Genomic DNA, 72089 nt, shown 5'->3' with positions numbered 1-72089 from the left:
ACTAAGAATCTCAATCAAGAAAAAATAACATATACATAATTAGTTCAGTTCAGTTCAGTTCAGTTCAGTTGCTCAGTCGTGTCCGACTCTTTGCAACCCCGTGAATCGCAGCACGCCAGGCCTCCCTGTCCATCACCAACTCCCGGAGTTCACTCAGACTCAAGTCCATCGAGCCAGTGATGCCATCCAGCCATCTCATCCTCTGTTGTCCCCTTCTCCTCCTGCCCCCAATCCCTCCCAGCATCAGAGTATTTTCCAATGAGTCAACTTTTCGCATGAGGTGGCCAAAGTACTGGAGTTTCAGCTTTAGCATCATTCCTTCCAAAGAAATCCCAGGACTGATTTCCTTCAGAATGGACTGGTTGGATCTCCTTGCAATCCAAGGGACTCTCAAGAGTCTTCTCCAACACCACAGTTCAAAAGCATTAATTCTTCAACACTCAGCCTTCTTCACAGTCCAACTGTCACATCAGTACATGACTACTGGAAAAACCATAGCCTTGACTAGATGGACCTTAGTCGGCAAAGTAATGTCTCTGCTTTTCAATATGCTATCTAGGTTGGTCATAACTTTTCTTCCAAGGAGTAAGTGCCTTTTAATTTCATGGCTGCAATCACCATCTGCAGTGATTTTGGAGCCCCAAAAATAAAGTCTGACACTGTTTCCACTGTTTCCCCATCTATTTCCCATGAAGTGATGGGACCAGATGTCATGATCTTTGTTAACATATACATATTACTATATATAAAATAGATAAACAGCAAGGAACTAGTCTATAGCAAAGGCAACTATATTTAATATCTTGTAATAATTTTTAAAGCAAAAGAATCTGAAAAAGAATATATAAAAATACATATACATAGATATGTGCTTTCCTTGTGGCTCAGCTGGTAAAGAATCCACCTGCAATGCGGGAGATGTGGGTTTTGAGGATCCCCTGGAGAAGGGAAAGGCTACCCACTCCAGTATTCTTGCCTGGAGAATTCCATGGACTATATAGTCCATGGGATCACAAAGAATCAGACACAACTGACCAACTTTCACTTACTTACTTACTATATATAGATATATACAAACATATATGAGTGAATCACTTTGCTGTATACCTAAAACTAACAAAAGAGTGTAAATTAACTATACCTCAATAAAAGAAGAAAATTTGCCTAGTGTATTGCAACTAGATAAGTTAAAACAAACTACAAGGGGCACTCATGATAAAAATTACAGAAAGAAAAATAACATAATTATCAGCAGCAGAGAATATTCATAGTAAATGAATGTGAATTAAATATTCATAGTTCTACCATCTGGAGAAAAGCATTATTACTCATACAGAACAAAGTTCAATCTATGAACATATGGATAACAGACATTTTAATAAATGAGAAATCCACAAGAAGGGTATATAGGAAACCTATTTTCCTACAAAGTCTAGGGAAAAATAGAAAAATGTTTATCTTTAGTTCTTATCAGTAAATTGTTCATCTCCAGGCTTATATGCATATATTCGTTTGAGTCATAAGAAATTGTTCTTTCAGTTAGTTCACATTTGGTCAAATATCAATTTTATAGAATTCAATCTAATATATAAGCTATTTATTCATACATGATCTTCTAAACAACTTTAAACAAACCAAATTAGTGATGCTTGTTCCACATTTGAATTAAATACCAGGAGTCCCCCGCTTGCACTGCTCCCACTAAACTTTCCTCCAGGCCCCACACCACTAACAACCACGCTTTCTCTTGTTACTCCTCTCTTGGCACTCCACACCATGCCTGGGCTCTCCTGTGGGCACAACTCTGCACTGCCTCAGAGAGAAAGCAGCATAAGCCGGCTGAAGCTCCTTGAAACTGTTATAGTCAAGAACAGACATGCAGGCAGCCAGGCCAGTCAGGAAGGACATTGTGAGGGTAATGGATGTGAAGTGGGTCTTGTAGACAAAAGGAAATACTGCAGGGGTGCTGCCAGGAGGCCCCGATACAGGGGCGGGGAATGGAGGATTTTATAGCCAATAACAGAAAAAAATAGAATTGGACTGAGCAAGAGAGAATGAATGGGACAATCATCGGAAGTAACTGCAGTGGGTGTGACATTTCAAAGGAGCAGATATCTATCTGAAGGCTTTGATCATGCAATATGTAGATTTGAAAATATACATTGTCTGGTATACAAAACAATGTATATTCACTTTGTTTCCAAATGTAAAAAATAAATTAAAATGTCTCAAAGACCAAAAGAAAGTTCAGTTTAAAAAAATACTGATAAATTTTGTATTAGTATTAGGAAAACTAGGTGATTATTTTTTTCCTGGTTTTCTTTTTTCTAAACTTTCTAAACATTAAAAATCCACTAATAATACACTCTTCATTTGTTATAGTTCAGTAAGAAAGGCAAAATATTGGCAATGGCAACCCACTCCAGTACTCTTGCCTGGAAAATCCCATGGATGGAGGAGCCTGGTAGGCTTGCAGTCCATATAGTTGCTAAGAGAAACGACTGAGCAACTTCACTTTACTTTTCACTTTCATGCATTGGAGAAGGAAATGGCAACCCACTCCAGCATTCTTGCCTGGAGAATCTCAGGGTAGGGGGAGCCTGGTGGGCTGCCGTCTATGGGGTTGCACAGAGTCGGACACGACTGAAGTGACTTAGGAGCAGCAAGAAAGGCAACATATTGGCATTAATCAAAGAAAGATTATATTTGATGCAAAGGTTAATATAGTAACTCTCAAGGAGATTAAACTTGAAAAAGTGGAGACACGTGCACAGACAATGATGGTCGGAACAATAACAACAACACGTACAAGTGACCAATGAGCATATTGATAGACGCCTAGCCTTATCTGCAGCAGTGATTAGGAGACTCACAGTTTTCTGTTTCACCAACTGACAGGGAAATAAGAAAAAGAGACAGATGAAAATGAAAAAGAATTTCTAATATTATGAAGCTATAAAAATTAAATAAATAGTTCTTTCTATATATATATATACAGATCTGGAAAGATTTTCAATTTAGGGAACATAAGAAAGTACATAGAAATAACACTATTCCTTCCATTTTGGAAAAAGTATTGAGGTTCTTAAAGCATTAAAATTAGAACTATCTTTTCATGTAACAATTTCACTTCTTATATATGCAAAGGAAATGGAATCAGTATCTTGAGAGATATTGACAGTTCTATGTTCATTGCAGCATTACTCACATTAACCAAATTATGAAAACAAACTAAATTTCTGGTGATGAATGACCAGTTAAAGCAAATGTGATACACACAACACAACAAAACACACACATACCAAAATACAATTCATTCTAAAAAAAAAAAAAAGAAAATCCGGCCACTTGCAACAAGGTGATTAAAAGCGGAGAAAAGTGTAATAAGCCAGTCATAGAAAGCAAAACACTGCATCGTATCACATATGAGACATCTAAAAGAGTCAAATTCATGGAAGCAAAGAGTGAAATTATGGTTTTGGGGGTCTGAGGGGAGGGTGCATGGGGAGATGGTCAAAAGAGACAAAATTTCACATATCATGGTGAATAAGTTCTGGAGACCTAATGCACAAGCAAGCTGTGCTTTATACTTGAAATTTGCTGAGAGGTAAATCTGCAGTGTTTTCACACACAGAACAATGGTAATTGTGCCAAGAGGTAGATACATTCATTAGCTTGATTGTGGTAATTATTTGATAATTATTGGTAATTGTTTGTAATATATAATATAGACATATAACAAAAAGTATTTGATATACATAATGTATAATAGACCTATATCAAAGCATCAAATTGTACACCTTAAATATACACAATATTTGTGACAATTATACCACAATTTTTCTGAAAAAATAAAAACTTGTTATAAGCCACTTGCATTAAGGTTTGTTACTGCATAAAAACATTGTAAACTATCCAAAAAAGCCTATATTAATCATCATTTGTTGGGGCTTGTGTAGTCCTAGAAAAAGCTTCCCACCCATAGCAATTCAGGAACTAATCTAATTAAATTTGATGTTACATGAAAATTGAGGCCCTGTTCTTATGAGTAATAATATTATTATCACCTATGAACAAAGTCAAAAGTATTAAATATATCTGTGTATGTATATTCATAGCTGGTATTGATTCCTGCAAAAATTGTTACATGATGACCCGTACTATGTCTTAAATTGATATAATGTTGATGTCAGTTTATTATATTTATTTAAGTACCTGGAAACAACCATCCAAATATTGAATTAAAGCGAGAACCTCTAATGGCAAAAAATTATTTTTATGAAAGTATGTTTGTGCTCAAAAAAGTGTTCTAGGACTGTACATTAAATATTACCAATAGTGAATCCTGAAAAATAGGACTACATATGGCTTTTATTTCCTAAGGCCTATATTTCTGTATTATTTAAATGCTCTAAAACAACCTGATATTGGCTTATGACTTAAAAATAAAATTTATTGATAAAACACAGAATAAAAGGCTCAGATGAACATACAACCCTTCAAATTCAGACTGTAGCGATGGCAGTATCATTTGGTCAAACATTTAAAAATTAGTTTTACAAGTGTGCAAACGACTGCTTACTCATAAAAAAATCACAATAGCTCCTTAACAGAAAATGTTCTCTATAAGAAATTAATGACCAAGTTAAAACCTTCTATTAGTGACAGTCTACTGTTAGTTTCTTTTTTTAAAAAAAACATGTTTCAATGCTATTCTCTCAAATCATCCCACCCTCACCTTTTCCCACAGAGTCCAACAGTCTGTTCTTTACATCTGTGTCTCTTTTGCTGTCTCGCATATAGAGTCATTGTTACCATCTTTCTAAATTTCATATATATGCGTTAATATACTGTATTGGTATTTTTCTTTCTGACTTACTTCACTCTGTATAATAGGCTCCAGTTTCATCCACCTCATTAGAACTGATTCAAACGCATTCTTTTTAATAGCTGAGTAAAGAAACTGCTAGGTTCTTTAAAGCATATCTATTGTTTAGCTGATTGATACTAATAAGGAAGAAGATGAAAGGAAAAGGAAAGGAAAAAGAGGAGACAGAAAAGACAAGGACAACCAGAGGAAAGAAATAGGAGAGAATAGAAGCAAGCAAGAAGGAATATCATGACAGCTGAAAGGGAAGCAGCAGCTGGAACAATGTTCTAGGGAATGGTTCCCGAGTCTTTTTTGCCTGCTCACTGCTTACAGACCCTCGGTAACTGCTGTCTTCACAATGTCTCAGCAAGGCACATAATGGGACTGTCTACAATTCATTTTCCCAGCCCCTTATCTCACCTCTCTGCCTCACAAACCTGAACTACAAGGACACTTGTTCTTTCTTTAATATCAAGGTTACTCCTATTTTTGTTCTGCACTATAGCTTTCCTTTTTCACGTGGTGGATTACTTTTTGTTCTAGAAATTCTGTCAATTGTTACTCAACAATGTCCCCCTCTCTCCTCCAGTCTTCCTGAGATATTCCTCCATTTTGCTATCACATTTTACTAGTGAGAGTCTCATATTCCTTTTCATGATGTTATAATTTACAATTGGCTAGTCGCTCTGTGGGCTTCCTGGGTAGCTCAGCTGGTAAAGAATCTGCCTGCAAGGCAGGAGACCTCTGCTCACTTCCTGGGTCAGGAAGTTCCCCTGGAGAAGGTATAGGCTACCCACTCCAGTGTTCTTGCCTGGAGAATCCCCATGGACAGAGGAGACTGGTGGGCTTCAGTCCATGGGGTCTCAAAAAGACAGTAACAACTGAGTGACTAACAACAGTTGCTCTGTCTTCACTGCTAGGAGTATGAGCTTCTTAAGAGCAGAAACTATGTCTTAAAGAGAAATCCTGACCAGATGAAGTTTTGTGGATTTAGGAGAGAAGACAAGGGTTTGGATGGCTATGGGTGTGTATATACATATGTCTCAAAAATTGACAATAATAGTGTCTCATTAAACACACTGATTTTTTTATATCATTCCAAAGAAAACTAATGCTAGTAGAATTTTTAAAAAAGCAATTGTCATTCTAGAAATTTCCATGAACAACAGGTCAAAGATGATTCACATCAAAATCAATTCCCAAGGTCCTTTCTAGTACTTAGTGAAATACAATCCATGTCCAAAAATTTCCCTGTAAATTAAAATACAATTTAGGTGTATGAAAAGCTGCACAACTTGACAATTTGAATTTATCCTTGGAAAGACTGGCACTTGTGTATTCAACAAGGTTCAACAAATGAATATTGAATTGAAAAACAGAGATAAGAAAGAGCTAGAGGCAAGGTGGTACATGGGGAGAAGTTTTGTAATGTTGTAGTAGAGTTGCTGCATTTTGCCCATATAGGGGAAAGAGCTGGTAATTTTAACAGGTTATTCACTTAAATTATACTCTCTCCACTTACCTGACCTCCCCAAAAAGCAAATCCCAACAAACAATATTTTCACTATAATAGAATCTCTTAAGAACTGTTTCCCTCTTTGATCTCTGTGGTTAGTTCTCTCTACAGTTACTCCAGCTTTAACAACACCTTTGGATGACACTTTGATGACTCAGTGACCTGAATTCCCAGGCTGTTAATTATGAGATCTCTACTGAATTCCCATAGCATTAAGAGAAGAAAAAATATTAGAAGTTTGATTGAAAAAGTAAATGGGAAACAAAGGAAGCTATGATTAATAAATTATGACAACAGTATCTTCAAGGAAACTCAGCATCTCCTAACATTTGAATATCTATTGATAAATTAAATATTACTTAGACCAATACCTGGAGAAGGAAATGGCAACCCACTCCAGTATTCTTGCCTGGAGAATCTCATGGACAGAAGAGCCTGGTGGGCTACAGTCCACAGGGTCACAAAGAGCCAGACACGACTGAGCGACTTCACTTCACTTCTTCACTTCAGACCAATACCAGTGAAAAAGGAATGCCTATTAAGACACTCATTAGTAAAAATTATTTACTATTCTATTGTAAGCATATTCATGGAATATTCCTAGAAACCCTATACCTGCTTTTACCTCATTTATATAATTATCAAACACATTTTAGCCATAATAATATCTAAAAAAATAGAAATTAAATATGTTGGCAGAGGTCAATATGCTAAAGTCAAAACTAATATTCAAATGAAATAATATTCTGAATCAGGAATGTAATCCCTATACTGATGCTGCACTCTTTTTTAGATCAATGCTATAACGTACTAAAAAAAAAGAGCTCTTATGTCTATTAAGCTTTTTGCTTTTCTTAGTATTATACCTATACTATCTCATTTATTATTTCCAACAAAATGGTGAGATGGAAATATAATATTCTTCCCCATCAGATGAAGAAATAAGATTGTGATTTACCAGTTAATAGTAGAAAAGGGACAGAATGTGTGTCTTGGCATTCAGCCCTGCATATTCTTTATTCATGAACTAAATCTAGACATACTGAATATATCTGACTCTATAACGCTGCTCAGAAAAGTAATGTGTACACACAGAAGACCAAATATCACAATTCTTATATCATTTAACATTATTATAAGAGCTCCATTTCACCAGATTGTTTTAAAAAATTGATTTTTGCTAAACTATTATTCTCATTTTACAAAAATTTAGACTAATTTCTACATAACATCTAGCCTAGAGAGAAATAAGCAAAAACTCTGTGTTGGAACAGTAACATTCTCTTTTACATAAGTACACATTAGCCAGGCATGATTTTAAAAAAATGAGCTTAAAAAAAGTGGATAACTAAAATCTTAATTCATAATTAGAAAATAATATTTACTCATTTATCTTTTTAGCATTGCATTTTATATATGGAGAAGAAAATGGCAACCCACTCCAGTATTCTTACCTGGAAAATCCCATGAACAGAGGAGCCTGACAGGCTATAGTTCGTGGGGTCGCAGAGTCGGACACAACTGAACAACTTCACTTCACTTCACTTTTATCTTATCAAGGTAAAATTAACATAAGGTAAAATCGAGCATTTGAAAGCTACAAACCGATAGCATTTAGGCATTCATTATATTGTGGAATCATCACTTCTACCTAGTTCCAAAATGTTTTCATACATAATGAAATGTGTATCCTTACATCAATCCTTTTTGTGGCTGAATATTATTGTTCTGTATGGATTAACACATCCATTCATCAGCAGATTAACATTTAGAGTGTTCTGTAATATTCACGTACAAGATTTTGGTTTTGTACTTGTTTTTAATTCTTTGGGGTTATAGACTAGGAGAAGAATTGAGTTTTATGCGTCCACAGGATTTTCCAGTACTCTTGCCTGGAGAATCCCATGGACGCAGGAGCCTGGTGGGCTGCAGTCCATGCGGTCGCTAAGGGTCGGACACGACTGAAGCAACTTCACTTTCACTTTTCACTTTCGTGCATTGGAGAAGGAAATGGCAACCCACTCCAGTGTTCTTGCCTGGAGAATCCCAGGGACGGAGGAGCCTGGTGGGCTGCCGTCTATGGGGTCGCACAGAGTCGGACACAACTGAAGCGAATTAGCAGCAGCAGCAGCATGGAAATTCAATTTTTTGAGCAACTGCAAATTAGGAAGTGTATCACCCCAGTGAAATGTATTTGACATTTTTCTCATGAGAACACCAGAGTTATGGGCTCAGGGGAAGCACACTACAGGTGATCTGCCATTTTGACACCTCCCATCAAGTGTCTATAACATTACCATGATTTATGTCTGTTGATGTTGACCTTGATCACCTGACTGAAATGTTTCTCAGGTTGCCTCATTGTAGATTTACTCTCCCTACTATCCACACCGTATTTTGAGGAAAGTCACTACACTCAGCCTATACTTAAGGAATGAGTAGCTATGTTCCCCTTGATTAGGGTAGTGTGCTTTAAAATTTATCTCTAATTCTCCTGCATGGGTGATTACTCTTCTACCCCATGTACTAACTTATTCAATCATTTACATCAGTATGAAATCATGGATATTTACAATTTGGATTATAATCTAAAACTGCTATTGGGAGTTTTATTTTCATTAGGCTCTTAAACTTCTTTGATGTATACCTGCATCAAATTTTGTGAGTTTATGTATGTCTGAGCATTCCCTTATTGTCTGGGACGAAAATATTCTCCTGACTTATCTTGTATCTTTATTTCCTATTCTTACAATAGCCATTTCTCAAAAGATCCCTGGTTCCTTTAACTGTGTAACAGTATTAGAAACAAATATGAGCTCACAAGCTCACGAGCTCATGAGTTTGTTGCTAGGCCATCATTCCATTCAGGCACCCACAGAAGACACAGCAAATGTCTTAGAAAATATATTCAAAATTACATTATCATAAAGAATAATTTCATTGTACTAAAATCTTCTGGGTGTAACTTATTCATTCATTCCCCTTAACCCATGAACCCTTGACAACCACCTAACCACCACCTAACCACCTAACACAGTATCCATAGTTTTGCATTTCATACAGGTAGAATCACACAGCACATAGACTTTTCAGATTGGCTTCCTTTGTGTAGCAATGGACACTTAAGGATCCTGTATATCTTTTCATGACATGATAGATTATTTCTTTTTATTACCAAATAATATTCCATTGTACAAGTGTACCACACTTTATTTAACCATTAACAGATTGAAGGACATCTTGGATGGCTCTAGTTTTTGGTAATTATGGATAAAGCTACCACAAATGTTCAAATGCAGGTTTTGTATAAACAGAATTTTTGACTCGGCTTGGTAAATGCCCAGCAGTACTATTACTTTATCATACGGCAATACTATCATTAGTTTTGTAAAGCTCTACCAAACTATCTTCCAAATCTTTGTCCTTATTTAAAGTTGTTTTAATCAGGATAGAGGTTTCTTTAGATTACTCTTTCATTGGTTGTCCTATTTGATTTCTTTAAAAGCCCCATGTCCTAGAAGTCACAGGAGTATAAGAATAACAATATCAACACCTTGATTAATGGAATAGAATGTCCACCTCCTCCAGTTGTTGTGTCTCCTAACATGGTGGAACTGAAACACAAGATTCATTTACTCCCTAAAACACATGAATAGATATACTAGATAGAGAGGAAGTAACCATAAAGTTTAGATAAACCCTGGGAACCTGTCCAGAGTCCCCAATCACTGAGAAATAGTGAAATGTCTGTTTAGCAAAAGCTCTCTAACAATGAGAAGGGAAGAAAATGAACAGAAAGTCATCCTGTAGATGTGCTGCATTTTAGCCACCCATTCTTGATGAGCTGATGTGGAGATGAGATAAAGGTATTTGACTCTGCCCTCTGCCAACTCCATGCTGCTGCTGCTAAGTTGCTTCAGTCGTGTCCGACTCTGTGCGACCCCATAGACAGCAGCCCGCCAGGCTCCCCTGTCCCTGGGATTCTCCAGGCAAGAATACTGGAATGGGTCACCATTTGCTTCTCCTCCCAACCCCATATTCAAGGTTATTTTAATGTAGCTATCATCATTAAATGTTTATATTCCCAGTGTTCGAGATATTCATACAATGGAACCTAAATAAATGGTTTAAAGGGTTATCTCTGGTTTCCATTCCTAAACACAGTCAGCTAAAGTTTAATGTACAGATGTTTCTAAACTGTGTGTGAAGACAGAGGACTCTCCTATGCCTGATCATCAGCAAAATTGACCAGTAGTGGATTGACATCACTGACACTATCTACATAGTTAATGCCAAGTGTAATAAGCCCACTCTTCTGCTTCATTCTTTTCATGTCTGCTTTCCAAACTCTAATCATTCATTCTCAAAGTGTGAAAAGAACACTAAAAATGTGTATAAATTTTCTCTTAATTTCTCTAAAAATATATATACATTGAATGAAATATATTAAGCATATTATTTTAGAGTAACTGGAATTTAAAATATCTTTCAACACTGTATATTTTTCAAAGAAAAAGATTTTTCTATATGTTTAAAAGTGCACATGTTAGTATGTAACTGCATAGAAAACAAACTGAAACCATAACTACCAATATGTGAACAATTTTATTTTTCTGATTAAAAAAAAAAGTAACAGCAATGGGCAGATAGAGACACTATCATATTTCCTTCTCAGACCACCAAAGTGTTGGATTCTTGTCCATAAGATTAAATAATATAATATTGTATAAATGAAAATAAGAGGTAAACTTCCCTTACTATTTTGTTATTTTGAATAATATTGTTAATATTGCCCTTTGGGTATGAGAGTTCTCAGTGGTATCTGACTCTTTGTGACCCCATGGACCATAGCTTGCCAGGTTCCTCTATCCAGAAGATTATGCCTGCAAGAATACTAGAGTTGGTTGTCATTTCTTATACCAGGGAATCTTCTCCAGCCATGGATCATACGTGTACCTCTTGCATCTCCTGCATTGGCAGGAGATTCTTTACTGCTGAGCCACTTGGGAAGCCCCAATATTGCCTGGTATTCATTTTTCAATCATGATCATTGCTCAAGTAATCAAAGAAACTTTTGACACTTTAAAATGTCTCTCTATTCTTCATTAAAACCCCATAAAACAAGCAGTTCAAGACTGACTGCTCTACAATGGGCATACTTGGTGTACAGCACTGAGGGAGCAACTGAGCACACACTGACGAGTCATCTCCCTCTGCTCACCATCCCATGTCCACTCACCCAAGTCATCTGGCCCTAGAGATAACAACTTAGTTCTGGGATAATGTTTTTCTTTTTTAAAAAGTTAATCAAAGAAATGTTTTAAAACTATGCTTAACTCCACCATTAGAACTTTTATTATTGTCCTCACCAGTTCTCACTCTGATCTTGACAAAAGGCACACTTTCCAGATGATATTCTTAATTCAGAGAGACCAGAATGAAGTGGTCTCAAAGGAACATAGCATGAGTAGCTTGAAAAATTTCCTACTCCAGAGGCCTGTCTCCATACTAAATATATGCCTCACACTCCCCCATGAACGCTGGTCACAGCAGGAAGTGGATTCTTTGTTTTGATGCAATATGATTCTATTTCGGAGTCTATTTAGAATATGGACAATGTTTTATTCTCAGGAAGAAATGTGGTCAAATATGGTGTCTCTCTGGTAAGGAGATACACTCTGCACTCTAAATTTCTTAACTTCTCCCTTAGCTCCCTTCTTTATCATATTGAAGACAATGTTTTAATGCCATATTTCCATGAACACTTATTAGAAAGATTTGGAATTGCATAACTTTCAGAAACATCAAGGATTTCTTCTCCAAGGTATTGGTGGACCTTCTGGACTCTCTACATGATCAAAATGAGTACACAGTCTCACAGCTGTGTAGGTGCCCTCTTTGAGGTAATATTCAGGTCCTTCCAGATCCATAGTCATCAGGGTCTGCAGTTTTCTTGACTTAAGGAAACCTGTGTTCTAGGCACAGATATGTAACTGTAATTAACAGAAATTTCCAAATATTGAGAAAAGTGATAATAACTAATTTAACTCAGGAAGGAACTTAATAGAGCTTATGGAGAGAAATCTTTCAAAGCCTACAATAGTCAATAGTTACCCTGAAAATGGAATTATGCTCTTGGAACTGAACAGGAAGCACAGAATGACAGCACAGATGAAGGACTGGCATCAGAGAGTATCAGGATTGCACTCCAGTCATGCTATTTCCCAGCTCTGAGACTCTAACAGGTTACTGCTAAGTCACATCAGTCATGTCCGACTCAGTGTGACCCCCTAGATGGCAGCCCACCAGGCTCCCCCATCCCTGGGATTCTCCAGGCAAGAACACTGGAGTGGGTTGCCATTTCCTTCTCCAATGCATGAAAGTGGAAAGTGAAAGGGAAGTCGCTCAGTCATGTCCAACTCCTAGCGACCCCATGGACTGCACCCTACTAGGCTCCTCCGATCATGGGATTTTCCAGGCAAGAGTACTGGAGTGGGGTGCCATTGCCTTCTCCGCTAACAGGTTACACTGGGAGTCAAATTCAGAATAGTAACAAATATTTCATTTATTTTATTTGGTTATTGTGAAGATTACTTTAGACAATATGGGTGAAATTTTCTAGCATATGGGAGGTATTCAGAAAGAGAGTGACAAAGAAAGAGAAAGGTTTAGTTTTCCCATGACCTGAAATGTAGCAACTCGAAGAAGAAAATAAATTGTCCCATTTATTCTTATTTTTAATTGTCCTAACATTTGATTTTTTGTGTATTAGTTCTGCTCTACTCATTTGATTTTCAACTATGCTCTTAGAATCTTTAGTCTCACTTCTCCTACTTAGGGTAGAGTTGAAAATTACCTACCTATTTCATATAATTAACTTTAACAGAATTATTAATATAGTTTTTATATAATTATCTTAGCAGTAATACTTTGCAATTTAACTAAAATAATATTTACAATGTATTAAGCTACTATTAGGTGAAAAGGCATAAGCTTTTATTCTTTGATAAATCATACACCACCTACAATCTATTTCTTTTTCACTGAGGTGCTCAAAAGTGATCATAGATCATAGTAAGAAAATATTCGATAAATTCCTGTTTACCACACTGGAAAAACTTGAAAGTCCCTCCTACATCTATTACTTTCTAATTTTCTTTTTATTTTCATCCTTGGTACCTGATAAATCAATGGATTTAAACCAAACCAGTATCATCAAAAGCTTCAGTTACAGACAACAGGGAGATATATTCATGTAAAACCTCAGAACCACAGCATTGAATTGATCATAATTCTTGATTCATAGTACATTCACAAGTTTCTCAAAGTCTATTTTGAATTTTTTTGCTTGTTTACAAACAGAACTATAACTATAAAAACATGACTAGTATAAGACCTAAATAGCTCATAATATCATACAGCTGATAATGCGTGCATACTCATCCTGATCCTTATCCCCATGCTGGAGTTACTTACATCATTTTAAATACATAGTTTATACATAGAAGTCCCTACAAAATACATTATTTTCTATGGCTGTTCACGTTATAAAAATTATGATAACCTCTTTTTTCTTCATTATTATGCCTCAAAAAGATACATCTTTGTCATTTTATATAGTTATATTTTATATGTTATATTTCTGAATAATATTCCACTGTCCTGTTTAAATGTATAATTATAAATATTTCCATATATACAGTTGTTAGAATTTATCTCAAGCATGCAAATGAGACTGAAATTGCTGAACCATCAGTACTGAGCTTTACATGAAAAGGACAATTTTTTTCCAAGGTGACTATGTAAGTAAATGCTTCCATCAGCAATAGATAAGAAACCTGCTTGATTCAGAAAATATATTTTTACATCTTTTCTTCAGATTAAATTAGAATAAACTGAACTAAATGGAAGAAGTAACCAGTCATGGGATCTCAAAGAGTTAGACACGACTGAGCGACTAAACTGAACTGAACTGAACTAGTCTGTAGTGTTCAGATTTAATTTTCTTGAGCTGTGTGATTTATGGGAGCTCCAGGCCTTCCTCCTAGTGATATTTTACTCACTTTATTTAATCATCATATTAGGCAACATCTTCATTGTGCTGCTAATTATTGCTGACCTTCATCTCTACTCTCCTATGTACATCATATTAGTCAATCTTTGATTCATTGACTTATGCCTTTCATCAGTAACCACTCCTAAACTGACCTCAGACTTTCTCAAGGCAAACAGGACCATCTCCCTTAGAGCATGCATGTGTCAGATTTTTTTTGGACATTTTTTTGAGGGGATGAAATGGTGTTGCTTGTGTCCATGGCCTATGATCTTTATGTGGCCATCTGCAAGCCACTCCATTACTCTAGCATCCTGAACAGACAAATGTGCATTCAGCTAGTGATGACATTATGGATCACTGGCTTTGTGCACTCAGTAAGCCAACTAACTATAATTATATAATTGCCTTTCTGTGGACCCAGAGAATTGGATAGTAATTTCTGTGATATTCCATGGGTGATCTAGCTAGCTTTCTTGGATACTTATGTTTTAGAAATGTTGATTCATGCTGACAGCGGGGTACTGGCCACCATCTGCTTCATTCTACTGCTGATCTCTTACTTTTATATTCTGCTTACTGTCTGCCATCAATCCTGGGGCAGGGCATCCAAGGCTCTCTCCACTTGTACTGCCCACAGTGGTCATGTTATTCTTTGTCCTTGTATCTTCATCTCTTTTTCCATTCAGCACCACTTGGGTGGGCAAGTTCCTGCTGTAGTTTATGTGATCATCACACCACTACTAAATCCAGCCATTTATACTTTAAGAAACAAAGAGATGGGGAATGCCATTAAGTGGCTATGATGACAGACTGTGGATTTCTGTTGGTATTTCATCATCTCAAATTATCAGAATGTCTTCCGTGAGCACCCTAAATTAGCCACACCTATGGCAACCCACTCCAGTATTCTTGCCTGGAGAATCCCAGGGACAGGGAGCGTGATGGGCTGCTGTCTATGGGGTCGCACAGAGTCGGACATGACTGAAGCAACTTAGCAGCAGCAGCAGCAGCATCCTGTTACTTAAGACTGGGAAGAGTTCCCCAATCAACATATAGAAATCATGTATATCTCTTGAAGAAAGTTTTGCATCAATTCTTTAGTATTCTAGAATTGCAAAAATGATTTCCTGTTTGGAAAATGTGGTCAGTCTTTATAAGTATGATTTTGATTGTTCTCAAGAATAGCTTGAAATTAGTAAGAATTTTGATGTTAATTATTATGATTCTTACTATTACTTCAACACTGACCACCATATCAGGAAATTTTCTATTATTCTATGCATTTCTTAACAGAGCATTTCACATAGGCCTTCTCTAAAGTTTTCTTTAATAAGTTAGTGCATTATATTGTTATATTTATCTTTATAAAATCATAAATTAGTCTATCAATTAGACAACATTCTATTGCCTTCTATAAACATATATATAAAAGTAATCATTAAATATTTATAATCCTATTCATAAAGGAAATTGGATCATAATCCTAATCTGGAGCGTTTTTTTCTCTTAACATCATGTTTTAGTCATTTGTGAAACAGTGTAATATCTTTAAAAGAACTATCTTAAATACAAGTGAAGTGAAGCGAAGTGAAATTGACTTAGTTGTGTTCAACTGTTTGTAACCCAGTGGACTATACAGTCCGTGGAATTCTCCAGGTCAGAATACTGGAGTGGCTTAGACTTTCCCTTCTCCAGGGAATCTTTCCAAACCAGGGATTGATCCCAGGTCTTCCACATTGCAGGCAGATTCTTTACCAGCTGAGCCATCAGGGAAGCGCATTAAATACAAAGATGGCTATATCCACAACCTTTGGAGATTTTGCTTTTTTCCTTCCTAGTCATAAATGCGTTAGGTAGTTCATCATTAGGTAGGCCAAAAAATGTAGCTTTGGAATAAACTATCCACTTAATTCACTGAAGTGTCCAAATAGCCTGTAAGAACTAGATTATGTTCAGAGCTTGTGATTAATTTATTACTACATTAAACAAAACTTTTCTTCAAAATCTTCCTCAAAATATTATACAAGTTTACATACATTTATATGAAATCTATACCTCAGATATGCAGATGATACCACCCTTATGGCAGAAAGTGAAGAGGAACTAAAAAACCTCTTGATGAAAGTGAAAGTGGAGAGTGAAAAAGTTGGCTTAAAGCTCAACATTCAGAAAACAAAGATCATGGCATCCGGTCCCATCACTTCATGGCAAATAGATGGGGAAACAGTGGAAACAGTGTTTATTTTTTGGGGCTCCAAAGTCACTGCAGATGGTGACTGCAGCCATGAAATTAAAAGATGCTTACTTCTTAGAAGAAAAGTTATGACCAACTTAGATAGCATATTCAAAAGCAGAGACATTACTTTGCCAACTAAGGTCCATCTAGTCAAGGCTATGGTTTTTCCTGTGGTCATGTATGGATGTGAGTGTTGGACTGTGAAGAAAGCTGAGCGCTGAATAATTGATGCTTTTAAACTGTGGTGTTGGAGAAGACTCTTGAGAGTCCCTTGGACTGCAAGGAGATCCAGCCAGTCCACTCTGAAGGAGATCAGCCCTGGGATTTCTTTGGAAGGAATGATGCTAAAGCTGAAGCTCCAGTACTTTGACTACCTCATGCAAAGAGTTGAATCATTGGAAACAACTCTGATGCTGGGAGGGATTGGGGGCAGGAGGAGAAGGAGACGACAGAGGATGAGATGGCTGGATGGCATCACTGAGTCAATGGACATGAATCTGAGTGAACTCCGGGAGACGGTGATGGACAGGGAGGCCTGGCATGCTGTGATTCATGGGGTCGCAAAGAGTCGGACACAACTGAGCAACTGAACTGAACTGATGGATCTAGATATACTACCAATTTCATATTCCTTTCAAAAGATGGCATGATCCTTTGTATTTTGTAAATTTCCAATAGAGAATCTCAGGAATAAACCCTTAAGTAAAATAATTGCTATTTTCATATGTGTATGTATATATGCACATGAATTCTATTTTTATTTTTTTATATATTTGTACTTACTTTGGATAATATCTATTAACTTGTCTTGAATCTACTGATTTTTTTCTTCTGCTGTGTCCAATCTGTTTTTGTCTTCTTAAATTCATAATATTGCATATTTCCTTTTCGTTTCTAAAATCGCTTGGTTCTTTCTTAGATATTCTGTTCCTCTGTGTAATTATTTTCAGTTTTTCAAATTCTTAATGTCTTTTAACTATATCAATTATTTTATGCTCTCTTCTGATTTCACAAATTGTGTCTTATGTGGTCTACTTCACTTAACTCATTTGCCACTAATTATCAATCACATATCCCTGCTTCTTGAATATTCCACAATTATGTTTTACTATTTTACACATTGTATATAAAAGATCATGTAGTGCTGATATAATAAATTCCTTCAGAAATGATCTACTCCTTCCTCTCTGAGCCATAAAATGTTAAGGTGTGATCACTTCAATCCAATCAAGTACTACCCTATTTGATTCTGCAGTGTAATTTTTATAATTTTGGTACATTTCAGATTTGCTCCTGTTCCTTGGATATATCCCTTCCACATTTGGATTATGATTCTAATAGATCTTTTCCTCCTCAGTCTGATAGAGTTCAAGTGGTTCAGTACTGCCTTTCAGAACTTCTGAGCTTAGAACTTTAGTCTTCTCCATTCTCCTGCTACTTTCAAAAGTAAGGCAAATTCCTCAATCAGAGTTCTGGCTTTATACTGTACTTTCTAATTTAATGTACCTAAAAAGAATCCACTAAAAATATAAATCAAAACAACAAAATAATTGTGAAGAGGAAAAATATGAAATACAAACTGATTACATAATCCTGAAAGAATTGTGGATCACAAATACTCAGGACATAGGGTCCTTTCATAGCTTCACAATGAACTTGGCTCAGTCTTCTAGTTGTCAAAGCAAGCTATAAATTAAATAGGTTTTGTAATTTACACAGATCATACACACTAACACATATTTAAGACACATGTATTGAGACACAGTAGAGTTATATGAGTTACTAGAGAAAACAGTCAGCAAAAAAATTGGATAGAGTAGTTGTTGGATAATAATAATACCATCCAGGCTATAGTCATATCAACACATTTTGATGTTTTTAATAATACCATCCAGGCTATAGTCATATCAACACATTTTGATGTTTGAGGAATATTCATTGATGGATTAAGTCACAGTTTCAAAAATTGTGAAATACTGACATATACATAAATTTCCCTGTCCTAAGTCAACTGGAGATGATTTGAGTCCATTTGAAATGAAACAAGCAAGGGAAGCATATTTTCAAACTCATAAAACATACTGTCTATGAGGTTCTCCTTCTGTTTTCCTTCCCAGTATCTGTCAGTCTCTATTACAGCATCTGATCCATTTTCTCTCTACTCCACTTCTCACACGCTGTTTTTGTCCCCAGGTCATAAATACTCCCAGACACATATTTTTGTCTTTCAGAAAGAATGATAATTTTAATTATTCATATCCAGCATTTAAATTTTAGTTAGATATTTCATAATTTTCTGAAAATTTGCATATATTAGTTCTCCATTAATTCATTGAATTAATAAAATTCAGTTGATTAATTGAATATAGGCAGTCTGATGCATAAGGCCATACTTTCAGTAGACACTAGTCTCTAAACATTGCTTTTTCAAAACTGTCCAAATACTTACTGGGGCTTTAATTTGGCTGACATATCTTTATCTACAGAGTTAACTTGATAAATTCAATGTAACAACATAACCAATGGTCTAGTCTAAATATTATAAAATGGTAACTGCAGAAAAAAAAGCCCTAAATTTGCATATTTATTTAACCACTTGTATTTCATGAAGTTGTTTGAAATAAACTGTGCTCCCATGAGTTACTTAAGAGATCTTCCAGCTCAAGAACTGACTACACAGTCTCCTCATAGCCATCTTCATGTCTTTGTTCCTCAATGTGTAAATGGCAGGATTCAGGATGGGTGTAACCAAAAAGTCTAAAATGGCAAGAAACTTATCCACTGTCACTAGAGGAAATGGCCACATGTAAACAAAGATGCAGGGTCCAAAGAACAAAACCACCACAGTGATGTGTGCTGACAGAGTAGAGAGGGCCTTGTGCAAACCATCTGAAGAGCGCTTCCATACAGTGACCAGAATGAAAACATAGGAGATGATCAACAAGAAGAAAGTGCCCATGGATATGAACCCACTGTTGGCAGTGACCATGAATTCCATTCTGTAGGAATCTATGCAGGCAAGTTTGATAAACCAAGGAAGGTCACAGTAAAAACTGTCGATTTCATTAGGACCACAGAAAGGCAAATGGATCACAAAAGTTAACTGGACCACTGAGTGAATGAGGCCAATAGCCCAAGCACCACACAGAAGCAAAAGGCACACCCGAGGGCTCATGATGGTCAGGTAGTGCAGGGGCTTACATATGGCCACATAGCGATCAAAGGCCATGGCAGTGAGCAGCACCATCTCAGATCCACCCAGGGTGTGAAGGACAAATATCTGGGTGACACATGCCTGGAAGGATATGGTTTTGTGCCCAGAGTGCAGGTCAGAGATCATCTTAGGCACTGTTAAGGTAGAAAGACACAAATCAATAAATGAGAGGTTGGCTAAAAGGAAGTACATGGGGGAATGTAGATGAGGGTCAAAGGTCACTGCAAACACAACAAGGAGATTCCCTAGAACAATTGTTACATAAAACACTGTAGAGAAGGCAAGGAGGAAATGCTGCACTGGTCTAGAGGTAGAAAGTCCCAGGAAAACAAATTCAGACACCGAAGAGTCATTTCTTTCATACATTGGCTTTTTCTGATGATACCTAAAATCCAGAAACAAAATAACCAAAGAATTTATCAAATGTCAATATTTAAAGAAACAGATTTAAGCTTTTATCAAATTCAGTTTTATGAAGAAAAAAAATCTTCACTAACAGCCATTAATATGTTATGAAAATATCATGAATTAATTTATTTCTTTAAGTAACACAACTAATGAGTATAACTCATATCTTAATGAGTATCTATTATACCTAAGTCCAGTGTCAAGTTCTGAGGTGAAACAGAAATTCTGACTTTTGAAGTTTTAAAGGTTCGATCTGGATGGGTAGATACAGGTAGATCAACATTAAATAACTTTAAATACAGATACATCTCTGACAGGTAATTTGAAGGAAATATCAGAGGGCTATGATAATGTGACATATCACCATCATGATTAGTTAGGCTCTGTAAAATATGAGTTATCACTGAAAGTAAGTAGAGTAGTCCAGACTTTGGAAATGCCATGTGCAAAGGCCCTGAGACACAGGCCAGGGGGACAGGAATATGAATGACTAAAATCAGCCTGGAGAAATAGGTCAAATAGGATGAAATCTTGGATCCATGATAAGAATTTTGCCTTTTACCCTAAGAGCAGTAGGAAATCTTGGGGGATATTCAGCGGATCATATTTCTGTTTTCAGAGAGTTATAAAAATCTCAATGTAAAGAATGGAAGGAGAGGGCCAGAATAAACAAGTAACCTCAAGAGACTATTGAAGAATCCTATAACACCAGTGTGGACAGGGTGAATTATTCAATCAATGGTGTTGGCCCAACAGGTAAATTTGTAAATACATAGATTATTGCCTCTGATGATAAACTCGAGAGTTTCAAAATGATATTTAAACATCAAAAAGGGTAACAAACCAAAAGAAAAAAAATATTATTTTAACAAACATTTAACATCTAAAATTCATTCTAAGAATATCTAGTTAACAAATGAGGGAGGAAAAATAGTTGGCACTATCCATAATATTCAGTTCTTAGTATACTTAGATATAGGTATATGTACAAAGTTTGCATACATAGCTACATAGATATCTTATATAGATATATAAGCACTATAAAATAACAATTAAAAACACACTGAAAAACAAGTTATAATATATCAGACAGATGACTAATATTTCTATGATGAAATCAGTTCCTTCAGATAAATAAAGATAGAAAGCGTGGTATATGAAATTTACAATGAGAAAAACATAAGACAACTGACACAGAAGAAGTCCTAATAGCTGATAGTCATATGAAAAGTAAAACTGTCACTAGTTATTCAAAGAAATGTAAATAAGATTGCATTGGGTGCTATTCTGAATTAACAAATTTCAAAGGTTTAAAAAATTGATGAAATCATGCATGAGACTATGAGGAAAAAGTCACATTCATACACTGATAAAGATTAAAAAATTCAATTTGTTTAGAAGGTACTTTAGAAACAGATACCTAAACTTCAAAATTTTCACTATTTATGACCAAGTAAAAACATATACACAATACTATATAAAAAATAGATAAGCAGCAATAACTATGCCATAGCAAAGACAACTATATTTAATATCTTGCAATAATTTCTAATGGAAAAGAATCTTCCAAAGAATATATATGTGTATATATATATATATATATATATATATGAATGAATCACTTTGCTGTATACCTAAAATATACAAAATGGTTAATCAACTATACTTCAATAAAAAAGAAAAAATTTTTAGTATATTAAAACTAGATAAACTAACAATTAAGCTACAAGAGGCATCAATGATAAAAAAAATATAAAAAGAAAATTTACAAATAACATAAATGTCTGCAATGGAGCATGCTGCTGCTGCTGCTATGTCACTTCAGTTGTGTCCGACTCTCTGCAACCCCATAGACGGCAGCCCACCAGGCTCCCCCATCCCTGGGATTCTCCAGGCAAGAACACTGGTGTGGGTTGCCATTTCCTTCTCCAATGCATGAAAGTGAAAAGTGAAAAATGAAAGTGAAGTTGCTCAGTCGTGTCCGACTCTTAGAGACCCCATGGACTGCAGCCTACTAGGCTCCTCCGTCCATGGGATTTTCCAGGCAATAGTACTGGAGTGGGGTGCCACTGCCTTCTCCGCAATGGAGTATATTTATAGTTAATTGAATATGAATTAAATATTCATAGTTCTTTCATCTTGGGAGAGTATTATTACTCATATATAGGAATAAAATTCATTGCTATGAAATATATGAATAACAGACATTGAAAAACTGAGAAGTTCACAAGAAAGATATACAGGAAACCCATTTTTAAAACTTGCATGTCTAAGAAGAAAATAGAAATGTATATCTTTAATTCTTATCACTAAATTGTTCCTCTCCAGGCTTATATGCATTTATTAGTTTCAGTCATAAGAGACTGTTCTTTCAGTCAGTTCATATTAGATCAAATATCAATTTTATAGAGTTCAACCTAATATACGTGCCATTTTTTTAGACATAATATTAAACTATTGTATCTTGAAACAAACCAAACTACTGATGCTTGTTCCGCATTTGAATTGAATACCAGGAGTCCCCCACTTGCACTGCCACCACTAAGCTTTCCTCCAGGCCCCACACCACTAATACCCATGCTCTCTTGTCACTCCTCTCTTGGCACTCCACACCACCACGCCTGGGCTCTCCATGGACACAACTCTCACTGCCTCAGTGAGAAAGCAGCATAAGCTGGTTGGAGCCCTTTGAAACTGTTATAGCCAAGAAGAGACATGCAGGCAGCCAGGCCAGTGAGGAAAGACATTGTGAGGGTAATGGTTGTGCAGCGGGTCTTGTAGACAAAGGAAACACTGCAGGGGTGCTGCCAGGAAGCCCTGATACGGGGGCAGTGACTGGAGGATTTTGTAGCCAATATCAGAAAAAAAATAGAATTGGACTGAGCAAGAGAGAATGAATGGGATAATCATCAGAGTTAACTGCAGTGGGGGTGACATTTCAAAGGAGCTATAATCAAATCTCTATCTAAAGGCTTTGATCATGCAATATGTAGATTTGAAAATATACATTATCTGGTATACAAAACAATGTATATTCACTTTGTTTCCATATGTAAAAAAAATATTTTAAGCTGTTTCAAAGACCAATAAAAGGTCAGTTTTTTTTAAGTAGTAATTAAAATTTTTTATTGATAGTAAAAAAATTAGGTGATTATTTTTTCCTGTTTTTCTCTTTAATTATCAATGAATGGATAAAGCAAATGTGATACACACACACAACACACAAACACCAACATAATATTTAAATTAAAAAAACAAAAATTTCCTGCCATTTCCAACAAGCACAAGAGCAACTTGTGATTAAACATGGAGAAAGTGAAATAAGCCAGTCGCAGAAAGCAAAACACTGTCATACATGAGACATCATAGCAATTCAGAAATGGAGTTAAATTTAATGGTGCATGAAAATTCAGGTACTGTTCTCATGAGTAATCATAAGGTTATCATCATGTAGTTGCTGCTGCTGCTAAATTGCTTCAGTCGTGTCTGACTCTGTGTGAACGCATAGACGGCAGCCCACCAAGGCTCCCCTGTCCCTGGGATTCTCCAGGCAAGAACACTGGAGTGGGTTGCCATTTCCTTCTCCAGTGCATGAAAGTGAAAAGTGAAAGTGAAGTCGCTCAGTCGTGTCCTACTCTTAGCGATCCCATGGACTGCAGCCCACCAGGCTCCTCTGTCCATGGGATTTTCCAAGCAAGAGTACTGGAGTGGGTTGCCATTGCCTACTCTGATCACCAGCTAGATGTGAAGTCAAAAGTATTAGAGTAAGATATTTGGGTATGTATATTCATAGTCAAGTATTAATTAATTCCTGCAAAAATTGTTTCATGATGATCAGTACTATGTCTTAAATTGGTAAAATGCTGATGGCAGTTTTTCATACATATTTAAATAACTGGAAACAACTAAACAACCATCCAAATACTGGATTAAAACAAGAGCCTCTAATGGCAAAAACAGAATTCTTTTATGAAACTGTTTGTACTTGAAAAATATTCCAAAACTGCACACCAAATATTACCAACAGTGAATCCTCAAAATAGGATACATGTGGCTTTCATCTCCTAAGTCCTACATTTCTGTATTATTCAAATGTTTCAAAACAACCTGGTACTGGCTTTTGATTTAAAAATGAAATTTATTTTGAAAATACAGAATAAGAGTCCCAGATGTATAACCCTTCAAATTCAGATTGTAGTGATGGTAGTACCACTTAATCAAGCATTAAAAACTGAAATAAAGTTTTACAAGTGTGTCAACAACTGTTTACTCATAGAAAATCACAGTAGCTCCCTAACAGAAAGTGTTGTCCATAAGAAATCCATGGCCAAGAAAAAAATCTTCTCTTTGTGGCAGTCTACTGCTAGGGGCTATAAAATATATCTATCATCTAGCTGATTGATACTAGTAAGGAAAGAGACTCTGATGAAAAGAAAAGAAAAGAGAGGAGACAGAAGAGACAGGGACAGTAGCGGAAAGAAAAAGGAGAGAATAGAAGCAGCAAGAAGGAATAGCGTAACAATTAAAAAGGAAGCAGTCAGAACAGCATACCTTAGGAGTGGTTCCTGAGTCTTTTTTGCCTGCTCACCAATTACAAACTCTCAGTAACTTCTCTCTTCACAATGTCTCAGCAGGGCACATAATGCAACAATCTACAATGCATTTTCCCAGCCTCTGATCTCACGACTTCACCTCACTAATCTCTTGAACTACTAGGACAATTGTTCTTTCATTTTATGAGGGTTACTCATACTTTTGTTCTGCCCTATAGTTTTCCCTACATTTTTCCCTTTTCCGATTACATCTTGTTCTAAAATTTCTGTCAGTGATTCAGCAGTGATACCCCCTAGTCTGCATGAGATATTTTTCCACCCTGCTATCACATCTTACTTGTGAGGTTCTCATGATAACTTTTTCATGACAGTATAATTTACAATTGACTAGTTTCTCTGTCTTCTCTGCAAAGGGTATGAGCTTCTTGAGAGCAGGGACTATATCTTAGTCAGAAATTCTGACCATATGAAATCGTGTGAATTTGGGAGAGAAGACAAGGGGTTGGATGGCTGTGGACATGCATGTGCATATACCTTGAAAACTGATAATAGTTTCTTGGTAAACACACTGGTTTTTTATATTATTCTCATTGAAAACTGATACCAGTGAAATTAAAAAGCAATTTTCATTCTAAAAGTTGCCATGAAAAAAATGACAGGTCAAAGATGATTCACATCAAAACCAATTCCCAAGGTCCTTCCTAGATCTAAGTAAAATATAATCCATGTCCAAAAATTTCCCTGGTAATTAAGATACAGTGCAGGCATATGAAGAGCTTCAAGCCTCGAGAAAACTCGGACTTCCCCTTGGAAATGCTGGCACTTGTATAGTTTCAACAAATGCATGCTGAATTGAAAAAAAGAAATAGAGATGAGAAAGAGTGGAAGGCAAGGTGCAGGGGGCAGGGGGTAGAATTTTTGAAATGTTGTAGCAGAGTTGCTATACTTTGCCCATAGAGGGAAAGCAGCTGGTGATTTTAAAAGGCTATTCACTTAAATTATACTGTCCCCACTTACCTGACCTCACTTGCCCCAAAAGGCCCCAGAAAACAATATTTTCACTATAAATGAACCTCTTAAGAAGTGTTTCCCTCTTTGATCTCTGTGGTTAGTACTCCTTACAACTGCTCCAGCTCTAACAACACTTTTGGGTGGTCCTTTGATAATGCAGTGACCTGAGTCCCTAGGCCGTTTATTATGAGATTTCTACCTTGAATTCCCATGCCATTAAGAGAAGAAAAAATATTAGAAGCTTGATTTTAAAAGTAAATGCGAATAAAAGGAAGCTGTGATTAATAAACTGTGACAGCAATATATATTTAAGGAAACTCAGCATCTTCTAAAATTTTAATACCTACTGATCAATATCATTTAGACCAATACTAGTGAAAAAGGAATGCCTATTAACACACTCATTAGAAAAATTATTTCAAATTCTAATGGAAATATATTCATGCAATATTCCTAGAAACCCTATCCATGCTTTTACCTCATTGATAAAATTACCAATCCCATTTTGGCCATGATAATATCTTAAAAAACAGAAATAAATATGTTGGAAAAGGTCAGAATACTAAAGTCAAAACGAATATTCAAGTGAAATAATATTCTTATCTCAAAGTTTATGAATTCATTCCCTAGCTACGCTGCTTCTTTTTTAGATCAATGCCATGATGTATTAAAAAGAAGTTCACAAGTCTATTAAGCTTTTCACTTTTCTGAGTATAATACCTATATGATCTCATTTATTATGTCTAAACAAATAGTGAGATGGAAATCCCATATTCTTCCTCACCTGATGAGAAATAAGACTGTGACTTCTCAGTTAAGGGGAAAAAATTTGTGTACCTTGGCATTCAGCACTGTGATTGTTTTATTCATTAACTAACTCTGGACACACTTAATATCTATAACTCTATAATACTGCTCAGAAAAGCAATGTGTACACACAGAAGATCAAATATCACCATTCTTATAAAATTTAACATTATTATAAGAGCTACATTTCAACATATTGTACTAAAATTCTTTTCGTTAAACTGCTATTATTCTCATTTTACAAAAACTTAGACTAATTTCTACATAACATTCAGCCTAGAAAGAAATGAACAAAAACTTAGTGTTAGAATTGTAGCATTCTTTTTTACATCAAAAATGCACATTATCCAAGTATGTTTTGAAAAAAAAAGCTAAAAAAAGTTGATAACTAAAACCTTAATTCATAGTGGAAAATAATATTTACTAATTTATCTTTTTAGTGTTACATCTTATGTTATCAAGATAAATTAATATAATGTAAAATCAACCGTTTGAGAGCTACAAACCAATGGCATTTAGGCATTCATTATATTGTGGGATCATCACTTCGACCTAGTTCAAAACTATTTTCATCCATATTGAAATATGTATCTGATACACATTTGAGTCTGAATGGTATTCCTTTGTATGGATTACCATATTTGTCAATCCATTCATCAACAGATGAACATTGAGATGAACACCTTTGCCCATTGTGAATAGTTCTAGATATTCATGTACAAGATTTTAATACTTGTTTTTAATTCTTTGGGGTTAAAGACTAGGAGCAGAATTGATGAGTTTTATGATAATTCTGCTTAATTTTGTGAGGAATTGCAAAGTAGGAAGGATATCACCCCACTGAAATGTATTTGGCATTTTCTCATGATTTCACCAAAGTTCTGGGTTCAGGGGACACACACCACAGGTGATCTGCCATTTTTGACACCTGACTTCAGTGTCTGTACCATCACCATGATTTATGTCTGCTGATGTTGACCTTGATCATTTGACTGAAATGGCAAGTTCCCTCACTGTATATTTACTTTCCGTACTATCCACACTGTATTTTGAGAAAAGTCACTATACTCAGCCTACATTTAAGGAATGGGTAGCTATGCTCCCCTTGATTAGGGTAGCGTGCTACACAATTTATCTCTAATTCTCCTGCATGAGTGATTACTTTGCTACCCCATGCACTAATTTATTCAGTCATTTATATTAGTATGAAATCATGGATATTTATTTTATAATCTAGATTATAATCAAATACTGCTATTGGGAGCATTTTCATTTGGCTCTTAAGCCTCTTTGATGTATAGCTGCATCAAATTTTGTGAGTTTATGTATATTTGAGCATTCCCTTATTCTCTGGGACTAAAAGATGCTCCCAGATTATCTTGTATCTTAATTTCCTATTCCAACAATAGCCCTATTTCCAAAGATCCCTGATTCTGCTTATAGATAATGAAATTAGAAATAAACATGTGCTCATTGTTTCTAGAGTGCCATTGTATTTAGGCCCTCACAGAAGACCCAGCAAATGCCTAAGACAATATATTCGAAATTACAGTTATCATAAAGAATTTCATTACACTAAAATCTCCTGTGCTTCACATATTCATTCATTCCCATGAATTCATGATCCTCTGACAAACACCTAACTTTTCACTGTCTCCAGTGTGTCAAGACAGAAGACCCTCTTATGTCTGATCACCAGCCGAGTTGACTAGTGGTGGATTGACATCACTGACACTATCTACATAGTTAATGTCAAGTGTAATAATCCCACTCTTCTGCTTCATTCTTTTCATGCCTGCTTTCCAAACCCTGCCATTCATTCCCAAAGTGTGAAAAGAACACTAAAAATGTGCAGTTGAATAATTGTCTCTAATTTCTCTTTATTTCTCTAAAACAACCATTTACATTGAATGAAATATATTTAAGCATAATATTATTTTAAATTAATTGAATTTAAAATATTCTTCCATACGCCATATCTCAAAGGAAAAACTCCACCATACGTGTGTGTGTGTATATATATATATATATATATGAGTGCACATGTGCACATGTAAGTATGTAACTGCATAGAAAATAAACTGAAACCATAACCACCAATATCTGAATAATTGTATTCTTCTGATGAAAAAAATGTAACAGCCATGGGCAGACAGACACATGTTATCATATTTCCTTCTCAGATCACTAAAGTGTTGGATTCTTGTCCGTAAGACTAAATCATATAATATTGTATACATGCAAATAAAAGGTAAGCTTCCCTTACAATATTCTGAAGAATATTGATAATATTGCCTTTGGGTACGTGTACGCTCAGTTGTGCCCAACTCTTTGTGACCCCATGGTTTCTCTCTGGTAAGAAGATACACTCTACACTACACTTCGTAAACTTCTTAATTTATCCCTTGGTTCTCTTTCTCTGTCATATTTAAGACCATCTTTTAATGCCATAATTCCATGCACATTAATTAGAATGGTTTGGAATTTTTGCATAGCTTTCAGGTACATTTTGAAACTTCGGACTCCCCATAGCATCAAAATGAGTAACTGCTACAGGGTCTTACAGCTACAGAAGTGCCCTCTTTGAGGTAATATTCAGGTAGTCACAGATCCACAATCATCAGGGTCTACAGTTTTCTTTGAGTTAAGGAAAACTGTGTTTTGGACACAGATATGTAACTGTAATTAATAGAAATTTCCAAATATTGGGAAAAGTGACAGTTATTAATTTAGCTCTGATAAGAATATGATAGAGATTATGGAGAGAAATCTCTCAAAGCCTACAATAATTAATAGTTACCCTGGAAATGGAATTATACTCTTGGAACTGAACAGGAGAGAAAGAATGACAACACAGATGAAGGCCTGGCATCAGAAAATATTGGGATTACATTTTAGTCATGCTATTTCTCACTCTGAAACTCCAATGGATTGCACTGACAGCCAGGCTCAGAATAGTAAGAATATTTAACTTATTTTATTTGGTTATTGTGAAGATTATTTTAGACAATTTGGATGAAAATTTCTGTCATATGAGAGGCATTCAGAGACTGACAGGCAGATACAAAGAAACAGGGAGGTTTAGTTTTCCCATGGCCCTAAAATTAGCAGTTCAAAGAATAAAATGAAATTATTTTTTCAATTCTTATTTTTAATTTTCCTAACTTTTGATTATTTTGTGAATTCTGCTCTAACTCATTTGATTTTACAACTATCAGTTCAGTTGAGTCTCTCAGTTGTGTCCAACTCTGTGATCCCATGAATGGCAGCATGCCAGGCCTCCCTGTCCATCATCAACACTGGGGTTCACTCAGATTCATGTCCATCGAGTCAGTTATGCCATCCAGCCATCTCATCCTCTGTCTTCCCCTTTTCCTCCTGCCCCCAATCCCTCCCAGCATCAGGGTCTTTTACAATGAGTCAACTCTTCACATGAGGTGGCCAAAGTATTGGGATTTCAGCCTCAGTCAGCATCAGTCCTTCCAATGAACACCCAGGACTGATCTCCTGTAGGATGGACTGGTTGGATCTCCTTGCAGTCCAAGGGACTCTCAAGAGTCTTCTCCAACACCACAGTTCAAAAGCATCAATTCTTTGGCGCTCAGCCTTCTTCACAGTCCAACTCTCACATCAGTACATGACTACTGGAAAAACCATAGCCTTGACTAGACGGACTTTAGTCGGCAAAGTAATGTCTCTGCTTTTGAATATGCTATCTAGGTTGGTCATAACTTTCCTTCCAAGGAGTAAGCATCTTTTAATTTCATGGCTGCAGTCACCATCTGCAGTGATTTTGGAGCCCAAAATAATAAAGTTTAACACTGTTTCCACTGTTTCCCCACCTATTTCCCATGAAGTGATGGGACCAGATGCCATGATCTTCATTTTCTGAATGTTGAGCTTTAAGCCAACTTTTTCATTCTCCTCTTTTACTTTCATCAACAGGCTTTTTAGTTCCTCCTCACTTTTTGCCATAAGGGTGTTATCATCTGCATATCTAAGGTTATTGATATTTCTCCTGGCAATCTTGATTCCAGCTTGTGTTTCTTCCAGTTTCTCATAATGTACTCTGCATATAAGTTAAATAAGCAGGGTGACAATATACAGCCTTGACCTACCCCTTTTCCTAGTTGGAACCAGTCTGTTGTTTCATGTCCAGTTCTAACTGTTGCTTCATGACCTGCATACAGGTTTCTCCAGAGGCAGGTCAGGTGGTCTGGTATTCCCATCTCTTTCAGAATTTTCAACAGTTTATTGTGATACACACAGTCAAAGGCTTTGGCATAGTCAACAAAGCAGAAATAGATGTTTTTTCTGGAACTCTTTTGCTTTTTCCATGATCCAGCGGATGTTGGCAATTTGACCTCTGGTTCCTCTGCCTTTTCTAAAACCAGATTGAAAATCTGGAAGTTCATGGTTCACGTATTGCTGAAGCCTGGCTTGGAGAATTTTGAGCATTACTTTACTAGCATGTGGGATGAGTGCAATTGTGTGGTAGTCTGAGCATTCTTTGGCATTGCCTTTCTTTGGGATTGGAATGAAAACTGACCTTTTCCAGTCCTGTGGCGACTGCTGAGTTTTCCAAATTTGCTGGCATATTGAGTGCAGCACTTTCAAAGCATCATCTTTCAGGATTTGAAATAGGTCAACTGGAATTCCATCACCCCCACTAGCTTTGTTCATAGTGATGCTTTCTAAGGCCCACTTGACTTCACATTCTGGCTCTAGATGAGTGATCACACCATCGTGATGATCCAGGAAGTGAAGATCTTTTTTGTACAGTTCTTCTATGTATTCTTGCCACCTCTTCTTAAGATCTTCTGCTTCTGTTAGGTCCATACCATTTCTGTCCTTTATTGAGCCCATCTTTGCATGAAATATTCCCTTGGTATCTCTAATTTTCTTGAAGAGATCTCTAGTCTTTCCCATTCTGTTCTTTTCCTCTATTTCTTTGCATTGATCACTGAAGAAGGCTTTCTTATCTCTCCTTGCTATTCTTTGGAACTCTGCATTCAGATGCTTATATCTTTCCTTTTCTCCTTTCGTTTTCACTTCTCTTCTTTTCACAGCTATTCGTAAGGCCTCCCCAGACAGCCATTTTGCTTTTTTGCATTTCTTTTCCATGGAGATGGTCTTGATCCCTGTCTCCTGTACAATGTCACAAACCTCATTCCATAGTTCATCAGGCACTCTATCTATCAGATCTAGGCCCTTAATTCTATTTCTCACTTCCACTGTATAATCATAGGGGATTTGATTTAGGTCATACCTGAATGGTCTAGCGGTTTTCCCTACTTTCTTCAATTTAAATCTGAATTTGTTAATAAGGAATTCATGATCTGAGCCACAGTCAGCTCCTGGTCTTGTTTTTGTTGACTGTATAGAGCTTCTCCATTTTTGTCTGCAAAGAATATAATCAATCTGATTTTGGTGTTGACCATCTGGTGATGTCCATGTGTAGAGTCTTCTTTTGTGTTTTTGGAAGAGGGTGTTTGCTATGACCAGTGTATTTTCCTGGCAAAACTCTGTTAGTCTTTGCCCCTGCTTCATTCTGCATTCCAAGGCCAAATTTGCCTGTTACTCCAGGTGTTTCTTGACTTCCTACTTTTGCATTCCAGTGCCCTATAATGGGTGAATTTAACTCAGATGACCATTATATCTACTACTGCGGGCAGGAATCCCTCAGAAGAAATGGAGTAGCTATCATGGTCAACAAAAGAGTCTGAAATGCAGTACTTGGATGCAATCTCAAAAATGACAATAATCTCTGTTCATCTCCAAGGCAAAACATTCAATATCATGGTAATCCAAGTCTGTAATTATTTTAACAGTAATATTAATATAGTTTTGTATAGCAGCAATATTTTGCCATTTCTAATTTTTCTAAAATAGCATCGACAGACTATTAAGTTAATATTAGGTGAAAAGTCAGGCATACGCTTTTATTCTGTGATATAACATACACCACCTACAATCTATTTCTTTTTCACTGAAGTGCGCAAAAGTGATTATAGTTCTCAGTAAGAAAATATTCAATAAATTTCTGTTTACCATACTGGAAAATTAAAAGCCCCTCCTACATCTATAGCTTTCTAATTCTATTTTTATTTTTATCCTTGGTATCTGATAACTCTGTGGACTTAAACAAAAACAGTATCATCAATAGCTTCAGTTACAGACAACAGGGAGGGTAAACCCAGACTAAACCTCAGGCCCACAGCATTGAATTGATCATAATTCTTGATTCATAGTATATTTAACATCTTTTTCAATGGTCATTTTGAATTTTTATGCTTGTTTATTCAATGATAAAACTGTACCTATAAAAACATGACTAATATATGACCTAAACAGTTAATAATATCATACAGCTAATAATGTGTGCATACACTTCCTGATCCTTAGCCTCCTACAGTTGGAGTTACTTATATCATTTTTAATAGATAGTTATATATAGAAGTTCCTACAGAATACAGCATTTTTATATTGCTGTTTACAAAAATTATGCTAACCTCTTTTTTCTTCATTATGGTGTCTCAAAAAGATATATATCTGTCATTTTATATAGTTGTACTTTATATGCTATGATTCTGAATAATATTCCATTTTCCTGTTTATATGCATAATTATAAATATCTCCATATGTACAGTTGTAAGAATTTATCTCGAGCATACACATAAGACTGAAATTGCTGGACCATAGGATGTGTGAGTATTGAGCTTTATAAGAAAAGCACAATTTTTTTTCCAAAGTGATTATGTAAGGATATGCTTCCATCACCAATAAATAAGAAATTTGCTTGATTCAGAAAAAATATTTTTATGTCTTTTCTTCAGATAAAATTAGAATAAAGTGAATAAATGGAAGAAATAACCAATTTGTGGTGTCTGAATTTATTTTTCCCCAGCTGTGTGACTCATGACAACTCTAGGCCTTCTTCCTAGTGATATTTTCTTCACTTTATTTAATCACCATTTTGGGCAGCATCTTCTTTGTTTTCCTAATTACTGCTGACCTTCATCTCCACTCCTCAATGTACTTCCTGTTAGCCAATCTTTTTTTCATTGATTATGTCTTTCAACAGTAACTACTCCTAAACTGATCTCAAACTTTCTCAGAGCAAACAGGACCGTCTCCTTTAAGGCATGCATGCGTCAGATTGCTTTTGTTCCTCTTTTCTTTTGTGGGAGGGTGAGATGGTGCTGCTTGTGTCCATGGCCTATGACCATTATGCGGCCATCTACAAGCCACTCCATTACTCTAGCATCACGAACACACAAATGTGCATTCAGCTAGTGACGACACCATGGATCATGGGCTTTGGGCATTCAATAAGCCAACTACCTATAATTATACAATTGCCTTTCTGTGGACCCAGAGAATTGGATAGTTTTTCCTGTGATATTTGGTGATCAAGCTAGCTTGCATGGACACTGATATTTTCAAAATGTTGATAAATGGGGGTACTTGGGGGTACCCCAAGTGGGGTACTTGGTCACCATCTGCTTCATTCTTTGCTGATCTTTTACTTTTATATTCTGCTTACTGTCTGCCATCAGTCAATGGACAGGGCATCCAAGGCTCTCTCCACTTGCACTACCCACATCACAGTGGTCATGTTATTCTTTGGGCCTGCATCTTAATCTATCTGTTTCCACTCAGCACCATGTGGGTGGGCAAGTTCCTTGCTATATTTTATGTGATCATCACACCACTACTAAATCCAGTCATTTATACTTTCAGAAATAAAGAGATTGGAAATGCCATTAAGGTGCTCGCTTCGGCAGCACATATACTAAAATTGGAACAATACAGAGAAGATTAGCATGGCCCCTGCACAAGGATGACACACAAATTCGTGAAGCGTTCCATATTTTTACACCATGACCAAGTGGGCTTTATCCCAGGGATGCAAGGATTCTTCAATATCCGCAAATCAATCAATGTAATTCACCACATTAACAAATTGAAAAATAAAAGCCATATGATTATCTCAATAGATGCAGAGAAGGCCTTTGACAAAATTCAACACCCATTTATGATAAAAACTCTCCAGAAAGCAGGAATAGAAGGAACATACCTCAACATAATAAAAGCTATATATGACAAACCCACAGCAAACATTATCCTCAATGGTGAAAAATTGAAAGCATTTCCCCTAAAGTCAGGAACAAGACAAGAGTGCCCACTTTCTCCGCTACTATTCAACATAGTTTTGGAAGTTTTGGCCACAGCAATCAGAGCAGAAAAAGAAATAAAAGGAATCCAAATTGGAAAAGAAGAGGTGAAACTCTCACTGTTTGCAGACGACATGATCCTCTACATAGAAAACCCTAAAGACTCCACCAGAAAATTACTAGAGCTAATCAATGAATATAGTAAAGTTGCAGGATATAAAATCAACACACAGAAATCCCTTGCATTCCTATACACTAATAATGAGAAAGTAGAAAAAGAAATTAAGGAAACAATTCCATTCACCATTGCAATGAAAAGAATAAAATACTTAGGAATATATCTACCTAAAGAAACTAAAGACCTATACATAGAAAACTATAAAACACTGATGAAAGAAATCAAAGAGGACACTAATAGATGGAGAAATATACCATGTTCATGGATCGGAAGAATCAATATAGTGAAAATGAGTATACTACCCAAAGCAATTTACAAATTCAATGCAATCCCTATCAAGCTACCAGCCATATTTTTCACAGAAGTAGAACAAATAATTTCAAGATTTGTATGGAAATACAAAAAACCTCAAATAGCCAAAGCAATCTTGAGAAAGAAGAATGGAACTGGGGGAATCAACTTGCCTGACTTCAGGCTCTACTACAAAGCCACAGTCATCAAGACAGTATGGTACTGGCACAAAGACAGACATATAGATCAATGAAACAAAATAGAAAGCCTAGAGATAAATCCACACACATATGGACACCTTATCTTTGACAAAGGAGGCAAGAATATACAATGGAGTAAAGACAATCTCTTTAACAAGTGGTGCTGGGAAAACTGGTCAACCACTTGTAAAAGAATGAAACTAGATCACTTTCTAACACCGCACACAAAAATACACTCAAAATGGATTAAAGATCTAAATGTAAGACCAGAAAAACTATAAAACTCCTAGAGGAGAATATAGGCAAAACACTCTCTGACATAAATCACAGCAGGATCCTCTATGATCCACCTACCAGAATTCTGGAAATAAAAGCAAAAATAAACAAATGGGATCTAATTAAAATTAAAAGCTTATGCACAAAAAAGGATAATATAAGCAAAGTGAAAAGACAGCCCTCGGAATGGGAGAAAATAATAGCAAATGAAGCAACTGACAAACAACTAATCTCACAAATATACAAGCAACTCCTGCAGCTCAATTCCAGAAAAATAAATGACCCAATCAAAAAATGGGCCAAAGAACTAAATATACATTTCTCCAAAGAAGACATACGGATGGCTAACAAACACATGAAAAGATGCTCAACATCACCCATTATTAGAGAAATGCAAATCAAAACCACAATGAGGTACCACTTCACACCGGTCAGAATGGCTGCGATCCAAAAATCTGCAAGCAATAAATGCTGGAGAGGGTGTGGAAAAAAGGGAACCCTCTTACACTGTTGGTGGGAATGCAAACTAGTACAGCCACTATGGAGAACAGTGTGGAGATTCCTTAAAAAATTGCAAATAGAACTACCTTATGACCCAGCAATCCCACTGCTGGGCATACACACCGAGGAAACCAGAATTGACAGAGACACATGTACCCCAATGTTCACCACAGCACTGTTTATAATAGCCAGGACATGGAAGCAACCTAGATGTCCATCAGCAGATGAATGGATAAGAAAGCCGTGGTACATATACACAATGGAGTATTACTCAGCCGTTAAAAAGAATACATTTGAATCAGTTCTGATGAGATGGATGAAACTGGAGCCGATTATACAGAGTGAAGTAAGCCAGAAAGAAAAACACCAATACAGTATACTAACACATATATATGGAATTTAGAAAGATGGCAATGACGACCTTGTATGCAAGACAGCAAAAAAGACACAGATGTGTATAACGGACTTTTGGACTCAGAGGGAGAGGGAGAGGGTGGGATGATTTGGGAGAATGGCATTGTAACATGTATACTATCATGTAAGAATCGAATCGCCAGTCTATGTCCGATGCAGGATACAGCATTTTTGGGGCTGGTGCACGGTGATGACCCAGAGAGATATTATGGGGAGGGAGGTGGGAGGGGGTTCATGTTTGGGAACGCATGTACACCCGTGGTGGATTCATGTCAATGTATGGCAAAACGAATACAGTATTGTAAAGTAAAATAAAGTAAAAAAAAAAAAAAGAAAAAGAAATGCCATTAAGAGAGTATGATGAGAGACTGTGGATTTCTGTTGGTATTTCATCATCTCAAATTATCAGAAAGTCTTCTGTGAGTTCCTTAAATTAGCCACACCTATTCTGTTACTTAAGACAGGGAAGAGTTTCCCAATTCACATATGGAAATCATGTGTATCTCTTGATGAAAGTTTTGTGTCAATTCTTTAGTATTCCAGAATTGTCAAAATGAGTTTTTGTTTGGGAAATTTGGCCAGTCTTTATAAGTATTATTTTTATTGTTCTCAATAATGACTTTAAATTAATAAGAATTTTAACATTAATTATTACTCTTCTTTTGTTACTTCAACACTGACACCATATCTGAAAATTTTCTATCATTCTATGCATTTCTTTTGGAAGAGCATTTCACATAGAACTTCTCTAAAGTTTAATAAGTTAGTGCATTATATTGCTATATTTATCTATAAAAATGATAAATTATTCTATTAATTAGTTAACATTCTATTACCTTCTGTAGTCATATCTATAAAAGTAATCATTAAGTATTCCTAATCATATTCAGAAAGAAAGTTGAATCATAATCATAATCTGGAGAGAGATTTGTTCCCTCAATATCATGTTTTAGTCATTTGTGATAATGTAAATTCTTTAAAAGATACATATTAAACACAAAGATGTCTATATTAACAACCTTTGGAGAATTTGCTTTTCCCTTCTAATTCATAAATGGGTTAGGCAGTTCATCATACAGGTAGGTCAAAAAGTAACTTTGGAATCAGCAATCTTTTAATTCCCTGAAGTATTCAAATAGCTTTTAAGAACTATATTATGTTCAAAGTTTGCAAATTATTCATTACTACATTAAACAAAACAAAACTTTTCTTCAGAAATCTTCCTCAAAATGTTATACAAGTTTACATCCATTTATATGAAATCCATGGATCTAGATATACTACCAATTCCATATTACTTTCTAAACATGACATGGTCCTGTGTAGTTTGTCAAATTTCCAATAGAGAATCTCAGGGATAAATCTTAAATAAAATAACTGCTATTTTCATATGTGTATGTATATATGCACATATATTCTGATATTCTTATTCTTTTATATATTTGTACTCACTTTGGATAATATCTATTGATTTGTCTTGAATCAACTGATGTTTTTCTTCTGCTGTGTCCAGTCTATTTTTAAGCCTTCTTAAATTCATAATATTATACATTTTTTTTCATTTCTAAAATCAATTGGTTCTTTCTTAGATATTCTGTTTCTGTATAATTTTTTTTTCAGTTTTTCAGCTCCTTAATGCCTCTCTCTTTAACTATATCAATTATTTTATGCTCTTTTCTGATTTCACAAATTGAGCCATATTTGGTCTGCTTCTCTTTACTCACTTCCTTCTAATTATCAATCACATTTTCCCACTTCTTGCATATTCCATAGTTACTTTTTTCTATTTTACACATTGTATATAAAAGATCATATACCTCTGATGTAATAAATTCCTTCAGAAATAATCTACTCTTTCCTCTATGAGGTATAAAATGTTAAGGCATGATCCCTTCAATCTGATCAAGTACTGACCTTATTCAAATCTGCATTGTAGTTTTTAGAAGACTTGGTACACTTCAGGTTTGATCTTGTGCCATGGATATAACCCTTCCAGGTTTGGCTTATGATTCTAATAGATCTTTAGCTCCTCAGCCTGACAGATTCAGGTAATTCAGTATTGCCTTTCAGAACTTTTGAGCTTAGAACTTCAGTCTTCTCCACTCTCCTGCTACTTTCAAATACTATTGGCAAATTCCTCAGAGTTCTGGCTTTATATTGTACTTCCTAATTTAATGTAGCTAACAAGAATCCACTAAAAGTATGAATCAAAGCAATGAAATAATTGTGAACAGGAAAAATATAAAATTACAAACTGATTGCATAATCCTGAAAGAACTGTGGATCACAAATACTCAGGACATAGTGTCCTTTCACAGCTTCACAGTGAACTGGCTCAGTCTTCTAGTTGTCAAAGCCAGCTATAAATTAAATAAGTTTTATAATTTACACAGACCATACACACTAACACATATTTGAAACCCATGTTTTGAGACACGGTAGAGTTAGATAAGATGAGTTACTATAGAAAATAGTCAGCGACAATTTGGAAAGAATAGTTGTTGTATATTAATAATAACATCTAGGCCATGATCATATCAACACATTCTGATGTTTGAGGAATATTCATTGATGAATTAAGTCACAGTTTCAGAAACTGTGAAATATCAACACATACATAAATTTCCCTGTCCTAAGTCAATTGGAGAATGATTTGAGTCCACTGGAATTGAGACAAACAAAGTGTATTTCAGACTCATAAAATATACTGTTTATGAGGCTATCCTTTTTGTTTTCCTTCCTACTGTCAATCTCTATTATAGTATCTGTTCTGTTTTCCTTCTACTCCACTTCTCACAGTCTGTTTTTATTTCCAGGCCAAAAATACTCCCTCATACATATTTTTGTCTTTCAGAAAGATAAATGTAGTTATTCATATCTAGCACTTTAAAGAGAGTTAGATATTTCATAGTTTTCTGAAAAGTTTGCATATATTAGTTCTATGTTAATTAATTCATTGAATTAATAAAATTCAGTTGATTAATTGAATACAAGCAGTCTGATGCATAAGGCCATACTTTCAATAGACACTAAGTCTATAATCACTGCTTTTCCAAAACTGTCCAAATATTTCCTGGGACTTCAATTTGGCTGACAAACAAATCATTATCTAGAGATTTAACAAGATAATTGAACGTAACCTCATAACCAATGGTCTAGTCTAAATATTATAAAATGGTCAGTTCAGTTAAGTTCAGTCGCTCTGTCATGGCTGACTCCGTGACCACATGGACGGCAGCATGCCAGGCTTCCCTGTCCATCACTAGCTCCCAGAGAATGCTCAAACTCATGCCCATAGAGTTAGTGTTGCCTTCCAACCATCTCATCCTCTGTCATCCCCTTCTCCTCCTGTCTTCAATCTTTTCCAGCATCAGGGTCTTTTTCAGTTAGTCAGTTCTTCACATCAAGTGGCCAAAGTATTGTAACTTCAGCTTCAGCATCAATCCTTCCAATGAATATTCAGGAGACCGATTTACTTTAGTACTGGCTGGTTTGATCTCCTTGGAGTCCAAGGGACTCTCAAGGGTCTTCTCCAACACCACAGTTCAAAAGCATTGTATCTTCGGCATTCAGCTTTCTTTATGGTCTAATACATGACTTATCCATACATGACTACTGGAACAACCATAGCTTTGACTAGATGGACCGCTGTCGGCAAAGTGGCTCTGATTTTATATGTTGTCTTGGTTGGACATTGGTTTTCTTCCAAGGTGCACATGTCTTTCATGGCTGCAGTCACCGTCCACAGTAATTTTGGGGCCCAAGAAAATAAAGATTGTCACTGTTTGCGTTGTTTCATCTTTTCACCATGAAGTGATGGGACCAGATGTCATGATCATAGTCTTTTGAATGCTGAGTTTTAATCCAGCTTAAGTTCAGAAAAAAAGAGCCCCAAATTTTATGTTTATTTAACCATTTGTATTACATGAAGTTGTCTAAAGTAACTTGTGCACCCATGAGTTACTTAAGAGATCTTCAAACTCAAAAGCTGACAACTCAGTCTCTTCATAGCCATCTTCATGTCTTTGTTCCTCAGTGTGTAAATGGCAGGATTCAGGATGGGTGTAACCAGAAAGTCTAAAATGGCAAGAAACTTATCCACTGGCACCGTGGGAAATGGCCACATGTAAACAAAGATGCAGGGTCCAAAGAACAAAACCACCACAGTGATGTGTGCTGACAGAGTAGAGAGGGCCTTGCCCAAACCATCTGAAGAGCATTTCCATACAGTGATCAGAATGAAAACATAGGACATAATCAGTAAGAAGAAAGTGCCCATGGATATGAACCCACTGTTGGCAGTGACCATGAATTCCATTCTGTAGGAATCTGTGCAGGCAAGTTTGATAAACCAAGGAAGGTCACAGTAAAAGCTGTCAATTTCATTAGGACCACAGAAAGGCAAATGGATCACAAAAGCCAACTGGACCACTGAGTGAATGAGGCCAATAGCCCAAGCACCACACAGAAGCAAAAGGCACACCCGAGGGCTCATGATGGTCAGATAGTGCAGGGGCTTACATATGGCCACATAGCGGTCTAAGGCCATGGCAGTGAGCAGCACCATCTCAGATCCACCCAGGGTGTGAAGGATAAATATCTGGGTGACACACCCCTGGAAGGATATGGTTTTGTGCCCAGAGTACAGGTCAGAGATCATCTTAGGCACTGTTAAAGTAGAAAGACGCAAATCAATAAATGAGAGGTTGGCTAAAAGGAAGTACATGGGGGAATGCAGATGAGGGTCAAAGGTCACTGCAAACACAACAAGGAGATTCCCTAGAACAACTGTTACATAAAACACTGTAGAGAAGGCAAGGAGGAAATGCTGCACTGGTCTAGAGGTAGAAAGACCCAGGAAAACAAATTCAGACACCGAAGAGTCATTTCTTTCATACATTGGCTTTTTCTGATGATGCCTAAAATCCAGAAACAAAATAACCAAAGAATTTATCAAATGTCAATATTTAAAGAAACAGATTTAAGCTTTTATCAAATTCAGTTTTATGAAGAAAAAAAATCTTCACTAACAGCCATTAATATGTTATGAAAATATCATGGATTTATTTTTTCAAGTAACACAACTAATGAGTGTAACTGATGTCCTAATGAGTATCCACTATATTCTAAGTCCAATGTCAAGTTCTGAGGTGAAACAGTAATTCTGACTTTTGAAACTTTACAGGCTAGATCTAGATGGGTAGATACAGGTAGATATTGGTATTAAGTAACTTTAATTATAGGTACATCTCTGACAATTAATTTGAAGGAAATATCAGAGGGCTATGATAACAAAATGACACATCACCATCATGCTTATTCAGGCTCTGCAAAATAGGAGTCACCGCTTTGGAAAGGCCGTATGCAAAGACCCTGAGACACAAAAGCAAGAATGTGAATGACTGAGATCAGGCTGGAGAAATAGGCCAAACAGGATGAAATCTTGGATCCATGATAAGAATTTTGCTTTTTACCCAAGAGCAGTAGAAAATCTGGGGGAATATTCAGCTCCAGCTTTATCATAGTTCTGCTTTCAGACAGTTATAAAAGCCTTAATGTAAAGAATGGAAGGAGAGGGCCAGAATAAACTTAGAGTGACCTCAAGAGACTATTGAGAATCAAATCACATCAATGTGGAGAGGGTGAATTAGTCAGTCAATGCTGTTGGTATGACAGATAAACTTGTAAATACATAGATTATTGCCTCTCATCATAAACTCAAGAAAGTTTCAAAAGGATATTTAAACATCTAAACGGGCAACAAACCAAAAGAGAGAAAAACAATATTTAAGCAAATGTTTAAGATAGAAAATTCATTCAAAGAATATCTCTAATTAACAAATGAGGAAGGAAATACATATTCACAATATTCAGTTCTTATATACTTAGATACAGATATATATCTAGTTTTGTATAAATATCTACATGTAGATGGAGATTCCCTGGTGGCTCAGATGGTAAAGAGTCTGCCTGCAAATCGGGAGACCCAAGTTCCATCCCTGAGTCAGGAAGATCCCCTGGAGAATGAAATGGCAACAGACTCCAATATTCTTGCCTGGAAAATCCCACGGACGGAGGAACCTGGTGGCTACAGTCCACAGGGTTGCAAAGAGTCAGACACAACTATGAGACTTCACTTTCACTTTCTACATAGAGATCTCTTATATTGAAATATAAGCACAATAAAATAAAAACTGAAAGCACACTGAAAAATACGTTATAAAATATCAGACAGATGACTAATATTTCTATTATGAAATTAGTTCCTCCAGATAGATAAAGAAGTGTGGTATACCAATTTTAAAATGAGAAAAAAATATAAGACTACTGACACAGAAGATGTCCTAACAGCTGATAGTCCTAAAAAAGTAAAATTCTCACTAATAATCAAAGAAATGTTACTAAGATTGCGTTGAGTGCTATTCTGTACTAACTAATTTCAAAAGTTTAAACATTGATGAAATCATGGATGAGGCTATGAAGAAAAAGTTATATTCATACACTGATAAAGAGAAAATAAATTCAATCTGTTTCAGTTCAGTCACTCAGTCGTGTCCGACTCTGCGACCCCATGAATCACAGCACGCCAGGCCTCCCTGTCCATCACCAACTCCTGGAGTTCACTCAGATTCACGTCCATCGAGTCAGTGATGCCATCCAGCCATCTCATCCTCTGTCGTCCCCTTTTTCTGCCCCCAATCCCTCCCAGCATTAAAGTCTTTTCCAATGAGTCAACTCTTTGCATGAGGTGGCTTAGAAGATACTTTAGAGATAGATAACTAAACTTCAAAATTTTCCCTACTTATGACTAAGAATCTCAAGTCAAGTAAAAACATATACATGCTACTATATATAAAATAGACAAATAGCAAGGAACTATTCTATAGAAAAGCCAACTATACTTAATATCTTTTAATAATTTCTAATGGAAAAGAATCTGAAAAAGAATATATATAAAAAGAGAGCATTACATATATATATACATGAATTAACCACTTTGCTTCCCTGGTGGCTCAAACAGTAAAGCGTCTGCCTGCAACGTGGGAGACCCAGGTTCAATCCCTGGGTCGGGGAGATCCCCTGGAGAAGGAAACGGCAACCCACTCCAGTACTCTTGCCTGGAAAATTCCATGGACCTAGGATTCTGGTGGACTACAGTCCATGGGGTCGCAAAGAGTCAGACACAACTGAGTGACTTCACTTTCACTTTAACCACTTTGCTGTATACCTAAAACACAAAAAACTATCAACTATGCTTCAGTAAAAAAAAGAAAATTTGTTTAGGATATTGGAACTAGATAAGTTCACAGTTAAGTTACAAGGGGCATTAATGAAAAATATTTCCTAAAGAAAAATTAGAAATAACATTAAGGTCTGCAGTGGAGAATCAGTTCAGTTCAGTTCAGTCACTCAGTCATGTCCAACTCTTTGTGACCCCATGAACTGCAGCACATCAGGCCTCCCTGTCCATCACCAACTACTGGAGCCTACCCAAATTCATGTCCATTGAGTTGGTGATGCCACCCAACTATCTCATCCTCTGCAGTCCCCTTCTCCTCCTGCCCTCAATCTTTCTCAGCATCAGGGTCTTTTCAAATGAGTCAGCTCTTCGCATCAGGTGGCCAAAGTATTGGAGTTTCAGCTTCAACATCAGTCCTTCCAATGAATAGTCAGGACTGATCTCCTTTAGGATGGACTGGTTGGATCTCTTTGCAGTCCAAGGGACTCTCAAGAGTCTTCTCCACACCGCAGTTCAAAAGCATCACTTTTTCGGTGCTCAGCTTTCTTTATAGTCCAGCTCTCACATGACTACTGGAAAAACCATAGCCTTGAGTATATTCATAGTTAAATGATATGAATTAAATATTCATAGTTCTTTTATCTTGGAAGAGCATTATTACTCATACAAAAAGTGAAAGTGAAAGTCCCTCAATCATGTCCAACTCTTTGTGACCCCATGGACTATACAGGCCATGGAATTCTCCAGGCCAGAATACTGGAGTGGGTAGCCTTTCTCTTCTCCAGATCTTCCCAATCCAGGTGTCGTACCCAGGTCTCCCATATTCCAGGCGGACTCTTTACCAGCAGAGCCACCAGAGAAGCCCTATTACTCATATATAGGAGCATAATTCACTCTTATGAAATATATGAATAATAGACATTTTAAAAATGAGAAGTTTACAAGAAAGATATATAGGGAATCAATTTTTAAAACTTGTATGCCTACAGAAAAAATAGAAAATGCTTATCTTTAATTCTTATCACTAAGTTGTTCCTCTCCAGGCTTATATGCGTTTATTAGTTTGAGTCATAAGAAATTGTTCTTTCAGTCAGTTCACTTTTGGTCAAATGTCAGTTTTATAGAGTTTAACCTAATACATGTTATTTTTTTAGACATACTGTTAAACTACTGTTTCTTGAAACAAACAAACCAAATTACTGATGCTTGTTCCACACCTGAATTAAATACCAGGAGTCCCCCACTTGCACTGCCACCACTAAGCTTTCCTCCAGACCCCACACCACTAACAACCATGCTCTCTCTTGTCACTCCTCCCTTGGCACTCCAAACCATGCCTGGGCCTGCCTATGGGCACAATCCTCATTGCCTCGGAGAGAAAGCAACTTAAGTCTGTTGGAGCCCCTTGAAGCTTTCATAGCCAAGAATAGACATGCAGGCAGCCAGGCCAGTGAGGAAGGACATTGTGAGCGTAATTGATTGATGTGAAGCGGGTCTTGTAGGCAAAAGAGAACACTGCAGGGGTGGTGCCAGGAGGCCCTGATACAGGGGCAATGAATGGAGAATTTTATAGCCAATAACTGGGAGAAAAGTAGACTTGGACAGAACAAGGGAGAATGAATAGGACAATCATCAGAGTTAACTGCAGTGGGTGTGACATTTCAAAGAAGCTATAATCAAGTCTCTTATCTAAAAGCTTTGATCATGCAATATGCAGATTTTAAAATATACATAGTCTGATATACAAAACAATGTTTATTCACTTTGTTTCCAAATGTAACAGAATACATAAAAAATTTTTCAAATTTGGTTTCAAAGATCAAAAGAAAGTTCAGTTTTTAAAAAAGTACTAATTAAAATTTTTACTAGTAGTAGGAAATTAGGTGATTATTTTTTCCTGTTTTTCTCTTTTCTAAACTTCTAATGTTAAAAATGCATTATTAATACAAGTCTCTTCATTTGATATAGTTCAATAAGAAGAGGAAATATTGGCATTAGTCAAATAAAATGTTGCTTTTGATAGAAAGGTCAATATAGTAACAGCACAAGGAGGAAATCAAACTTTGAAAAGTGGGGATACATGCACAGACACCCACAATAGAAACAATTACAACATGTACAAGTGACCAGTGAACCTAATGGCAGATGCCCAGCCTTATCATGAGCAGTGACTAGGAAACACAGTTTTCTGCTTCACCGACTGACAGGGAAAAAGAAAGAGAAAGAGTAGAGACAGGTGAGAATGAAAAATATTACTAATATTATGAGGATTTCAATATAAAAGCTACATTATACATTGTTGATGGAATTACCAGTTGACAATGTTTATTAGAGTTTAAAACACACAAATCTACTTCTTGACATAGCTGTACAAGAGCAACTATTATGCTTATGCACCACTTATATTTATATAAAATGTATATATGTTTATATATACATGTACACATATATATAATAGAATGCTATTGATACATGACAATCAATAGAGAATGCATTAATCACACTGCAGAATATATATATATATATACTGTGTAATACTATGAAGCTATAAAAATTAAACAGTTTTTTATATACAGATTTAGAAAGATTTTCAATTTAAGGGACAAAAAAAAGTACATAAAAATAATATTCTGCCTGGCATTGTGGAAAAAGTGTTGAGGTTCTCAAAAAATTAAATTAGAACTACATTTTCATATAGAATTTTCAGTACTTTCATATGCAAAGGAAATGAAATCAATATCTTGAAGAGATATTGACAATGCTCTGTTCATTGCAGCACTACTCACATTAATCAAATCTGGAAACGAATTTTCTGATGATTAATAAATGGATAAAACAAATGTGATACACATACACACCACACACACACACCAAAATAATATTTGGCCTAAAAAAAAAAGTTCCTGCCATTTGCAACAAGCACAAGAGTAACTTGTGATTAAACATGGAAAAAGTGAGATAAGCCAGTCACAGAAAGCAAAACACTGCATGCTATTATACATGAGATATCATTGCAATTCAGAAACCTAGTTAAATTTGATGGTACATGAAAATTCAGGATCTGTTCTCATAAGTAATCGTAAGGTTGTCATCATTTAGATGTGAAGTCAAAAGTATTAGAGTAAGATATTTGGGTATGTATTTCTATAGCCAAGTGTTAATTCCTGCAAAAATTGTTACATGATAATCAATACTATGTCTTAAATTGGTAAAATGCTGATGGCAGTTTCTTATATGTATTTAAATAACTGGAAACAACTAAAGCAACCATCCAAATACTGGATTAAAGCAAGAGCCTCTAATGGCAAAAACAGAATTCTTTTTATGAAACTATGTTTGTACTTGAAAAAAATTTCCAAAACTGCACATGGACTATTACAAATAGTGGATCCTCAAAATAGGATACATGTGGCTTTAATCTCCTAAGGACTATCTTTCTGTATTATTCAAATGGTTCAAAACAACCTGGTATTGGCTTTTGACTTAAAAATGAAATTTAGTGTGAAAATATAGAATAAGACTCCCAGATGTATAACCCTTCAAATTCAGATTGTAGTGATGGTAGTACCATTTAATCAAGCATTTAAAAACTGAAATTAAGTTTTACAAGTGTGTCAACAACTGTTTACTCATAGAAAATCACAATAGCTCCTTAACAGAAAGTGTTATCCATAAGAAATCAATGGCCAAGAAAAAAAGAATCTTCTTTTTGCGGCAGTCTACTGCTAGGGGCTATAAAATATATCTATCATCTAGCTGATTGATACTAGTAAGGAAAGAAGATGAAAAGGAAGGAGAGAGAGAAGACAAAAGAGACAGGGACAGTAGAGAAAAGAAATAGGAAAGAACAGAAGCAAACAAGAAGGAATAGCAAACCGTTAAAAAGGGAGCAGTTAGAACAGCATACCTTAGGAGTGGTTCCTGAGTCTTTTTTGCCTGCTCACCAATTACAAACTCTCAGTAACTTCTCTCTTCATAATGCCTCAGCAAGGCACATAATGCAACAGTCTACAACCCATTTCCCTCTGATCTCACCTCTCCAATCACAAATCTCTTGAACTAAGAGGACTATTGCTCTTTCATTAATATCAGGGTTATCCATACTTTTGTTCTGCCCTATAGTTTTCCCTGGCCTTTTCTACTTGGCCGATTACTTCTTCTAAAAATTCGGTCAATTATTACTCAGTGATGGCTCCCTCTCTCCTCCAGTCTTCATGAGATATTCTCCCACCCTGCTATCACATCTTACTCGTGAGGTTCTCATGATAACTTTTTCATGACAGTATAATTTACAATTGACTAGTTTCTCTGTCTCCTCTGCAAAGGTATGAGCTTCTTGAGAGCAGGGACTATGTCTTAGTCAGAAATGCTGACCATACGAAATCGTGTGAATGTGAGAGAGAAGACAAGGGGTTGGATGGCCATGGGCATACATGTGCATATACCTTGAAAACTGATAATAGTTTCTTGGTAAACACACTGGTTTTTTTATATTATTCTCATTGAAAACTAATGCCAGTAGAATTAAAAAGCAATTTTCATTCCAGAAATTGCCATGAAAAAAATGACAGGTCAAAGATGATTCACATCAAAACCAATTCCAAAGGTCCTTCCTGCTGCTGCTGCTGCTGCTAAGTCGCTTCAGTAGTGTCCGACTCTTTGCGACCCCATGGACTGCAGCCTACCAGGCTCCTCCATGCAGGGGATTTTCCAGACAAGAGTACTGGAGTAGGGTGTCATCCTCAAGGTCCTTCCTAGTTTAAGTGAAATATAATCCAGATCTTAACATTTCCCTGTAAATTCAGATACAATCCAGGCACATGAAGAGCTCCTTGCAATCTGAAAAGTAAAACTTCCCCTTGGAAAGACTGGCACTTGTATAGGTTCAACAAGGTTCAACAAATGTATGTTGAATTGAAAAACAGAAATAGAGATAAGAAAGAGTGGGAGGCAAAGAGGTGGGGTGGAGGGGGGAGAGTTTTTGAAATGTAGCAGAGTTGCCGTACTTCGCCCATAGAGGGAAAACAGCTGGTAATTTTAACAGGCTATTCACTTAAATTATACTGTCCCCACTTACCTGACCTCACTCCCCAAAAAAAGCCCCAGAAAACAATATTTTCACTATAAATGAACCTCTTAAGAAGTGTTTCCCTCTTTGATCTCTGTGGTTAGTACTCCTTACAACTTCTCCAGCTCTAACAACACTTTTGGGTGGCCCTTTGATGACTCAGTGACCAGACTCCCCAGGCCGTTTATTATGAGATCTCTACCTTGAATTCCCATGCCATTAAGAGAAGAAAAAATATTAGAAGCTTGATTTAAAAAGTAAAGGTGAAACAAAGCTGTGATTAATAAACTATGACAGCATTATCTTCAAGGAAAGTCAGGATGTCCTAACATTTTAATACATATTGATAAATATCATTTAGACCAATACTAGTGAAAAAGGAATCCCTATTAACACAATTAGTAAAAACTATTTTAGAATTCTATTAGAAGCATATTCATGCAATGTATTCCCAGCATCCCTATCCCTGCTCTTTTTTTTTACCTCATTTGTATAATTACCAAACCCATTTTGGTCATGATAATATCTTAAAAACAGATATTAAATATGTTGGCGAAAGTCAGAAGGCTAAAGTTAAAACCTTCAAGTGAAATTATTTTCTGATTTCAAAGTCCATGAATTTAATCCCTGTGCTATGTAGCCTCTTTTCAAATCGATGCCATGATGTATTAAAAAGGAGCTCACATGCCTATTAAGCTTTTCACTTTTCTGAGTATGATACCTATGTGATCTCATTTATTATGTCTAACCAAACGGTGAGATGGAAATCCAATATTCTTCTACACCTGATGAGAAATAAGACTGTGACTTCTCAGTTAATACTAGAAAAGGGAAAATAATTTGTGTACCCTGGCATTCAGGGTGATTTTTTTTGTTACGAAGTCTGGACATACTTAATATCTCTAACTCTATAATACTTCTCTGAAGAGCAATGTGTACACACAGAAGATCAAATATCACCATTCATATAAAATTTAGCATTATTATAAGAGCTACATTTCAACACATATTACTAAAATTCCTTTTGTTAAATGCTATTATTCTCATTTTACAAAAATTTAGACTGATTTCTGTGTAACATTCAGCCTAGAAAGAAATGAGCAAAACTTAGTGCTGGAACTGTACCATTCTCTTTTACATCAAAAGTACATACTAGCCAAGAATGGTTATGAACAAAAAATGAGCTAAGGAAAAGTTAATAACCAAAGTCTTAATAGTAATGGAAGATAATACTTGCTCATTTATCTTTTTAGTGTTATATTTTATGTTATCAAGATAAATTAACATTATGTAAAATCAACCATTTGAGAGCTACAAACCAATGAAATTTAGGCATTCATTATATTGTGGGATCATCACTTCGACCTAGTTCCAAACTATTTCCACCCATATTGAAATGTGTATCTGAAACACATTTACGGCTGAATGATATTCCTCTGTATGGATTACCACATTTGTCAATCCATTCATCAGCAGATGAACATTTGGATGAACACTTTTGCCCATTGTGAATAGTTCTATATATTCATGTACAAGATTTTGTTTTAATAACTGTTTTTAATTCTTTGGGGTTAAAGACTAGGAGCAGAATTGATGAGTTTTATGATAATTCTGTTTAACTTTTTGAGGAACTGTGAAGTATGAAGGGTATCACTGCACTGAAATTTATTTGATATTTTTCTCATAATTTCACAAGAGTTATGGGTTCAGGTTCTTAAAGAGGTGGGAATACCAAACCACCTGACCTGCCTCTTGAGAAATCTGTGTGCAGGACAGGAAGCAACAGTTAGAACTGGACATGGAACAACAGACTGGTTCCAAATAAGAAAAGGAGTACATCAAGGCTGTGTAGTGTCACCCTGCTTATTTAACTTATATGCAGAGCACATCATGAGAAACACTGGCTGGAGGAAGCACAAGCTGGAATCAAGATTGCCTGGAGAAATACCAATAACCTTAGCTATGCTGATGACACCATCCTTATGGCAGAAAATGAAGAGGAACTAAAGAGCTTCTTGATGAAAATAAAGAGGAGAGTGAAAAAGTTGGCTTAAAGCTCAACATACAAAAACTAAGATCATGGCCTCGGTCCCATCACTTCATGGCAAATAGATGGGGAAACAGTGGAAACAGTGGGTGACTTTATTTTGGGGGGCTCCAAAATCATTGCAGTTGGTGACAGCAGCTATGAAATTGAAAGATGTTTGCTCCTTGGAAGAACAGTTATGACCAACCTAGACAGCATTAAAAAGCAGAGACATTACTTTGCCAACAAAGGTCCATTTAGTCAAAACTATGGTTTTTCCAGTAGTCATGTATGTGTGTCTGAGTTGGACTATAAAGAAAGCTGAATGCCAAAGAATTGATGCTTTTGAACTGTGATGTTGGAGAAGACTCTTGAGAGTCCCTTGGATTGCAAGGAGATCCAACCAGTCCATCCTAAAGGAAATCAGTCCTGGGTGTTCATTGGAAGGACTGATGCTGAAGCTGAAACTTAAATACTTTGGCTACCTGAGGCGAAGAGCTGACTCCTTTGAAAAGACCCTGATGCTGAGAAAGATTGAGGGCAGGAGAAGAAGGGGACCGCAGAGGATGAGATGGTTGCATGGTATCACTGACTCAACTGACATGAGTTTGGGTAAACTCCAGGAGTTGGTGATGAACAGGGAGGCCTGGCATGCTGCAGTCCATGGCGTTGCAGACTCAGACATGGCTGAGTGACTGAAGTGAACTGATCGGTTCAGGGGAAGCACACCACAGGTGATCTGCCATTTTTGACATCTCCCATCTACTGTCTATACCATTACCATGCTTTATGTCTATGATTTTGACTTTGATCAACTGACTGAAATTTCAGGTTGCCTCAGTGTAGATTTACTTTCCCTGCTATTCACACTGTATTTTGAGAAAAGTCACTATACTCAACCCATGCTTAAGCAATGAGGAGTTATTTTCTCCTTGATCAGGGTAGCGTGCTACACAATTTATCTCTAATTCTCCTGCATGGGTGATTACTCTTCTATTCCATGTACTAATTTATTCAGTCATTTATATTAGTATGAAATCATGGATATTTATTTTATAATCTGGATTATAATCAAATACTGCTATTGGGAGCATTTTCATTTGGCTCTTAAGCCTCTTTGATATATATCCACATCAAATTTTCTAAGTTTATGTATGTTTGAGCATTTCCTTGTTTCCTAGGACTAAAAGATGCTCCTGGTTTATCTTATATCTTAATTTCCTATTCCCATAATAACTATATCTCCAAAAATCCCTGGTTCCTTTTACTGGATAATGGTATTAGAAATATACACATGCTTATTGTTTCTATGGTTTCATTGTATTTAGTCCCTCACAGATGACATGGCAAAAGCCTAAGACAATATAGTCAAAAATACAGTATCATAAAAAATTTCACTGTACTAAAACCTCCTGTGCTTCACGTATTCATTCATTCCCATGAACTCATGAGCCCCTGACAAGCACCTAACTTTTCACTGTCTCCATAGTTTTGCATCTTCCAGAATATCATAAAAGTGAAATCATACTATATACAGATTTTTGAGATTGGCTTCCTTCATGTAGCAATAGACACTTAAGTATCCTCTATATCTTTTCATGACTTGATAGATCATTTCTTTTTATTATGGGTAATATCCCATTGCTGGAGAAGGCAATGGCAATCCACCCAGTACTCTTGCCTGGAAAATCCCATGGATGGAGGAACCTGGTAGGCTGCAGTCCATGGGGTCACCAGGAGTCAGACACAACTGAGCAACTTCACTTTCACTTTTCACTTTCACGCATTGGAGAAAGAAATGGCAACCCACTCCAACGTTCTTGCCTGGAGAATCCCAGGGAAGGGGGAGTCTGGTGGGCTGCCATCTATGGGGTCGCACAGAATCGGACATGACTGAAGCGACTTAGCAGCAGCAACAGCATCCCATTGTACAAGTACTTTATTTAACCATTAACAGATTGAAGGACATCTTGGATGTCTCTAGTTTTTTATAATTATGAATAAAGCTGTCACAAACATTCGAACACAGCATTTGTATGAACAGAATTTTTAACTAAGTTTGGTAAATACCTAGCAGTACTATTACTTTAGCATATTTATTTCTCTAAAAACAAACATTTACATTGAAACAACCAGTACAGTGGAATATATTTATGCATAATATTATTTTAAATAAATAGAATTTAAAATGTCCTTCCATACTCTATATCTTTCAAAGAAAAAGACTCCTCCACATGTATATACTGACATGTGCACATGTAAGTATGTAACAGCATCGAAAAAAAAGTGAAATATAACCACCAAAATGTGAACAAATGTATGCTTCTGATGAAAAACAATTAGCAGCAACGGGCAGATGGAGACATATTTCTTTTTCAGATCTCTAAAAGTGTTAGATTCTTGTCCATAAGGCTAAAATTATATAATATTTTTTAAAACTAAATAAAGGTAGGCTTCCCTTACTGTTTTGTTATTTTGAAGAATATTGATAATATTGCTTTTTGCATAAGTGCATGCTCAGTTGTGTCTGACTTTTTGTTACCCAATGGACTATAACCTACCAGGTTCCTCTGCCCAAAAGACTGTGCCAGCAAGAATTCTGGAGTAGGTTGTCATTTCCTATTCTAGGGGATCTTCTCCTTCCAGGGATTGTACCTGTGTCTTTTGCATCTCCTACATTGGCCAGAGAAATCTTTACTACTGAGCCACCTTGGAAGTCCCAATATTGCCTTGTACTCAATCTTAAATCAGGATCATTGCTCAAATAATCAAAGAAATTTTGACACTTTAACTTGTCTCTCTATTCTTCATTGTGTGTGTGCTCTATTCTTCATTAAAACCCCGTAAAACAAGCAGTCCAAGGCTGACTGCTCTACAGTGGGCATACTTGGTGTACGTTATTGAGTGAGCAACTGAGCACGCACACACTAACCAGTTCATCTCTCTCTGCTAGTCAGCCCATGTCCACTCACCCAAGTCATCTGGGACTAGAAATGGCAACTTAGTTTTGGAATACTGCTTTTCTTTTTTAAAAAGTTAATCAAAGAAATGTTTTAAAACTGTGCTTAACTCTACCATTAGAACTTTATTATTGTCCTCACCATGACCCTGACAAAAGGCAAGATGACATTCTCAATTCAGAGAGACAAGAATAAAGTGGTCTCAAAGGAACATAGCATGGGTAGTTTGAGAGTTTCCTACTCCAGAGGCCACTCTCTATACTAAATATATCCCTCACACTCCCCCATAAATGCTGGTCACAACAGAAAGTGGATACTTAGCTTTGATGCAATATGATTCTATTTCAGATTCTATTTAGAATATGGAGAATGCTTTATCCTGGGGAAAAAATGTGGTCAAATATGGTGTCTCTCTGGTAAGAAGATATACCCTACACTCTGTCAATTTCTTAACTTCTCCCTTAGTTCCCTTCCCCTGTCCTATTTAAGAAAATGTTTTAATGCCATATTTCCATGCACACTAATTAGAATGGTTTGGAATTATGCATAGCTTTCAGAAATATCAAGGGTTTCTTCTCCAAGGTACATTTTGGAAGTTCTGGACTCTCTACATCATCAAAACGAGTAACTTCTACACAGTCTTACAGCTACGTAGGTGCCCTCTTTGAGGCAGTATTCAGGTCTTCACAGATCCACAATCACCAGGGTCTACAGTTTTCTTGAGTTAAGAAAAATTGTATTCTAGGCACAGATACATAATTATAATTAACAGAAATTTCCAAATATTGAGAAAAGTGGTGGTTACTAATTTAACTCAGGAAGGAACCTGATAGAGATTATGGAAAGAAATCTCTCAAAGCCTACAATAGTCAATAGTTACCATGGAAATGGAATTATGCTCTTGGAACTGAACAGGAGATTCAGAATGACAGCGCAGATGCAGGACTGTTATCAGAGAGCATTGGGATTGCATTCCAGTCATGCTATTTCCCAGCTCTGAAACTGTAACTGGTTACACTAAGACCCAGACTCAGAATAGTACGATATATCTTGTTCATTTTATTTTATTTGGTTAATGTGACGATTACTTTATAGACAATGTGGGTGAAAATTTCTAGCATAATGAGAGATATTCAGAGAGAGTGACAGGGAGATACAAAGAAACAGAAAGGTTTAATTTTCCCATGACCCTGAAATTACCAGCTCAAAAAGGACAATTAAAGTTGTCCATTTTTAAAATTTTTACTTTTTAATTTTTCTTGAGTTTTTTTGTGAGTTCTGCCCTAACATATGATTTTATAATTATACTCTTAGAATATTTACAGTTACTTCTACTAAAGGTAAAGTTGAAAATCACATGCTAATTTATATAAGTAATTTTAACATGTTGTTAATAGTTTTTAATATAATTATCCTAGTAGCAATATTTTGCCCTTTCTAATTTAACTAAAGTAATATTAAAAGCCCATTAAGTTAATATTCAGTGAAAAAGTTGGCATAAGCTTTTATTCTTTGATATAATATACACCACCTACAATCTATTTCTTTTTCACTGAAGTGTGCAAAAGTGATCACAGTTCATAGTAAGAAAATATTCAATAAATTCCTGTTTACCACACTGGAAAAAATTAAAAGCCCCTCCTACATCTATAGCTTTCTAATTCTATTTTTATTTTCATACTGGTACCTGATAACTCCGTGGAGTCAAACAAAAACAGTATCATCAATAGCTTCAGTTGCAGACAACAGGGAGCGTAAACCCAGATTAAACCTCAGGTCCACGGCATTGAATTGATCATAATTCTTGATTCATAGTATATTCACACCATTTCTAATGGCAATCTTAGATTTGCTTGTTTATTTAATAATAAAACTATAACTATGCTGCTGCTGCTGCTCTAAGTCGCTTCAGTCGTGTCCGACTCTGTGCGACCCCAAAGAGGGCAGCCCCAGGCTCCCCCGTCCCTGGGATTCTCCAGGCAATAACACTGGAGTGGGTTGCCATTTCCTTCTCCAGCGCATGAAAGTGAAAAGTGAAAGTAAAGTCATTCAGTCATGTCGGACTCTTAGCGACCCTGGACTGCAACACCAGGCTCCTCCGTCCATGGGATTTTCTAGGCAAGAGTACTGGAGTGGGTTGATATTATAACTATTATGTTAAATAATTATAATATCATATAGCTGATAATATGTGCATCCTCATCCTGATCCTTAGCTGCCCAGAGTTGGAGTTACTTACATCATTTTTTAATACATAGTTATATATAGAAGTTCCTACAAAATACAGCATTTTCTATTGCTATTCATTTTATAAAAATTATGCTAATCTCTTTTTTCTTCATTATGGTGTCTCAAAAAGCTATATATCTGTCATTTTATATAGTTGTACTTTATTTGTTATGTTTCTGAATATTCCATTGTCCTGTTTATGTGCATAATTATAAATATCTCCATATATGTAGTTGTAAGAATTTATCTCAAGCATGCAAATGAGACTGAAATTGCTGGACCATAGCATGTGTTAGTATTGAGCTTTATAAGAAAAGCACAATTTTTTTCCCAAAGTACCTATGTAAGGACATGCTTTCATCAGCAATAAATAAAAACCCTGCTTTATTCAGAAAATATATTTTCATTTCTTTCCTTCAGATAAAATTAGAAGAAACTGAACTAAATGGAAGAAGTAACCAGTCTGTAGTGTCTGAATTTATTTTTCTTGGGCTGTGTGATTCATGGGAGCTCCAGGCCTTCCTGCTAGTAATATTTTCTTCACTTTATTTAATCACCATTTTAGGCAACATCTTCATTGTTCTCCTAATTACTGCTGATCTTCATCTCCACTGCCCTATGTACTTCCTGTTAGCCAATCTTTCGTTCATTGACTTATGCCTTTCATCAGTAACCACTCCTAAAATGATCACAGACCTTCTCAAGGCAAACAAGACCATCTCTTTTGGAAGCTGCATGTGTCAGATTTTTTTTGGACATTTTTTTGGAGGGGGTGAGATGGTGTTGCTTGTGTCAATGGCCTATGACCGTTACGTGGCCATCTGCAAGCCACTCCATTACTCTAGCATTATGAACACACAAACGTGCATTCGGCTAGTAATGACATCATGGATCATTGGCTTTGTGCATTCAATAAGCCAACTAGCTATAATTATACAATTGCCTTTCTGTGGACCCAGAGAATTGGATAGCTTTTTCTGTGATATTCCACTGGTGATCAAGCTAGCTTGCATGGACACTTATGTTTCAGAAATGTTGATAAATGCTGACAGTGGGGTACTGGCCACCATCTGCTTCATTCTACTGCTGATCTCTTACTCTTATATTCTACTTACTCTCTGCCATCAGTCGAAGGATGGGGCATCCAAGGCTCTCTCCACTTGCACTGCCCACATCACAGTAGTCGTGTTATTCTTTGGGCCCTGTATCTTCATCTACCTGTTTCCACTCAACATCACTTGGGTGGACAAGTTTCTTGCTGTATTTTATGCAGCCATCACACCACTACTAAATCCAGTCATTTACACTTTAAGAAACAAAGACATTAAAATTGCCATTAAGAGACTATGATGATAAGCTTATGGATTTCTGTTGGTATTTCATGATCTCACATTATAAGAATGTGATAATTCCCAATTCACATATGGAAACCATGTGTATCTATTGGCTAAAGTTTTGTGTCAATTCTATAGCATTCCAGAATTATCAAAATGAGTCCCTGTTTGGGAAATTTGGCCAGTCTTTAGAGCAATGATTTTGGTTGTTCTCAAGAATGATTTGGAGTTAACAACAATGTTAATGTTAATTATTATTATCTGTACTGCTACTTCAACACAGACCACTACAACTGGAAATTTTCTAATCTGTTATGCATTTCTTTTAGCAAAGCATTTCATGTTGATCTTCTCTCTCTCTTTTTTAAAATAAGTTTATACACTGAATTCAGGGGTTTGTGCATGCTCAGTCATGTCTGATTCTGTGATGCCACAGACTGTAGCCCACCAAGCCCCTCTGTCTATGGAATTTTCCAGGCAAGAATACTGGAGTGGGTTGCCTTTTCCTACAACAGAAGATTTTCCCTACTCAGGGATCAAACCCACGTCTCCTGCATCTCCTGCATTGGCAAGCAGATTCTGTACCACTGAGCCAGTGCACTGAATACTGCCATCTTTATTTTACAAATTGATGTTAGTCTATTGATTTGTTAACATTCTAGTTATGTTCTGGAGAAGTAGCTAAGAGGGAGTCATTAAGTATTCCTAATCATATTCAGAAAGAAATTTGAGTCATAATCATAATCTGGAGAGAGTGGTGTGCCCCCAACATCATGTCTCAGTCATTTCTGAAACAGTGTCTTTAAGAGATACATATTCAATACAAAGATGGCTGTATTAACAACTTTTGGAGATTTTGCTTTTTGCCTTCCTATTCATAAATGGGTTAGGCAGTTCATTAGACAGGTGGGTCAAAATATCTAGTTTTGGAATAAACTATCCATTTAATTCACTGAAGTGTTCACATAATCTTTAAGAACTAGATTATGTACAGAGTTTGTGAATTATTCATTACTACCTATAACAAAACAAAACTTTCTTCAGAAATCATACTACTCTGGGCCTCAAAATTTTATAAAAATTTATATCCATTTATCTGAAATCAATGGATCTAGATATACTTCAAATTTCACATTACTTTTTAAAGATGACATGGTCTTGTGTATTTTGTAACATTTCCAATAGAGAATTTCAGGAATAAACCCTTAAATAAAATAATTGCCATTTTCATATGTGTGTGTGTATATGATATGATATGTATTCTGATTTTTCTAAATTTTTCTACATCTGCATACTCAGTTTGTATACTATCTATTAACTTGTCTTCGATAACATTGATTTTTTTTTTCTTATGCTTTGAACATTCTGTTTTAAAGCCACTCCAGTATTTTTGCCTGAGAAATCCCATGGACAGAGTTGCCTAGCAGGCTACAGTCCATGGGATCACAAAGAGTTGGACACAACTGTATGACTTAAAAAAAAAAAATTCATAATTTCACATTTCTTCTCATTTTCTTTTTATTGAAGGATAATAACTTTACAGAATTTTTCTGTTTTTTCTGTCAAACCTCAACAGGAATCAGCCATAGGTATATATATCTCCCCTTCCTTTTGAAACTCCCTCCCATCTCCTGCCCCATCTCACCCGTCTAGGTTGATACAGAGCCTCTGTTTGAGTTTCCTGAGGCATACAACAAATTCCCGTTGGCTATCTATTTTACATACAGTAATGTAAGTTTCCATGTTACTCTTTCCATACATCTCACCCTCTCCTCCTCTCTCCCCATGTCCATACTCTATTCTCTATATCTGTTTCTCCACTGCTGCCCTGTAAATAAATTCTTCAGTACCATTTTTCTAGATTCTGTTTATATGTGTTAGAATACAATATTTATCTTTCTCTTTATGACTCACTTTACTCTGTGCAATAGGTTCTAGGTTCATCCACCTCATCAGAACTGACTCAAAGTCATTCCTTTTTATGGCCGAGTAATATTCCATTGAGTATATGTACCACTACTTCTTTATCCATTCATCTGTCAATGGACATCTAGGTGGCTTCCATGTTCTAGCTATTGTGAATAACTGCAATGAACAATGAGTTACATGTGTCTTTTTCAACTTTGGTTTCTTCAGGGTATATGCCTAGGAGTGAGATTGCTGGGACATATGGTGGTTTTATTCCTAGTTTTTTAAGGAATCTCCATACTGTCTTCCATAGTGGCAGTATCAACATTCCCATCAACAGTGCAAGAGTGCTCCCTTTTCTCCACACCCTCTCCAGCATTTATTGTTTGTAGACTTTTTGATGATGGCCATTCTGACTGGTATAAGGTGATATCTCCTTGTAGTTTTGATTTGCATTTCTCTAATAATGAGCGACATTGAGCATCTTTTCATATTTGTTAGCCATCTGTATGTCTTCTTTGGAGAAATGTCTGTTTGGGTGTTTTTCCCACTTTTTGATTGGGTTGTTTGTTTTTCTGGCATTGAGTTGTATGAGCTGCTTGTATATTTTGGAAATCAATCCTTTGTCAGTTGTTTCATTTGCTATTATTTTCTCCCATCTGAGGGATGTCTTTTCACCTTGCTTATAGTTTCCTTGGCTGTGCAAAAGCTTTTAAGTTCAATCAGGTCCCACTTATTAACTTTTGTTTTTATTTCCATCACTCTAAGAGGTGGGTCATAGAGGATCTTGCTTTGGTTTATGTCATCAAGTGTTCTACCTATGTTTTCCTTTAAGAGTTTTATAGTTTCTGATCTTACATTTAGCTCTCTAATCCATTTTGAGTTTATCTCTGTGTATGGTGTTAGGAAGTGTTCTAATTTCATTCTTTTGCATGTAGCTGTCCAGTTTTCCCAGCACCATTTATTGAAGAGGCTGTCTTTGCTCCATTGTATATTCTTGCCTCCTTTGTCAAAAATAAGGTACCTATAGGTACATGGGTTTATTTCTTGGCTTTCCATCTTGTTCCACTGGTGTATATTTCTGTTTTTGTGCCAGTGCCATACTGTCTTGATGATTGTAGCTTTGTAATATAACCTGAAGTCAGGAAGGTTGATTCCGCCAGCTCCATTCTTCTTTCTCAAGACTGCTTTGGCTATTCAGGGTCTTTTGTGTTTCCATACAAATTGTGAAATTTTTTTTTCTAGTTCTGTGAGAAATGTCATTGGTAATTTGATAGGGATTGCATTGAATCTGTAGATTACATTTGGTAGTAGTCATTTTCACAATATTGATTGTTCCCATCCAGGAACATGGAATATCTTTCTATCTGTTTATGTCCTCTTTGATTTCTTTCATCAGTGTCTTATAATTTTTTGTGTACAGTTCTTTTGTCTCCTTAGGTAAGTTTATTCCTAGATATTTAATTCTTTTTGTTGCAATGATGAATGGGATTGATTCTTTAATTTCTTTTTCTGATTGCTCATTGTTAATATATAGAAATGCAACTCTGTATTGATTTTGTATCCTGCAACTTTGCTAAATTCACTGATTAGCTCTAGCAATTTTTCCATACTATCTTTAAGGTTTTCTGTGTACAGTATCATGTCATCTGCAGACAGTGAGAGCTTTACTTCTTCTTTTCCAATCTGGATACCTTTTATTTCTTTTTCTTCTCTGCTGTAGCTAGGACTTTTAGAACTATTTTGAATAACACTGGTGAAACATTAATTTTGTTCCTGATCTTAGGGGGAATGTTTTCAGTTTTTCACCATTGAGAATAATGTTTGCTGCAGGCTTTTCAAATATATCCTTTACTATGTGGAAGTATGCCCATTTTTTGAAGAGTTTTAATCATAAATGGGTGCTGAATTTTGTCAAAGGCTTTTTCTGCATCTATTGAGATTATCATGTGGTTTTTATCTTTCAATTTGTGAATATGAAGTATCACATTGATTGATTTGTGCATATTGAAGACTCCTTGCATTCTTGGAATAAACCCAACTTGATCATGATGTATGAACTTGTTAATATGCTGCTGAATTCTGTTTGCTAAAAATTTTTTTGAGGATTATTTAGTCTATGTTCATCTGTGATACTGGCCTGTAGTTTTCTTTTTTTGTGTTGTCTTTGTCTGGTTTTGGTATTAGGGTGATGGTGGCCTCAAAGAATGAGTTTGGAAGTGTTCCTTCCTCTGCAATTTTTTGAAAGAGTTTTAGAAGGATAGGAGTTAGCTCTTCTCTGAATATTTGATAGAATTATCCTGTGAAGCCATCTGGTCCTGGGCTTTTGTTTTTGGGAGATTTTTGATCACAGTTTCAATTTCAGTGCTTGTAATTGGGTTGTTCATAATTTCTATTTCTTCCTGGTTTAGTATTTAAAGATTGAACTTTTCTAAGAATCTGTCCATTTCTCCCAGGTTATCCATTTTATTGCCATATAGTTGTTCATAATAGTCTGTTATAATCCTTTGTATTCTGCATTGTTTGTTGTAACCTCTCCTTTTTAATTTCTAATTTTGTTGATTTGATTTGCTTTCTTTTTCTTGATGAGTCTGGCTAAAGGCTTGTCAATTTTATCTTCTCAAAGAACCATGTTTTAGTTTTATTAATCTTTACCATTGTTTCTTTCATTTCTTTTTTATGTATTTCTGCTTAGATCTTTATGATTTCTTTCCTTCTACTCATTTTGGGGGGTTTTTTGTTCTTGTTTTTCCAGTTGTTTTACATGCAACATTAGGTTGTCTATTTGATTTTTTTTCTTGTTTCTTAAGATAGAATTGTATTGCTATAAACTTCCCTCTTAGGACTGCTTTCACTGCCTCCCATAGGTTTTGAGTTGTCATGTTTTCATTTCCGTTTGTTTCTAGGAATTTTTTGATTTCTTCACTAACTTGTTGGTATTTAGAAATGTGTTGCTTAATTTCCATGTGTTTGTGTTTCTTACAGTTGTTTTCTTGTAATTGATATCTAGTCTCATAGCATTGTGTTTGGAGAAGATGCTTGATGCAATTTCAATTTTCTTAAATTTACTGAGGTTTGATTTGTGACCCGAGATGTAGTCTATCCTGGAGAATGTTCCATGTGCCCTTAAGAAGAAGGTGCATTCTTCTGCATTTGGATGGAACGTCCTGAAGATATCAATGAGATCCACCTCATCTAATGTAACATTTAAGATTTGTGTTTCTTATTAATTTTCTGTTTTGATGATCTGTCCATTAGTATGAGTGGGGTGTTAAAATCTCCTGCTATTATTGTGTTACTGTCAATTTCTCCTTTTATGCCTGTATTTGTCTTATGTATTGAGATGCTCCTATGTTGGGTGCATAGATATTTACAATTGGTATGTCTTTTTCTTGGACTGATTCCTTGATTATTGTGTAAGGTCCTTCTTTTTTTTTAATTTAAATTTATTTATTTTAATTGGAGGCTAATTACCTTACAATATTGTATTGGTTTTGCCATACATCAACTTGAATCTGCCATGGGTGTGTACACGTGTTCCCCATCCTGAACCCCCCTCCCACCTCCCTCTCCGTACCATCCCTCTGGGTCATCACAGTGCACCAGCTCCAACCATCCTGTATCATGCATCAAACCTAGACTGGCAATTCGTCTCTTATATGATATTATACATGTTTCAATGCCATTCTCCCAAATCATCCCACCCTCTCCCTCTCCCACAGAGTCCAAAAGACTGTTCTATACATCTGTGTCTCTTTTGCTGTCTCACATACAGGGTTATCATTACCATCTTTCTAAATTCCACATATATGCATTAGTACACTGTATTGGTGTCCTTCTTTATTTCTTGTAATCTTCTTTATTTTAAGGTCTATCTTGTCTGATATGAGGATTGCTACTCCAGCTTTCTTTTGCTTCCCATTTGCATGGAATATATTTGTCCATCCTCTCAATTTCAGTCTATGTGTGTCTTGAGGTCTGATGTGAGTTTCTTGTAGACAGCATATATATGGGACTTGTTTTTTAATCCATTCAGCCAGTCTGTGTCTTTTTGTTGGAGCATTTAATCCATTTACATTTAATTATTGATATTATGTTCCTATTGCCACTTTCTTAATTGCTTTAGGTTGATTTTGTAGATCTTTTTTTTCTTTCCTTCTCTGTTATCTCTTGACTATTCAAGTCCATTTAACATTTGTTTTGAACCTGGTTTGATGGTACTGAATTCTCTTAATGTTTGCTTGTCTGGAAAGATTTTCTTCCTCCATCAATTGGAATGAGATCCTTGCCAGGTACAGTAATCTTGGCTGTATATTTTTCCCTTTCAGTACTTTAAATATATCCTGTCATTCCCTTCTGGCCTGCAGAGTTTCTGCTGAAAGATCAGCTGTTAAGTGAATAGGGTTTCCCTTGTATGGTACTTGTTGCTTCTCCCTTGTTGCTATTAATATTCTTTCTTTGTGTTTAGTCTTTGTTAGTTTGATTAGTATGTGTCTTGACGTGTTTTGCCTTGGGTTTGTCTTGTATGGGACACTTTGTGCCTCTTGGACTTGATTGACAATTTCCTTTTCCATGTTGGGGAAATTTTCAGCTATAATCTCTTCAAAAATTTTCTCATAACCTTTCTTTTTCTCTTCTTTTTCTGGGACCCCTGTAATTCAAATGTTGGTGCATTTGTTATTGTCCCAGAGGTCTCTGAGACTATCCTCAGTTCTTTGCATTCTTTTTATTCTGTTCTTCAAAAATTATAACCACCATTTTATCTTCCAGCTCACTGATTCATTCTTCTACTTCAGATATTTTGCTATTGATTATTTCTAGAGTATTTTAAATTTCAGTTATTGTGTTGTTTGTCTCTGTATGTTTATTATTTAATTCTTCTAGGTATTTGTTAATTTATTCTTGCATTTTCTCCATTTGTTTTCAAGGTTTTTGATCATTTTTACTATCATTATTCTGAATTCTTTTTCAGGTAATTTGCCTATTTCATTTTAATTTATTTGGACTTCTGTGTTTCTAGTTTGTTCCTTCGTTTGTGTAGTATTTCTCTGCCTTTTCATTATTATTATTTTTTTTTAACTTACTGTGCTTGAGGTCTCATTTTCCCAGGATTCAAGGTTGAATTCTTTCTTCCTTTTCGTTTCTGTCCCCCTAAGGTTGGTCCAGGGGTTTGTGTAAGCTTCCTATAGGGTGAGATTTGTGCTGAGTTTTGTTTGTTTGTTTTTCCTCTGATGGGCAAGGCTAAGTGAGCTGGTAATCTTGTCTGCTGATGATTGGGGTTTTATTTTTGTTTTGTTTGTTGTTTAGATGAGGCATCGTGCACAGGGTGCTACTGGTGGTTGGGTGATACCAGGTCTTCTTTTCAAGTGGTTTCCTTTGTGTGAGTTTTCACTTTGGGTGGCTCCGAGAGTAAAGCATCTGTCTACAATGCAGGAGACCCGGGTTCAATCCCTGGGTTGGGAAGATCTCCTGGAGAAGGAAATGGCAACCCATTCTACTACTCTTGCCTGGAAAATCCCATGGACGGAGGAGCCTGGTAGGCTACAGTCCATGGGGTCATGAAGAGTCGGACACAACTGAGTGACTTCACTTTCACTTTCAGGGTTAGTTCTCTGTTAGTCCAGGGTCTTGGAGTCAGTGCTCCCACTCCAAAGACTCAGGGCTTTATCTCTGGTCAGAAATGAAGACTCCATAAGTGTTTTGTTATGGCATTAAGCGAGATTAAAACAAATATCCAAAAGAGAGAAACCAAAGATGAACCTCAGACAAATGGCAGTAAGAAAATCAGGCAAATAATAATTAAAATAAGGGAATATACACATATACATATGCACCCATGAGCAAAGTCAAAACAGTCCAAAAAAATAAAATACAGTAGATTGACCAGGTGAACAAAGTAAATCAATATTTATACTTACCAGTTAAGAACAAAACTAACTAAAGCACAAACTGGAAAACAAAACTAAAACAAGGTACAAAGTGGGGAATAAAGCAATGAAAACAAAATTAACAAATATGTTGAGAGGAAAGGAAAGAAAGAATAGATATGCAAACTTAAATATAGGTAGATGAAGAAGATTTGTATACATTAAAGATTAACTGCAAGGGGGAAAGCACAGTAGTAAAGGCAAAGGAATAAATGCCAAAAAAAATAGGTTTTTAAAAATTAAAATTATTAAAAAAAAGAGAAAAAAATGGAAGAAGAAACAAAAAAGGAAAACTCCACAGAACTGCAAAAGCCCAACATAGAGGCTGAGGTTTATAACAACAATAAAAAGTGTGACTGAATATATACATATACATATACACCCATAAACAAAATCAAAACAGTCCAACGAAAATAAAGTACAATAGATTGACCCAGTGAGCAAAGGAAACCAAAAATTATATCTACCAGAACAAAACTAACCAAAGCACAAACTGGAAAACAAAACTAAAGCAAAGTGCCAAGTTGGGAATAAAGCAATGAAAATAAAACTAACAAATATGTTGAGAGGAAAGCAAAGAAAGAAAAGAAAAACTAGATATGCAAAGTTAAATACAAGTAGATGAAGAAGATTTATATACATTAAAGATTAACTGCAAGGGGAAAGGAACAGTAGGAAAAGCAAACAAAGGAATAAATTTAGGAAAAATATTAGGCTTAAAAAATTAAAATTAATAAAAGAGAAAAGAAAAGAAAAAAAAAAAAAAAAAAGGAAAACTCCACAGAACTGCAAAAGCCTAAGTAGAAGCAGAGGTTTATATCAACAATAAAAAATTTGACAGAGGAAAAAGAAAGCTCAAAACTTAATTAGATTTTATAATGCCAATAAAATCAACAACTACAACAGAAGGGGATAGAAAGGAAAAGGAAGAAGAAAAAATCCAAAAGAATCTACAGATCAAGTCAAAACATAAGAATAGTAAATGTTTTTGTTGAGTCACTGCTGTCAGAGTCGTTTCCCTCGCTGGGAAGTCACAGTCCATCTCATCTTCCTAGGATGCCCTCCAACACTATGCTGATCTCTGGACATGCTATGGGGGTAACTCAGATTCTAATCAGGTCATATTTCTCTGTGTTCTTGCCTCCAATGTCCACAGGTATCAGAACTAGTGCCTTTTCTTTTGTGGGAAGTCTCAATGACCTTATATATATTCCATAGGCAGAGTCTGCCTAGTTGATTGTGTGGATTTAATCTGCAGCTTGTACAGCTAGTGGGAAGGTTTTTTCTTCTTCCTTAGCCACAGTAACCCTGGGTTTCAACTGTGGTTTTATTTTCACTTCTGTATGTGGGTCATCCACTGGGGTTTGCTCCTGAGGCTGCTCTGGAGGACTTGGGTTTGCTCCTGTGAGGGCCAGGTGTGGAGGTGGTGCAGCTTCTTGGCTTGCAGGGGTTCGAGCACCACCAGGTACTCAGGGGAGTTTGTGGCTAGGGCAGCAGGAAATACAGTGCTCTAAAGGGGTATGGCAACAAGTATTGGCCAATACATGCCAGTATTCTCGCCTGGAGAACCCCCTTCCCTGACAGAGAAGCCTGGCAGGCCACAGTCTACAAGATCACAGAGTTGGACACTACTGAAAGAACCCTGCGCACAGAGACACAAGCCTCCTTTTGCTGGTCGCAGCTCTGCCCCAGAGAAAGTTGAACGTGAAGGTGGTGCAGTTGCTTGGCTTGTAGGGATCCATATGGCACCAGGTGTGCAGGGACATGGACAACCTCTGCCACAGGAGTTATGGCCCTATCAGAGTCTTTTTTTGAGCCCCTTGTAGCTAGGGATCAGAAGGCCTCTTTGGCCAGTCTTTCTCCATAGCTTCCCCCCGCTCAACCCCGTTCAGGCACTTAGAGGGCTCCCTTGCCTGAGGTCCTTCTCTGTTGTTTGGAAGGTCAGACACATAGAGGGCCCCCCTGGCTGGGATCCTACTCTGTAGATCAGCATGTCAGGCACTTAAAGGTGCACCCTGGATGGGATCCTGCCCTTTAGTTCAGTGGTCAGGGATTTGATGGGCCAGCCTCTCTATTGTTCAGCTGCTGATGCTGTGTATGGGGAGAGAAAGGCTATGGTGATGGCTGCATCCCCTAATGCAAGACTCAGCAGTATTGCCTTGCTTCCGTGGCTGCCTGGCTTTCCTCCACAGGCATTTCCCACCACAATCTCCTCCCTCACATCCCCTCGATCCATCTCTCCTCAGTCAACAGCAGCCCTCTCTCTGGGATTGCTCCACAATTCCTAAACTCCAGCTCCCAGCCACCACGCCTTCCAGGGGACCTGCATCCCTGTCTCGGGTATGTATGGCTGTGGCAAGGACTGTCTGATTCAATTTAGGCTGTCACAGATCAGCTGTTTCACTCTCAGCCTTAAATCTTTCTCCTCTGACTTAGACAATTGCTCCGATGTGGGGATCGGATCCCTGCTTCAGTTTCCCCACTCGCCGAGGACAGGCAGTCCTACTAACTCTCCTGTTTCTCCCCCTAGTTCCTTCATCCTACAGAGTTTTGTGTGGGTCTATATATTTGTTTCCTCTGGTCAGGTACTCCTGTCCACTCTCAGCTGGTGTGCATGCACTTCTGTGTCTGTAGGTGTATTCGTGATGAGTCCGTGGAGAGATATGTACTCCACCTCCAACTGCTCCTCCACTATCTTGTTAGGAATATTTCTTTTTCACTTCTAAAACATAACTTGGTTCTTTGTTAGGTACTGTTTCTCTCTGTAATTTAACATTTCAGTTTTTCAACTTCTTCATGTCACTCTTGATTTTATAAATTATTTTACACTCTGCTAATTTCAACAATTGAGTATTTGTGGTCTGTTTCTATTAACTATTTTCCTCTTAATTTTCAGTCAGGTATCCCTTCTTTTTGCATATCCCATAATCATTATAAAAACAATTATTTTTGTATTTTACACATTTTACATAAAAGATCATGTAGTTCTAACATAATATTCCTCCACAACCGATCTATTCTCTCCTCTATGAGGCATAAAAGGTTAAGGCATGATCACTTCAATCCAATCAAGTACTGAGCCTATTTGAATTTGAATGCAGTTTTTATAAGACTTGGTACACTCAAGTTTGTTCTTGTTCCATGAATATATTCTTTCCAAGTTTGGATTATGATTTTAAAAGATCTTTGTCTCCTCACTTTGAAGAGTTCAGGTGATTCAGTTTTGCCCTTCAGAACTTCTGTGCTTAGAACTTTAGTCTTTTCCCTTCTCTTGCTAGTTGCAAAAGTAAGATAAATTGTTCAAATAGAAATCTGGGTTTACACTGTTCTTTTTAATTAATGTACCTAATAAGCATCCACTAGAAATACAAATAAAAGCAACAAACAGGAAAAATATAAAATACAACTGATTGTATAACCCTAAAAGAATCTCAGATCACAAACACTCAAACATAGTTTTGCAGGGAATTTGGCTCAGTCTTCTAGTTAACAAAGCAAACTATAAATTAAATCAGTTTTGTAATTTATACAGATTATACACACTAACACATATTTGATATCATGTTTTGAGGCAAAAAGGAGTATAAGAGATATAAAAGAGTATAAAAGATAAGTTACCAGAGAAAAATAGTCAGCAAACAATTTGGATAGAGCAGTTGTTGGATAATAATAATACCAGCCAGGATATGATCAAGTCAATATGTTCCGATGTTTGAAGAATATTCATTGATGGATTAAGTCACAATTTCAAACAGCATGAAACAGCAATGTATACATAAATTTCCCTGCCCTAGGCCAAATGGAGATGAGTTGAGTCCATTGAAATTGAGGCAAACAATTGGAGCATAGTTTCCAATTCATGAAACATAATATTTCTGAGTCTCTCTCTGATGCTTTTCCTCCTGACATCTGTCAATCTCCCCTTATTATACTACCTTATCACTTCTGTCTGCTACTTTTTTACACCATTTTATTGCCACAGGTTTTAAATCCTTCCTTACATATTTTTTTTGTCTTTCAGAAAAAATATAAATTTTTCTTATCATAGGTTAAAATCAAAGGACAATTAGATGTTTCATAGTTCCCATAAAGTTTGATGATATTAGTTACGTTAATCAATTGCTCAAATTTAATTGAATAACTGAATTCAGGTATTCTAATGTGTAAGGCTGTACACTCAGAAGATTCAAAGTCTGCAACTGATGCTTTTTCAAAATCTTCCACCAAACATTTCCCAGGGTTTTAATTTGGCTGACAAACAACCTGTTACCCAGAGAATTCAATGTAATCTCATAATCAATGGTCTAGTCTGAATACTATAAAATGGTGACTGTCTTTAAAAACAAAAAGCCCCAATTTTTATATATTTATTTAAACATTTGTATTACATGAAGTTGTTTGAAGTAATTTGTGCTCTCATGAGTTACTTAGGAGACCTTCCTCAAACTCAGGAGCTGATTACTTAGTCTGCTCATTGCTGTCTTCATATCCTTGTTTCTCAGTGTATAAATGGCAGGATTCAGGATGGGTGTAACCAGAAAGTCTAAAATGGCAAGAAACTTATCCACTGGCACCGTGGGAAATGGCCACATGTAAACAAAGATGCAGGGTCCAAAGAACAAAACCACCACAGTGATGTGTGCTGACAGAGTAGAGAGGGCCTTGCCCAAACCATCTGAAGAGCGTTTCCATACAGTGACCAGAATGAAAACATAGGAGATGATCAACAAGAAGAAAGTGCCCATGGATATGAACCCACTGTTGGCAATGACCATGAATTCCATTCCGTAGGAATCTATGCAGGCAAGTTTGATAAACCAAGGAAGGTCACAGTAAAAGCTGTCGATTTCATTAGGACCACAGAAAGGCAAATGGATCACAAAAGCCAACTGGACCACTGAGTGAATGAGGCCAATAGCCCAAGCACCACACAGAAGCAAAAGGCACACCCGTGGGCTCATGATTGTCAGGTAGTGCAGGGGCTTACATATGGCCACATAGCGGTCTAAGGCCATGGCAGTGAGCAGCACCATCTCAGATCCACCCAGGGTGTGAAGGATAAATATCTGGGTGACACACCCCTGGAAGGATATGGTTTTGTGCCCAGAGTACAGGTCAGAGATCATCTTAGGAACTGTTAAAGTAGAAAAACACAAATCAATAAATGAGAGGTTGGCTAAAAGGAAGTACATGGGGGAATGTAGATGAGGGTCAAAGGTCACTGTAAACACAACAAGGAGATTCCCTAGAACAATTGTTACATAAAACACTGTAGAGAAGGCAAGGAGGAAATGCTGCACTGATAATGAGGTAGAAAGCCCCAGGAACACAAATTCAGATACTGAAGAATAATTTGCTTTACTCATTGACTTTGCGAATGACTTTTACCTGAAAGGAACAAATAAAATTAGTTACAAAGGAACACGCCAGAGATACTGATAGATATCACTGTGCTTTAATTTCTGATATTAAAGAAACTCTTCACTGGATCACAAAATGTCTTTTTAAAATTCATACAAGAGTTTATTCATTATCAAATACTCATCAAGAAGCTACCATGAAGACCTCACATGTTCTTGGCACTGTGCCACATTCAGGGATAAAATGCCGTCTGTCATTAAACTAGTTGTGAAGCTAGGCATTAAGTAACCACTTACATAACCAGATGAATAAAAAGCTGCTATGATATTTGAAAGAAAAAAAAAAGTGCTTAGAGGACTATAAGAGCTCATAGTCATGTCATCTACCCTGACCTGGAAGATGTTCATGGTAATATCTATGTGAGGAATGGAGTTAAGTAAATGAGGAAAAATAGGAAAAGTGATCTATCCAGAGGAAAGGTATGGAAACTGTTGTGAAACATGAAGAAACAGAACAATTTGCAATAAATAAAAGACAACCAGTACAGGTCTGATCAAGCTAAAATTCCACAGGTGTGCTAAGAATTTGATCCATATTTCAGAAGTGATAGAAACCCACTGAGGCAGAATAGTGACATATCATATTTGTGCTTTAAAAAATTTAGAGTATCTGCAAAGTAAAGAATTTAATAAACTAATTAAACTTTAAATCTTTTTGCACAGCAAAGGAAATCATAAACAAGATGAAAACACAACCTTCAAAATAGGAGAAAATATTTGCAGACTAAGCAACAGACAAAGGATTAATCTCCAAAATACACAAGAAGCTCATGCAGCTCAATATAAAAAAAAAAATCAATCAAAAACTTGGCAGAAGATCTAAACATTTCTCCAATGAAGACAAACAAATTGCCAACAAACTCATGAACATCGATAATTATCAGAGATATGAAAATCAAAACTACAATGAGGTATCACCTTACACCAATCAGAATGGCCATCATCAAAAAATCTACAAATAATAAACGTTGGAAAGAGTGTGGAGAAAAGGGAACCCTCATGTACTGTTGGTGGGAGTGCAAATTGATACAGACACTATGGAAAACAGTATGGAGACTCTTAAAAAACTAAAAATAGAACTACAGTAGGACCCAGCAATCCCACTAATGGACATATACCCAAATAAAACCATAATTCAGAAAAATACACGCACCCTGATATTCACAGCAGCACTATTTACGACAGCCAGAATATGGAAGCAACCTAAATGCCCACCAACAGAGGAATGGATAAAGACATGGTGCATATATACAGTGGAATGTTACTCA

The 72089-nt window shown here is 36.3% G+C and overlaps 4 protein-coding genes, 1 non-coding gene and 1 pseudogene across 5 annotated transcripts; 3 read left to right on the top strand and 3 right to left on the bottom strand.

Annotated features, from left to right (window-relative positions):
• The first annotated feature begins 12247 nt into the window (after positions 1–12247).
• LOC138096691 (olfactory receptor 4K15-like) lies at positions 12248–15245 on the top strand (annotated as a pseudogene).
• A 4077-nt stretch (positions 15246–19322) lies between these two features.
• LOC138072935 (olfactory receptor 4F6-like) lies at positions 19323–20258 on the bottom strand. Its single transcript, XM_068964272.1, has one exon. It carries the CDS (start codon positions 20256–20258, stop codon positions 19323–19325), a length of 936 nt encoding a protein of 311 aa, XP_068820373.1.
• Positions 20259–34443: 14185 nt separating this feature from the next.
• Positions 34444–34550, top strand: LOC138074627 (U6 spliceosomal RNA). Its single transcript, XR_011144460.1, has one exon. It is a non-coding gene; the product is annotated as a U6 spliceosomal RNA (small nuclear RNA).
• A 6123-nt stretch (positions 34551–40673) lies between these two features.
• On the bottom strand, positions 40674–41609 carry LOC138072963 (olfactory receptor 4F15-like). Its single transcript, XM_068964322.1, has one exon. It carries the CDS (start codon positions 41607–41609, stop codon positions 40674–40676), a length of 936 nt encoding a protein of 311 aa, XP_068820423.1.
• Positions 41610–54365: 12756 nt separating this feature from the next.
• On the top strand, positions 54366–60638 carry LOC138096681 (olfactory receptor 4F4-like; the record flags this gene model as incomplete). Its single annotated transcript, XM_068992952.1, has 3 exons — positions 54366–54419; positions 56653–57577; positions 60616–60638. Coding segments are annotated over exons 1-3 (1002 nt in total), but the record flags the coding sequence as incomplete, so codon positions are not given.
• Positions 60639–69828: 9190 nt separating this feature from the next.
• Positions 69829–70767, bottom strand: LOC138072794 (olfactory receptor 4F6-like). The gene has a single exon (XM_068963977.1). It carries the CDS (start codon positions 70765–70767, stop codon positions 69829–69831), a length of 939 nt encoding a protein of 312 aa, XP_068820078.1.
• Positions 70768–72089: the final 1322 nt, after the last annotated feature.

The sequence above is a fragment of the Capricornis sumatraensis genome, chromosome 2 (genome assembly GCF_032405125.1).
Source record: "Capricornis sumatraensis isolate serow.1 chromosome 2, serow.2, whole genome shotgun sequence".
NCBI classification, from domain to species: Eukaryota; Metazoa; Chordata; class Mammalia; order Artiodactyla; family Bovidae; genus Capricornis; species Capricornis sumatraensis.
This window is presented reverse-complemented; position numbering and strand designations above follow the sequence as displayed.

What these genes read in the sequence shown, in the direction of transcription:
- LOC138072935 (XM_068964272.1), bottom strand. Translation starts at nt 20,258, where the DNA reads ATGTATGAAAGAAATGACTCTTCGGTGTCTGAATTTGTTTTCCTGGGA.
- LOC138072963 (XM_068964322.1), bottom strand. Translation starts at nt 41,609, where the DNA reads ATGTATGAAAGAAATGACTCTTCGGTGTCTGAATTTGTTTTCCTGGGT.
- LOC138072794 (XM_068963977.1), bottom strand. Translation starts at nt 70,767, where the DNA reads ATGAGTAAAGCAAATTATTCTTCAGTATCTGAATTTGTGTTCCTGGGG.